We start from the raw sequence: 72,089 nt of genomic DNA on the forward strand, positions 1-72,089 counted from the left end.
GGATGAAGAACCACACCACCACTGCAAATTTAAGGGGTAGGAGTATACATGCTGTATGGTATGCATCCTGGAGTAGTTAGCCAAACGATTTTAAATCATAAATTGGAAATCGTTGCCTTTTTTTTTCCATTAAGATTTTTTTTCAGTTGACAGTGGCAGTTGGCAGTGCTTGATTGGATTTATTTTTCGAATGGAGGGGAGAAATACACGTGTTCTTAACCTAAATTTTGAATTTAAGTAAATTTGTTGCATGATGATGATGCATGATTCTATGGTACAGAATACAGAACGTGCACAGGTCAGTGTAACAGTAAAGGTTTCAGTTAGTGGATTTAAGGGTTAGAATTAAGGTAATAACCAAATAAAGCCAAGCCCTATACAGCACTCATAATGCTCCCACTAGCAATTTAAAAGTTAGAAACCAAGAATGGAGAAGAGCACCAGCTGCTAGAGTGAGAAATAAGATTTTTGTTTAAGCCCTGTTAGACAAAATAGGCACTAAACCCTTACATTGCAGCAAAGGCCTTTTGATGCAGGGGTATATTTTTCAGTAACCTACAGGTAAACTTTAAGGTTTTTTTTTCAAATGCTTGTTATAACAGGCATTTCCCCACTGACCTTCTTTACTTAATGTATTGTGCAGTTATTTATTCTGAAAAATCACAACACTAAAAGTTTAGTTTCAGTTGGTTTTTAAAATCAATCAATCGAGCGAACCCATGCTGCTACCTGTCATGAAGAAGTGGTAACCGCACCGCAACCTCATGGCCAGTCCAAACATACCAAAGAGCACATGGTACTTGTACAAGTAGTCCCAGGGTTACATACGAGATAGGCACTTAATATTTGTTCTTAAGTTGAATTTATGTACATTATTTAAATAAATGCAATTAGGACAGATGTTTGTCCCAACATATTAGGCAGCGTGGTGTCAGTTACTGTGGAAAATCCTCACTGTGGGCTAATCACAAACTTTAATATAATGCTATAATGCTTTAATATGCAAAAATAAATGGGTGCAGAATTTGTCTTGGTCAATAAAGAGTTAAAAGATGCTAAAGATCAGCTCAGCTCTTAAGATCATCCACAACCTCAACTGTGTTTAGCAAAAGATTTCTTCTGCAAGTCATGCAAACCACCCTCCTCCTCCCATCAAGCCTCAGTCCTGCACACAAGTGACCAGGGAAGCCCCGTTCGTATGTCGTATGTCCTTAACTCGGGCACTACCTGTATACAAGTTTCTGCTGCCACTGAAAATACAAGGAGAGGAATTAGGATTCAGTGCCTCGATTGTTAACTTTATTTTTCCACAACACCTGCAGCTACAAAGCTCAGTGTGGATTACTTCTACTTTTTCGAGAATAAATAGTTTAATGTGCAATGTGAACAGAGGTTCACTTGATTGTTACAGAGCCAACTAAAGTAATAATGTCCATTGTGTGTGGGGCTGCCAAAGGTTTGTAAGTGTGGGACCTTATGGGGCAGTTCTTTTGCCTGAGAAAAAAGGTCAACATATTAGTGTGCAAAATAAAGGAAACATACCCAATATGGCAGAAAAAAAGGACTTTATTGGGTAACTTTTGACGTATTGCTAAGAACAATTTGCATCTTTATAAATGTTATATTTACATCTTGGCCATTACAAAAGGCACTTAACATAATTCATCTCAATATAAATGCACAAAAAGCCAGCACATCAGAGTCAATTAATAGTTATACAACCACCTGACATTATGTAAGCAATTTTTTAAACATCAAATAATAGCACATTTACAGGCCTTCAGGTTATTTGATCTTTCTTGAAAAATTACCCTGTATTTGGTCATAAATTGTTTGGGATATATAGGACCCACAAGTATGTTGCTTAAGGGTTCCTTAAAGTAATCAGTCCACCTAAAATTTACATTTTCAGCACATCTTGGCATATCTATCTTGGTCCACTCATGGCAAAGTAACACTATTTGAAAGAAGTTCACCCCCAAATTAATGATACTAATTACTTCAAAGACACCCCCCAATCATTCTTTCCTCTACATCAGCCTGCATAAAAATGTTGGTGCTGGGTACATTGTCTTCAATGTGACAGTGTTCCAGGTCTAGTGTCCAACTACTTCACCACCAAGTGACAATTTCTCAAAAAGAATTATCTCTGCACAAGCTTATAGGTATGAGAACTTTGACAGGGACTTGTTGATCTAGCCAGACTTTTTAATGAATTTAAGTTGTATTTTTATTATTCGGCCAGTAGGGGCCTGACCAGGGTGTGGGAGAAGCCACCCATAGATGAATACTGAAACTCTAATCCACTCCACTTCCCAATAGTCAGACCATCAATTGGGGAAAAAAAGCGGGGGCAGACTGACCTTAATAAACTTTTCTGACAGTTAGTAATATGAGTAAGCACCATAGATCACAGGATATAAACATGCACACTTACCATGGAACAGTAGCCCGCAACCAGAGCTGAACATTAAGGAGCATGTACTATGAAGGTGTTACGATAGTTTGACTTCGCCATAGTAAGATTTTGGCATAGTAAATGCTTTTTTATTTTCTAAATGCTAAAAATGTGCATGACCAAACGTCTCTTTAAATATCCCTAGCTGCTTTTAGTTGTATAAAACATAAATATAAAATAAACAGTTTGGTATATGTACACAATGGTATTATGTTTTAACAGTACTTTGAATATTCTGTATTTGTTTTCAGTGTGCAATATTCCCTTTTTGCTGGGCAGGCATTCTTTTAAACATAATAGTATACCTTCTCCAAATCTTTGTGATAACCTTGTCAAAAAGAGAGAACTATGTCTTGTAAGCTCCATTAAAGCACGAGGTTAAAATAAAATATCACATCTAGGGATCTTCTATTTAAGATTATATAAATATTAAATGTCCCAGAGTGATAACTGCTTGGAAATACTAATGCTCATATATCTGATAACAAACGGCTCCAATGAGTCCTAATGGAGAGCAAACACTTTTAGAACCAACCAAGCATTATTGATGCAAGGCAAAGAACAATTCCAATATGCAAAGTGTAGTAACCCTGAGTAACTAGATTTTTCTTTTTTTTACCTTAGTTCTTTGATTTTTACCTTAGCGCAGGAAATGGAAATATAATGGTCAATCGTTTAAAATGGATTACTGCACTTTGTTCTTTGCATTATTACAATAAATCGGTTTGGAAGTTTAACCAGAGATAAATCTACCTAGTCAACAGTGATCTAGCTTGCTGTCCAGATCTTAAGGTGTACCGCGGGAAATTATCCAATTACCATTGTGGAGTGTCTATGCTGTACTGACTGGCAGAGTAATGTAATACTCTTTCATGTCAGTGGGTGGCAGTAGGTAGCTTAATTGCCTTGTTTATTCTTAGAGACAAGAGAATTAGCTACAGTGTGTCATTTTGTAACATTTTTGATTTGTGGTGTGCCACAAGATTTTTTCAATGTAAAAAATGTGACATGGCTCAAAAAAGGTAAAAAAAACTCTGGTCTAGAGCTCCCCTAGGAGTAAACATGTAAAAACATAAAGTCCTATGATTAAGTAACCCAGAACTTCTTTCCCCATCCTGTTAAAATTACAGAAAGGAGGGGTAAAAAAAAACTCACCAGGCAATAAGAATGAAGAAACACTTTTGAGTGCTATTACATGTAAAGGGCTTTAAAGAAAAGGAAGATGGATTTGTGCTTAGAAATTTTATAACCTAAAAGCAATCATGTGTGCACACTACATAATAAACATAGATTTGGTTTGGGGTGGAAGGAAAAGTAGCTGCTGTGTTCAGTTATAGTTACCTTTGTCCACCACAGAATCAAGATCTGTTACCGTTGATGTTCAAGTAGGAGAGAAAAAAGAAAATGGGTCTTTTATAACACCGAGTAACCGGTAAAGTCAAACTTTAAAGATGTATACCCAGCAATGCTTGCTTCCCTTGTTCATGCTCGGACTGAATGTCATCCTGGGCAATCAAGATGGCCCAAGATCAGAAAAAGAAGGGAGAAGATAGCAGGCCCTGTGACAAAATGGGGACAGGTGAGTATAGTTTAGTTTCAGTTTAGTTTCGCTTTACTGATAGTCAAAAATATCAATCATATCGAAAATCAAGGTAACTTTTTTAGAGAATAAAAAATAAAGATTTCTTGATTATAAATTAATTTGAGGATGTTGGCTATCATTAAGTATTACCATGCACCTTGCAAGTCTGGGTTTAATTTGTATTTATTTGTTATACTATGAGAATGAGGTGTATATAACCAACACAGCTAACTTTATTATTTATTAGACTTTCCAATGAAACTAAGAACTTATAGGCAGAATAAAAAGAAAGGTGTAGAGTGGAGAAGGAATGTCATGCCGATATATCTTGCCAGTTAATATTCCTAGACAGGTGTAAGATTTAAACATGCTCCATGCAAAACTAACACTCTGGTAGGAATTCTTTTTTTTTTTTTTTTAAATGTTTTTTTCAGTAAAGCTGTACAGTCAATGTTGTTTCTATGCATTTGGAGGCCACTAGATGTAAAGCTTTTTCCATAAACAGTAGCAAGTCTTGTTTGCGCTGTTAAAAAAAGGACTAATAGGACAGATCAAACCCATTTTGTGGTTAGTCAAATTGAGAATATATGGTAAAGGCGGTACAAGCCTTCTTATAAAAACAAAAATTCCAATACAGAAGTCATTATTATTATTTTTTTTAATATTCAGTGCTAAATACAAAGTCATATCTTGGCATCATGAAATAAAAAAATAAATATTGTTAGTGTCCCTTTTATTTTTTTAAGCCATAATAATTTTGCATATTACACTGGCACCTCCTATGTGTTGCAATACAGTTTGTTATTTTCGCTGTATTGACGATAAAAACAAAATAAAAAATACATCCCATTAGTTTAATTAGTATACTCCTACCCTAAGAATTTAGTGTTTCCTAGAGGAAAATTATAATGTATTTACAAAAATTAAACAGTGAATATGGCATTTACATCTAATATTTCAAAAATACTTAAAACACCCATTAGGTTTAATATTCTGCATAATAAGAAATTATGAAGTTTCAGTGCATATGCTAACAAATTTACTCTAAAATTATCCTATTTTTCACCAATAGTATGCTTATATATACACACATTTTTATACAAAATTTGGTTTTGTAATGCAGATAAAAAGGCTATAACCTAGGTTAAGGTTATTATTAAGGAAACAAAGAAATAAACAGTAAATACATGTTTACACTAAAAATGTATTTGAAGTGAAAGTTTACAATATAAAACATGTACTAGGGCCTGTGTTAATAGGTTTTTGTTTGCTTCAAGTGGGTTTATTTTTTCTTTGCAATTTTAAGGGTATGCAAAAGCTGCTAAAATCAGGTCAAATGCAGGTCAGAAGAGCAAAAGCAGGTCTGCCTACAAATTCCAAACGAGCACAGAAGCATCTCAAACGTATACCAAACTGATCCACTGAAACAAGCCCCAAAGCTGGTCAACAAAAGGTCCTAAAGCAAATCAGTAATACTGTGCCCTTGTACCACTACAGAGGAATCTGCTTCAGAAGACGTGTGTCCCTTTGATAAAGTCCATTAGGGATTATATTCACTACAACTGGGTCACTGGAAACTAAACTTGTTTTACTGCATAAAAATACCATGCACCAGCATGATAAAAAACACAGACCTTACTAAAAATCAAGCATGCAAAACTGGGCTGTTCTTTTGTTTACCAGTCACAAATGTTTTTACTATACGGCCCAGAAAAAAAAAATTACTTAAGTATAGAAAATATACATTATTTTTTATACAGATAGTCAACTAATCCTAAAGAACATGGTTTGATTGATGTGATGAAAGTCAAGCAGAGGTTCACTCGAAAAATTAGCATTAAAGTGCACCTGTGCCAAGATTGTGAACACTAACCTATTTACATTCTCATTTGCAATGATTGAGCTTTAAACAAGCCCTCACTCACTCTCTAGCTGATTTTAATGTGAAGTTAGAAAATCTCAAAAGTTACAACAAATAGGAGTTTCAGTCGGCTTCTAACAGCCTAAAAACATCTGTGGTTTGTTTTACTTTAAAAAATGCTGTTGGGCTGCCAAGATCTCCTCTGAAAGAAAAAAAAGCTAAGATTTCAATGCCTGTATTGTGAATTATTTTTACATATTGAATAAGGACCTGATTTAAACTATTTTTTTCTGCTGGTTTAAAATATGCATAAACTTTAGTGCACATGATCTAGGCACAAGTTCCCTTTACGATATCTACCTACAAATATTTGTTTCACAGATGATATGGAGTGGTGCATGCATACAATTATCTGTGCATGAACAGTGGACAATTTCTTCTTTATATATAAAAAGTGCACACAAAAATGTTCAAAGCAAAGTAGGATAGCTTTTTTTTTTTTTTACACCAGGGGTGCCACACCAAATCTTTGAATTACTTTTATTAAGCACCTACAATACTTCAAAAATTGAACTTTACGACAGTATTTAAGTTATGATAAAAAAGAGCTTGTTAGAGGTCAGTACATAGTAAGCTATTCTGCTTCTCGAGTACTAGCGCATATTTCCCATATATGTCACACAATTTTGCTGGTAAAAACATTAACACTGTTTTTGCCCACTACAGGCCTACCTCTAACAGGTCATTTCTTCAATATTATTCACTGGTCCAATAACAGACTAATATTAATGCAAAATGGAAGCTTGTCGTGGGCTACCTGAACACCATATTTAAGAAACCACTCTACTACTAGTAGTTATAGGCAAAAAGCCATCTCATAATTTTCATTGGTACTTTAGAAAGGGGTAGGCCACCGCTGGCTGCTGCCATGGTGGCCATACATGTCTTAACTGCAATTACAAATAGACATTTTTCTAAGGATACTATGCTCAACGTAGTGTAGATACCAAAACTCATGTCTGACTCAAAAGCAACCAAAGGTAATCAATAGGAAGACTTTAGCATAGTGGTCAACAAGCTTTTGGTTGTCACTGACCACTAATTTAATAGACTCCGGACCAGGCATGGGCGGGGAGTCGTGTGTCACTCAAAGGGGAAGACACTTCCCCCAGAGTGACATCATGATACCAGAACCCACCCACTCCCCCATCATGGGTCTGTGCCTGCGATGGGAGAGAGGGTGGGTTGTGTCCAGAGACACAAACAGTCCATTACTTCGAGCCGGCGATCCATACAGAGGACATGGTCTGCGGCTCTGGCCTGAGTGCCCCTCCCCCACCATTGGGGGCCTCTGTGACCCCTGCTTTAGAATCTGAGTTGTTGGAATAAAGTCTAACTCTGGTTACTATAGGTTTATATGCCTTGCTCTACACCTACATACCTAGATGAGAGTGTTTATGAGACAAGCCTAGCAATCAAAACAAAGCCTAATTTTAAGACAAATTAAAACAGCTTTCTTGGCTATTCTTAACTTACATTAAGACTTCCTCACATACAAATATATCCCTATATTCTACAACATACTGATAGGTATTAAACCCCCCCTAAAAATGTTTCCAACTATACCTATGGCAGTGATTATGGAATGTTTTATTTTGTTTAACTATGTTTGATCATTTGCTAAAATATGACTTTCAGGGACATCCAGATTTTTTTAAAACCTAAAATTTAGGCAAGGTAATTAAGTTTACTTGATAGTGTCCCACCTGCTGTTTATAAAGATTTTCAATCAATATTTTGTGACCTTACCATTATAGCTCTTGTATATTTTCACAATCCTCCTGCCTTTTATCTGTTTATATTTATTACTTTGCTTCTGCTCCCAGCAAGTATAAAAACCAAACCATATGTATATGGCCAAAATGTGAAAATCTGTATGTTAATGAAAGAGTAACTTTTAATTACCTTTTACCTTAATACATAATTATGGGCAGTGTCACTAAGCTGTGTCATAGTATGAATATCCAGCACACAGGTAACGCTACTAAAGAAAATTAGAAAAATCAATATATCTGTAAAGTTTTGCATTCAGTTACTGTTAAAATGCAACAACAACCATTACTAAAACAGGTCAAAATAGGACCAGATCCAAAATAATTGAATTAATATAGTTTCCGTACTGCATTAAAAAAAATTATCTTTTTAAGGCACTTGGGGTTATCCATGGTGTAGTTAATTAGTGCCATATCTTGTAGTGCAAAAAAAGGGAGACTCAACTTCTTTTTGAGAAAAGCATTTGCTGATCATTTATTCCAAAAGCAAAATTGCTTTTAGGTTTCTGTCTAAAAAAGTATATGCTTATTGGACTTATTGTAATTGCTAGTAAATATGACAAGGGAATAAGACAGGTTTATGTTAAATTTGTCAATACTGTGGGCAGGTTAGTTTACAAATTACCGGCAGCAAAAATACAGTATGGCACAGTTAGTACAGGTATATACAGATAAAAGTAGTCTTGATTGTTTAGTGTGTACCATTTGACCGATCTGTCCCAATAAACTGTCCCAATAACTAATTTATAAATATTATAATGCCACACGATTTACAAATCGGTCAGGAGGACGCAGTAATTGTTTTCTACTGCAGATCAGTAATATTTAAAGGTCTTCTTATCATATAACAGGACAGTAAAAGCAGCAGACAAATATTTCCATCTCACTGATCTCACCTAATAGCATGCTTTTTATTATGTACAACAAACTGGCTTTTAGTCGGGCTTCTCCTTCTCCATCTAGGGCATTGCAAGAGGAAAATACCTGGTTATTTTCAGGTACTTCCACCACATGCATTAAAAATCTTAAAATGGCATATACATTTTAAAAAAATAGGCAGTAAGTTCTTGTAATGTTTATGTTATGTCATAATTTTATGTCAAAATTAAACATGTATTAATTACTGATTCAATTTTTTTTAATACTGCAGATCATATTAATTTTCCAAATGAATATCCACTTTACAAAATGCAATAATGGTAGCTAGTATTACACATAAATAGTTAGACACTTGCACTATCCATGAAATACCATTTTTTATAATTGTATTAGTCAGAATGCACGTAATTACGTGAAGGTTGTTTTGATATAGTGTGTGGATGATTAGAATGGAGAGGATGAGCCGCTAAATTACTCAGAACAGTCCCTATAGCCTGACAAAATAATATTTATTATGTCAGTTGGTGTCATGCTGCTTTTTTATTTACCCTAAACGAAAGTACAGAGTGTGACATTTCTATGACTTTTCCCATATCCCTACCTACCATAACCTGATCTAAATGATCTTTAGACATTAAAAACAACAGATTCTTTTACATTTTAACAATTAGCTTCCATTATTATCATCTAGTCTTGTACACTTTGTGGATTACTGTTCTACAATGTAAATACTGTAGTTCCATAGAAATGGTATGTGTTGGTTACATGGCTTATTATTTTATAATAAGTAGTACTTGGAAGTTCTGTCGTGCTTAGTAGTCATTATAGTCTCATTTCACTTAAAGTAAGAGGTTTTTCCTAGTTATCTCAGTCTATGATATGATCTTGTGGACACTGATTAAACCTAATGTAATACTTTTTCAAAAGCACATTTTTGATACTGAACAGCCCTGATAAAGAAGGTATTCACCAAAAAATAAAGAAGGTTTTTTTTTTTACACAATGGAAAACATAAGTCACCCTCTAAAAGATAAAAGCTCAACTTTGCTAGTCTGCCTATTAAGATCATCAAGGAGCACTTAAGTTCACAACTGTGTACACATACTGGAAATAGAGGTTTAGGCTTTTTGGACTTGAATATCACATTAATGAATTGAAGTGTGAATTTGTCTTTAATTTACACAAATTAGGACTAAGACTATTTTATATTTTTTTCCGTCTGACAGTTTGGGGAAAAAGCTGCAGAACGAAACAATTACACAGAATATAGGAGAAAATATATGCTACATATGTAATAACATTTTCCTCTGCTATCTAAATAAATAAGATACATTTGATCACCTTGACTGTAAATCCCATTCAGGCATGGAATCAATATAATAAACAGTAATTAATGTTCACAGAATATTGCAGGATAACTAGCTACCAGATGGTAACATTACTTCAACTTCTTTCCCATTTGTAATAATGCCATTGTTGGAGCAATGGCTACTGGACACATCCACAGAAACTGCCAGGGAGGGGGTTTGGTTGGGTACTTTGGTTGGTGGAACAGGAGATGCTGGGGACTGGGCTAAGCCTGGCTTCTTTGGAGGAATAGGTGGAGGGTTTCCCCTCTCCACCCTGGAAATGGTAGGCGACTTTATGCCGGGAGATACTGGACTGAGAGGGCCAGACACTTTCAGAGGGTTTGGAGAGTGGCTGCCATCATTCTTCTGATTGGAGGCATTGGCAAGGGTTCTGTAATCTGTGCCAAATGGTGAGCTGTTGGGAGGCACAGGTTTGCTGGAGGTCTGCTGGCTGGTGAAACGAGACAACACCTGAGTGACTGTATTGCGGGCAAGTTGCTTGGCTGCAGAATTATCTGCCAACGTTGGGGACAAATCTCTTGAAGGGGGACTCTGCAGACCAGAAACATGCTGCTCTTGCTCTGCTTGAGACTGAAACTTGTGGCGGGCAGCATGAAATCGTTGGTTGATTCCAACTTGATATGACGACTGATAACCAGGACTATTAGAGCCCCCAATGAGACGCCTTGAGAGAACAGGTGAAGAGCAAGGAGAGGATGTTAAGGAAGAGGCTGCTGTGCTGCTGGGGGAGGAGGAGGCCCCACTAGAAGGAGCATGCCCTAACATATGTAAAGGAGATTCCACTCTGACAGGTGAACTTCCGTTTTCGGATAAATTATCATGACTCGCCACTTTCTCTTTTAGGCTATCCCCTACATTCAACTTTAAAATATGTTCACTGTTTTGGCCTGTTGTGTTCGAGTGTCCATTTAATTTTGAATACGGCTGAGGAATTTTACTAGGTGTTGACAGAGAAATATGACTTTTGGATGGACCATCCGTAACACTTTTTTCGTGCACTACACCCTCTGTCTGGCAAGATACGGAGGTAAACTGTAGCTTTTCTGTTGATACACCAATCGATGTTGACCCTGTAGCTTGGGCAAGAGATTCTGTGACCTCACCATTATCCTTCAGGTCCTTTATAGTTTTCTTTAAAGATTCAAGCTCTTCTTTTAGGGCCTTGGTGCGATTTTCTTCTCGGTTTAGCTTGGCTTTTAGCTGTTCTCTTTCAATGTCAAACTCTGACAGTTGTTTTTCCACCTGAGCTTCCATTTGTAAGCTACGCTTCTTTTCTTGGGCTAGTTCTTCTTCAAGCTGAGTAACCTTGCTCCTCACCTTTTCCAATTTCAAGTTAACATCTTCAACCCTCTGCCCTTCCTCCACTGCTCTATTGTTAGCCTTCGTACATTCTTTCATTAGAACTGAAGACAGTTTCTTGTGTCGAGCTTTCTCTTCCTCTAACTGAGCAGCAAGTTTCTTTTGTTCTTTTTCAAGCTTTTTAACTTGTGACTTTTCAAATTCCAACTGTAAACCAAAAAAAAAAAAAAAAAAAAAAAAAAAGAGGAACACAAAATAAGTTTAAAAGTCATTGTTCCTGAAAAAAAAATTGCTGGCACAAGACTATAGCCTATGGTATTAAAATTGTAGAAAGGAAAATAAATTAAACCCTTTCACTGAATAAAAATTGTATGATGAAACTCACAAATTACTCACAGACCATTACAAAATGAGTGGTCATTTTGAAACAGCAACAGAGATTTCTATAGCTTGCTACTATTACAGGCACATTTTATCTGAGCTGGGGAAAGCATTCAGTGACCCTAATATGAGTGAATTTATTTTGAAATTCCTTGTATTGTCATGGGACTGTGAGCTGTTCAGCATAAAACAGCTGTACTGCAGTAACAGTATAGTAGTGTGTTTGTGTTTTTTGTTTTTTTGATATATGAAATTGTTTTTGATACAACCCAATTAAAAAAAAAACGTCAAAAATAGGAGAAGACATTTCAGGACTCCTAATGTGATTTCCGGTCCTCTTACCTGCTGAGCCAGCCTCTCTCGCTCTTTCTCTAGCATATAGGTAACATCATCCCCATCAGCTGCATCCTGAGCATGTCGTCTCCTCTCTTCTTCCAAGTCCAGGATTACCTATATATTATAAACCACTATATTAAAAAACTTGACAAAACTAAACAGGTTGAACATAAATTTATGTTACGAATTAATGATGTTTCTCATCTTCCTACTCACAAGTGATATATTAAACTAAACTTTTCCCATATAGAAGCCTGTGCCTTCTGCAATAAATGATCTGCCTGTTGACAATTTCTTTTAGGTAGTGGTTTAATTCCTCCTTAAAGAGGAACTAAACTGAAAACAGCAAAAAAAAAAAAAAAATAAATAAATAAAAAATACACTTACCTTTAATCCCGCAGAGCGGTCTGATCCATCCAGGGGTATCATGCATCGGGTTCTGCGCCGTCCTGGGATCCATTCCGGAGGCAGAGCTCCAGGCACCGCCATCCTCGTTTCTTTTTCTGGGTTCTTCATCCTACCTTACCTGACCCAGGCGCAAAATCGGATGATGATCTCACGCATGCGCAGTAAGATCGACAAGTTTTTTTTCTATGCTACGTCACCGTTTCTTGTGCACAAAAGGAGCACTTAAAAGCCTCCCGGGACGTAGGTATCCCAGGAGGCTTTGCGCTCCTTTTCATTAGGGGGTGGTCCTACACTTAAAAAAAAAAAAAATTTACTCTACATAAAAAAGGGGTTATCTACCTTTTTATGTAAAGTGAAATTTACAAGTTTAAGTACCGGCTACTTTGTTGACTAGTTGGTGGATGAGATGGTGGATGAGCTAGGGAGATAGCTTTGCTGTAATTCAACAACAAATTTGTAACTGTGGAAAATATATAGCTGTATTACTGGGCATATTCATTGTTTGATTTTTAAATAAGAATACAAAATAAGCTTTGCTGTAATAACACAACAATTACCTTGCTCCTCCTTTGTCAATGTCTGTATCTGTCTGTCATTTGTCCTATTTATTATGAATAATAAATAATAATAAATTATTAATAATAAAAAATGTGTTGTCTTTGTATTAATATAAACCAGTCACTCTGAACTAGGGTTACTCCAGGAGTTCCTAGGCTTTCCTACAGCTGGGACTATTTTAGAAATTTCCAGCTACAATATGGTGCCACATCCCTCAAAGTAATTTTAAATCTTAGTTAGTTTTAAAGTTATTAGGATTTTAATGGCACATACTAAGAGGAAAGTCATATACATACACATTTTGTTTTATTGAATCATACATTATTAATAAAATGTGAATAAAACTTTGTTCCAATGTCACAACTCACAAACAATATAGTAAATTTGATGAATGTATAATTATAATGAATTTGGGATCATTACATATCATCTATCTTCATATAAAAATGCCTATACTCAATGGGTTTCAAAGTGACAACTTTTACAGGAGTTTTAAAAGGCAGTCATGATAGAACATCACAAAAAAGATTTTTGGTTTATATGTTTATATTACATACATATAGATATATATTTACTTAAATATCTACATAAAAGCCCATAAGTATCAAAAACAATAAACATAAAGTACATTTGAATTTAATTAGTTAATTTGTTAGGCAGTGGTATTGATTAATTGCCTAAATTCATCATGTTGAAATCAAATGAACTGCATCCCATGAGATGTGTATTTAATGGGAAGCAGTTCATCAAATTTGTTTTTCACATATATGTACATGTCTTTGTTATTAGTATGTGCTAATAATGTCCTATTACCATGTCCCTTCAATTCTAAGATTTCACATAGCTGTGGCTGATTAACCTCCCATTTAATGGTGTTAACATCTGTCCTTATGGATGGAACGAGGACCAAAAAAAAAAAAAAAAAAAAAAAAAAGACTAATATAAAACACCAGAGGGAGCTCTAGTAGTAAAGATTGCATTTGGAAACTAAGAAAAAGAACAGCAAGTCTCCATCTTTTGTCCACTTGATCTGAACTGTTGGTGGAGCAGCTGCTTTATTTTTTTTAGGACCCTAGTGGGACCAATTATGTAATTGCATTTGATATTTTATCAAAAATAAATTGTAATCTTGGCATCTAAACTATATTCATTGTAGTTTTTTAAAGTCCTGAAAAATTCAGCATAATTTAACATGTTTTCACAAAGTAGTAAAGAATTCATAAATTATTTTTATAACAACATTAAATGCTCATAACACAAAGCAACCAAATAGTATAAAGACGATTGCATTCTAATTGCATTTATCTGTACAAGACAATAGCAAACATTAAAGAGATTTGGTAAGGGTTTATAATTTAAAAAAAAATTACTGTTCTTGACATGACAGAGTGGCCTTTAATAAATATATAACAATTTAAATAATTCAATTTTTTAGCACTATAACGAAAAATCTTGAATGTATACGCTTAAAAATGCTATCAAGGGGGTTTCCAGTAACAAGTGAAAAATCTTCTTATTAAAAGTGTCAGGGGAAAAAGATCCACAAACAGGGTGCCTAGAACTTGCAGGCTTCTGCTTTTTTACTCTTATCGACATGAAAATGGTATCCAGTTATATTAGTAGACTTTTGAACCTGTCTATGTAATACAGTCAAGGAACTAAAGCCTTTTTTAACACAATCACTTCATTTCAGGGGCTCAAAAGTAATTTGACAAATAAAAAGCTGAAAATAAAATGTTCTTGCTGTTTGTGGGCCTTTCTGTCCGAAGTGAAATGAATGCTCAATTGGGTTCAGATCAGGTGACTGACATGGATATTCAAGAATATTCCACTTCTTTGCTTTAATAAACTCCTGGGTTGCTTTGGCTGTATGTTTTGGGTCATCTCCATCAGTATTATGAAACGCTTCCCAATCAATGTGACTGCGTTTAGCTGGATTTGAGCAGACAGTATGTCTCTGAACACCTCAGAATTCATTCGGCTGCTTCTGTCCTGTGTCACATCATGGATAAACACTAGTGTCCCAGTGCCACTGGCAGCCATGCACGCCCAAGCCATCACACTGCTTCCGCCATGTTTTACAGATGATGGGGTATGCTTTGGTTCATGAGCTGTTCCACGCCTTCTCCATACTTTTTTCTTGCCATCATTCTGGTAAAGGTTGATCTTGGTTTCATCTGTCCAAAGAATGTTTTTCCAGAACTGTGCTGGCTTTTTTAGATGTTTTGTAGCAAAGTTGTCCAATCCAGCCTTTCTATTCTTGAGGCTTATGAGTGGCTTGCACCTTGCAGTGCACCCTCTGTATTTACTTTCATGCAGTCTTCTCTTTATGTTAGACTTGGATATCGATACGCCTACTTCTGGAGAGTGTTGTTCACTTGGTTAGCTGTTGTGAAGGGGTTTCTCTTCACCAAGGAAATGATTCTGCAATCATCCACCACTGTTGTCTTCCGTGGACGTCCAGGTCTTTTGGTGTTGCTGAGTTCACCAGTGCTTTGTTTCTTTCTCATGATGTACCAAACTGTAGATTTTGTCACTTCTAATATCGTAGCAATTTTTCCAATAGGTTTTTTTCTGTTTTTGCAGCTTAAGGATGGCTTGTTTCACGTACATGGAGAGAGCTCCTTTGTCCGCATGTTGTCTGTCAAAATCTTCCACATACATGCACCCCCCCTCCCTCAAATCAACTCCAGGCCTTTTATCTGCCTCATTGATAATGACATAACAAAGGAATTGCCCACACCAGCCCATGAAATAGCTTTTGAGTCAATTGTCCAACTACTTTTGAGCCCCTGAAATGAAGTGATTGTGTGAAAAAAAAGGCTCTAGGCTTTCCTCACATTTTATGCAATCTTTTTGTTCAACCCACTGAATTAAAGCTGAAAGTCTGCAGTTCAACTGCATCTGAGTTGTTTCATTTAAAATTAATCATGGTAATGTACAAAACCAAAATTAGAAAAAAGTTGTCTCTATCTAAATATTTATGGACCTAACTGTACCAATGCCCACAATGTGAGACTGGGTCTCCCAGACAGAGTTAAAATCAGTGAATGGAAGGGATGTACCAAGGGCAGTAAGGGAGTTAAGGGCTGGATGATGCTGGATGTCCTTCAGTCAGCATAATGAAGTAGGATCTGTCTGACTTGCTGCAACTTCATATGCACACTGAAAGAACCTGGCTGTGTACAAGTAACTTTACTACAGCAGGGGAGACTGTGCAATTGTGCAAAATGGAAGGTAAGATTGAACTTAAGCAAAGACTAAGACCCAGATTCTGCTGTGTTCTTTGAAAATAGGAAACCCATGGGTCACTTTACAGATTGTCAGAAACCAGTAATCCATACAGTATGCGTTATCTTTAATCAATTATAAAAAATATTAAATTGTTTTAAAAAAAATGATCAGACAATTCAATTTTCAACCAGAAAATATGTATATTATTTGTTAGTTACCCATGGCATGGGGATTAAAACCAATTTTTGTGTTAAGAATATTATTTTTTTTAAATATTTTTGAAAACTGCATATTGCATGCTGAGCATCTAAACCAGTGCTCAAGGAGAAATTTCTATTTCACCCCAATGTATTAGGCATATATAATACTAAGGAGTGCCTCCAAGCAATGTAAAGGTTAAATAAAACGGTTACCTTTCTATGTCTGCTCTCAGCAGCAGCGAGCTGGGCCAGCATTCTTTCCTGCATGGTCTTGCATTGCTTCATGACCTCCTTCAAAATGAACAGGGGATTGGAACACACAGGGGGCCTCTGCACATGGTTATCCTCCTTGAGAGTCTCATAATCCCTCTGCAAGGCCAGCAAAGGATCACTGATATTATATTTGCCATAGCGCTCTTCAATGAATCTGTCTTTATGCTGTGCCTGGAAAAGGAATATATCACACTTAATATGGTGTTTTCATAAGAAATACAGACCATAACATATAGAAAATTCATTTCTCAATAAAATCTTAAAATGTATATAGCAGAAAGTAATACTTGATGATTATAAAAGCAGCTGGTATAGCTAAATCAATACTGAAGCACTGCAATAAATTGTTAATGGTTTAACCTGGCCCTTAAATATGAAGGAGAAGAAAGTGCCTGTTATTTATAACAGATGCTTATTACATACTGCTAACCTAAACCATGGCATTCCTTTGGCTAAACAATCTATAAGTACCTGTGCATAAAGGCTATTTGGAAGCTCTGTTTTATTTCTCCTTCTTACGTCATTGCTTCAATCACTATCCTTCATTTATAACTAATTGTTACTCTTTTCTCTTCAGTTGTCCCACTTTTTGGTCTGTTGTATGGGCCACCATATGAAAAAAAAACATTATAATACACTAATTCTTTATTCCAACCCCTGAAATGTTCACAGTGTAATTCTAAAACAAACACCATCATGATAAGAAGTAGAAAGAAAATTGAATTGTTTAAATAATACAATTGTGTGATAATTCCTCATGGTATGTGTTACAGAAGACATGGCAAAGCTGTCTCTTATGTCTACAAAGTTGGTAGGTATGCAATAGCAATTCCTTGATAGCAGATGTGAAAATTCCATATAAAAATCCAGTCTACTAGTTTCACTGCTATCTTTACCAGTTTCTTCCCTAAGTGCCAAAATATTACAGCGCTGTAAATTACACAGGGATAGCAAATGACAGACAGATACAATGACACAGGAGTAGAAGACCCTGCCGCAAAAAAGTCTTACAATCGAAGGATATTTGAAATACTCAAAACTTTGGAGTAAGAACTAATTTACCTCTTTCTAATCCACTCTTTAGAAGAAGGGGGGATTAGACCAAAGTGAAACATTGGCTTTGTTGGTCTATGTTATCCTAATAAATGGACATTTATAACTTGTGATTTAATGGTAAAAAAAAAAAAAACAACAAACTGTCGTAACACACCCAAATACAAATGCTCCTCAGGATGGATTTCTAAATAAATGAAAAGCATTCTTGTCTGTTTATACCAAGACAACTGAAGCCTATAAATTCTTGCAAGTAAAGCAATGAGAAAACTTCACTCAGAGATTTCCTTTTCTTCACAAAGGCCAGTCCCTGAAGAATGACATTTCACACACCCTTATCTGCTGCATTATGCAAGCAATGTTTTATTACTTAAGGTAGCCGCCCTACTCAAATGCTTTGCACAGACCTTTGGATCCTATATTTTCCTGTATTAGTGGGAGTTCACAATATTACTTTACACACACACACACACACACTGTTGTCCTATGAGCTATAAACAGGGTAGCTTCAAATTCTGTTCTTTTTTGAACCATAATATTTCTGTGTGTTTTCCCAATAGTGGGAACAATCATAGAGTTTTTTTTGTTTGAGAAACTAACATTTATACAATCACACAGTCCACACACAATTGCTTTTATACCATTAAAGAGTAAAATTTTTCTCACATACTAAAACATCTGAAAATTCCCTGTGTGAAATATATTTGCAGGTCAGAGATGCTAATGTTATTGTCTTGCTCAGGTTAGGTATCATTAAGCTTCCAACTTCCACAGCTTCTACCAATGCGTATGTGTAAATCTGTGATACAAGAACTCTACGCAGCTGTCCGCTGAAAATCAAAGGTGCAGATCAGACGGAGTACGTAAAATATCAAATGTGCAGATAAAGAGACGGACTTCACATGTCACGTCCCTGCTAGGGTTTGGTGATACAGAGTGCCAGGCATCCACATTTTCAGGAGGTAGCAATTGTGACCCACATTTCCCTTTCAAGAAAGAGACCCTTTATTGGACACGTTTAAATCAGCTATAAAATCCAACTTTTTCAGTTAAAATAATACTGTCTATTTTATGTTTAATTTAAATAATGTTGAGATATTTTGCACAACCCTATATATACCCCAAAAACGTAGTGCAGAAGCTTTACAGCTGAAAAAGCAATATGAATCCCTTTTAAAGAGTTCGCTGTTTCAGTTAAAGACTGAACAGGTAGGCAGATGGACAGAAAATAGATTGTCTGCAGAAGTAACACATATCCAAACTAAAAATCAAATGGATTTAGTACAATTACCACATACGTTGTAACAAAAACAGCCCTCTGTCCTAAAACAGCATGTCTGTCCTTTACTACCAGACTACACAAAACTTGCTACTTAACTTTGAAACTTCACTGTCCAGAAAGGGAGAGAAAGTGTATAAACTCCACTGCACTGTTAACTACTCAATCAGAAAACAATTCTCTAGAATTTGGGAATCCAAAAACAAGCTGTGATATTCATAAAACAAGAATATGACCGGCAGTCTACTTGGTGTCATATGTACATTGCTCATAGTATACATTTGCATTTAGATTACAGATACTATGTGATCTGATCCAGTAGCTTAAGTGTAATATGCTAACCCAAACCTACTTTTGACTTATTGAAGAAAAATAAATCCTTCCAGAACACCATCTGAAAATTCATTTCCTGACCGAGTAATTGGCTTAATGTCTGAATTGAAACAATTGAAATCGTAGTCAGGTCAGATCTGCTCAGGTTATAACAAAATAAAATTCCAATCAGTTTTAAAAAGGACAGAGAAACGAGCATCATTTTTTTTTTTCACAAAAAGTAGGAGAATGTAATATTTGAAATTCTGTGCTATTTATATTTCAAAAAAATTTCTTTGCTACTAAGGGGTTAATGAAAAACCAAAACTGCCTTATCTTTTGCATTGCTGCATTTTTTTTTTTTATTCCGATGATTATCAACAACACTGGCTGTGCTACATTCTACAGACGCTCCACCTTTGTGACCGTAGGGTTCATTACCAGGATGAAATGAATAGGGCTATTCGATCCTTTCTACCCTAGCCATAATAAACATTCTCTTGTGTCCTCAGATGTTTATGACTTCAGGTATACTGGGTAATAGGGAAACCACACAATAAGGAATAGAATCCAGAAGTGAAGTAACTTTTTGTTGTGTAGACACAATATAGCACATTATTCTATATTATAATAGAACTTTGAATACCTGCATTCTATATCAGATAACATTGGTAGATGTGCCACTAATTCTCTACTACCAAGAAGGTAACAGATTAAATAACAAAGCCCTTACTGAACTTAATATTTCTATACAAATCTTGTTTCTCTCCAATCCCAATCATATTGTAAACAGACTTCTGCACACACTTTTGGGTGCAGACTGCTGGTAAAGCTATAACAGTACAGGCAAAAGCATTTGTTTTCTTTTTGTTTCATTTTACCCAAAACACACTAATGCCCTGCAGTAACACACACATTTCTGATGTTGCAAAAAAAAAAACAGCAAAGCATAGGATGTGCATTGAGGTGCTTGGTTGCCATTTATTGTTATTGGCTAGTACACTAGTAATACAGAATACTATTTGTACTTCATAGCAATCATATAGAGCATAGGGTGTCAAACTCTGGCACCCCAACGTACATTTTTTTGGCCCCCAAAGGAATCCTTAATATGAACTGCAGCTGGCCCGCCGCTGCATTGAAATAGCGCCGCTACTACAATTCCCGACATCACTCGCGTCTAAAGACCAGCGGGCTCTGCCTACGCGTGGCCTCACATTGGACGGTTATAGACGCAAATAATCCCGGGAATTTCAGTAGTTGCGCTATTTCAATGGAGAGGGAGTTTCAGCGGCGGGCCACTCAAAAGATTTAGCTCTGCATTGGCTGTGTCTGGCATTTCCAGCACTCCCCCTCAGGTGTACTTTTCCTTGCTACTCCAAGGCATGGACTTGAATGGTTGGATTTTCATAGAAGAATATTGTTATTATTGTTGTTAGCCTGTGCAAAAAGGTTACCATTAAAATTTAACTCAGAAGGCTACAAATAGAGAAAGAGGCAAAAGATTTTTCCCTAAATAAAATTAAAAAAAAATGATGCCTCTTTCTCTATTATAAGATTGTTCCAGATTGAATGTGAAGCAACACCTCTTTGTTTTCATATGAAAAGGGTTTATATCTAATGAGAGGGAAACATTTCCTCAATGTTTTCAATAAATTTCAAGGTTGGTCCACAACTTTAAGTTTTTAATTTTGACCCACTGTGTATTTGAGTTTGACACACCTGATATAGAGGTTCCTATATTTTATATGCATTTATTTTATCCAAAATGTATATGCCTACTTCTATTGCTTCTTGTATGATATACTATGGAACCAGGCACTGCAGACAGCTGTGCTTCTTTGCACTGCCACAACCTCATGCTCAACATTTGTGATGGTTTTTGCACTGGGGTGCGGATCCAATGAAACTGCACAATAACTCTCCTGGGTGCCATTTGATATGGCAAAACACACACTTTACTATGCATTATTGTAGTGTATTCCTAACCAGATGAGTAAAGTTAGCATGGTGAAAAGTTTTATTCTTGGTAGCTTCTCTGAGCTGTCTTTGCAAATACATTTGGGGTCATATTTGTGTCACTTTCTAATTTTAAAAGTGAAATGTGCAATGCATTAAAAAAAAAAAATCTTTATATGTTTCCAGATACAAAACTAATCCCAGGGATATCCCAAATAGGCAATCATAAACTTCAGCAAGACTGTGTGTGTTTAAATGTTAAACATTAGATTGTAGCACAAAACCTTTTGTGTTTATTAAACATTTTGCAATAATACAATCTTGGTAATTTAGTGTCGGTTCATCTAATGAAGAAATCATACTATGTTGCAGATCATTCTCGTATTTGCCTTGTGGGTATAAGTGGAGTTTTCTTGCACTGATACCAATGTTTTTGTATCATGGGAACTGGCAAGCCTATTGAGGTCATGGGACTACAGATGAGTTCCAGATGGAGCTTGTTGTTTTAATATCTAATGTCTTTTCACTCCCACATACAGACCTATGTTTAATAAACTGTTTCAGTAGCTGCAAAGCATTCACTCCTTCAAAGCATTTTGCTATAACTGTCAAATGTAGCACTTTGGTTTGAGCTAATATTCAAAGTTGCAAAATATTAAAAGGGGGAGAAAATTCCCTGAGAATTGTCAAAAAGTTGGCTACCACCCAATTCTGGTCTTTGTTTTGATATGAAATGGTTGTGTAGTGTTACACGTCATCAGTTCATACAGTTCAAACTGTTCATACAAAGATGCAAACTGTGGTGGAGGGGCTTTTTGACAAATGCATCAGTAAAGCTGAACTGTCAGGAAAAAAAAAAAAAATTAACACATGGGAAATCCAAAATCACCGCCATAATAATGTACAATGAGGTAACTGTGGCCTACTTTCCTATTGCTATTTTAAAAAATGGCTTGAGCATCAGAGAGGACACAAGTTGTTAGGCCAAGCTTGACTTTAATTTGTCAAGATTTGCCTGTAAATCTTGCTGTTCAAATTGCAAAGGGGGTAAGTATAGAAAACAAATTGAAGCTTATTAATTATGTACCTAACCTGAATGTTAAAAACACACGCACAAATCTTTTGTAAGTCTGGAACATTCCTGATACACAAGGTGAAGGTGAAAAAGGTGGAAAAAAAAGCTAAAAATGCCTGCCCTGGTTGTGCAATAAATTGTTTGGACAATATCTGCTCATCAGAATTAGAAATTTGGCATTCCTTTACTGATATGTGCTATTAACTTTTGTTCCATAAATAAGAACAGGGAAGGAAATAAAAACAGGCCCTGGAAATGGGAGCTGCCTGTGCTTCGAATCACCTAAGAATGACAGGAAACCACTGCAAAGAAAAGAAGTTGCAGAGGACTTTAAAAGGTTCTGGGAAAATTTAAGCAACACTGTGCAGCTAAGTTCGGTGCATCTTTAGTATTTTGGTAATTATTTAAGTAGTGAAGCACACATAAAAAAAGGTAGCTTTCATCGCAGCTTTATATAAAGCAAAAGGTTTTAATCTGTGTTCACCATCGGTCAACTCTTGAAAATGACAATAGGATCTCAGAGCAGCCACGTTACAATGTTCTCATTTACAGGAGCCAAGTTATAATTGAAATTAGAAGTTAAAATTGAAGTTTAGTCCGACATGACTCTACCTTCTTTATCAAACTGCTAATAAAACCTTTCTGATGCTCTTGTATTTCACACAAGGCAAAGTATACTGCAGTTAATTGATAAAGAAATAGGAAATAGGGCTATGTTCAGACCAGTGGTTAAAAAACCACGGCGTTTACCACTCCTGGGGGCCAGGTTGTTGCCAACATGCACTTGAGAACAATACCAGGAGGTAACCTTTAGGCCCTTTCAGGTGTTTGAAAAAACAATCTTTGTAAGAGGTCATAGGAGTTAAATGCGGTTACCTCATTCTGTTCTACTTGACAAAACTACCAGAGTAATTAGTGTTTAAGGTATACATATGATGTACACTTCTTAAAAGAGGCAGACTGATAAAAGAACAGTATCATCCAAGATACAAGCTTTGATTCATGTTATATCCTATCTTCAATTATTCAGGCCTGTCTACACATTTCAAATATTACAGACTGCATACACTAAACCTGCAGATAAATAAACCTTGGTAAAAGAAAAGTGCTAAAATGACAACCAGCAACACCAACCATCCACACATTGACAACATAGGAAATTACTTTATTAAATACAATTTAGGGCAAATTAAATAAGGTCATGTGTTTCCACTGTCATACTGGCAAGTATTTTTACTTGCTTATGCCCTTAAGATTAAATGTCATCATACTATGTGTACTTATAACTATTTAATTGAACACTGAAAGGACACATTGTTTCCTTTAAAATTACAGCCTTTATACATATAGTTCAGTGCATAAAATAGAGGAGACAGTGCCTAATGGGTGATATTTATCTAAACCTTTTCCCATGAAACCCCTTAAATGAAAAAATCCTCTATTAAATCTAGTGACCTGTAACTGCTACCCAGGAAACAATGTAACTATGATACAGAAGGCTTTCAATTTAATATACACCTGTGATACAAGAAAGAAAGAGCTGCTGCTTTTGTCATCCTTGTAAAGTGCTAGTTGTTTGGCTGTCTGCAGCTTTATTGATTATGAGTCAAAGACCTGAGATTAAGTGAAAGTTGGACATAAGCCAGTCCAAGACTTAGAAAGTATTGAACCAACATATCAGCCATTTCAAAAGGTGTACAACAATGCAGGAATGCTGGGAAATGAAGGCTGAGGTGTATTGTTCTTTTTGCTTCACTCGTCACATCTGATTTACCCTCTCACAGACTGAATGTGAGAATAAATGGTAATACAGTTATTGCAGCGCACAAACACATTTGTCTAAGAAACAAATATTCTGTCCACCACATGGCTTTTATACACTGTTGGTGTTTACTTATTACATGATTAGAATATGCTGTATTCAATGTGGGTTATTTGATTATTTTAGGAAACTTTTTAACTTGACACAACCTCTTTGAAGGGGTTCCCCTATGGGTGACAGATTGAAGGACTTTGTAAATTACCTGGGCCCAATGAAGGGATTATTTTTTCTAGTGTTCAACCTGCTTTGAAGTATGTCCAGTGCCAGCCCAACATATGGTAGGCCATATAGGCCATGTATTGTAATGTCAGTCCAAGCAGGGAAGAGGGCATGTACAATTCATGAAGTTCATTTCAAAATATACTTTAAGTTTTTTTTTCTACCATAGTGGTTGAACGAGTATATGTCAACCATAAGTGATTATTTTTCACAGTTTTATGTTCTTTTCTATTTGCCAGACACAAAACCAATATATTTCTAGCCAGTATTTAGGCTATTTGTAAACACAATCAAAGGGGAGATAATTGGGATGCTACAAAAACACATGACATTCTATGGATAGGAAAAACAAACAACACAGGGAACTGCAGTGAACATGCTGGTATTACATTCCATCAGTTCATTTTGAAGTATCCCATCCACACACTTCATTAAACTAATCTACAGCCGATATATAGGCTATTGTCAGAAAATTTTACAAAGTCAGCTTCTGAAGTCAGTGGTCAGAATGTGAGTTTGCTTTTTTTATCTAACTTTTAAATCACTCAAGATTAATGTGCCGTTTTGAAAAGGTTAGAGATAACGGACTTATGAATGTGTGTGACCTTTAGGTTTATATCAGGATAAAATAATTAACAACATATTTATGCATGCAAGACTAGAAATTGGCAAGATGAACAAGGCTGCATGAAACAGATCCCATCAGGATAGGACTAATAGGGGTTTTGGTAGCCGCTGGGCAGAGAGAAAATGAACCTAATCAAACAGTATTTGGAGTGGGCAGTCATCCAGAGCTGTGTGAATAGCTTTCTATGCTTGCAAATGTCACTGCAGTCAGTATAAGAGAGGCCTTTATAATACTAGGGATAGTAAACAGGAAGGGAACCAGAGAGAAAGGGGCCTGAGAGAGTTCAATCAAAGACCTATATTGAAGGAGGTACATTATCAAATTCAGATAACACTGGTGAGCTAGGAATCACTTTACTACTGGTAGAATCTAAACATACAGAGAGAGAGAGAGAGAAAGAGAGAGAGAAAGAGAGAGAGAAAGAGAGAGAGAAAGAGAGAGAGAAAGAGAGAGAGAAAGAGAGAAGAGAGAAAGAGAGAGAGAAAGAGAGAGAGAAAGAGAGAGAGAAAGAGAGAGAGAAAGAGAGAGAGAAAGAGAGAGAAAGAGAGAGAGAGAAAGAGAGAGAAAGAGAGAGAGAGAAAGAGAGAGAAAGAGAGAAAGAGAGAAAGAGAGAAAGAGAGAAAGAAAGAAAGAGTGAGTTTGCATGTTTTCATGCACCACCAGACAGTTGGTTAAATAGTCCACTCCTGATCATACCAGGATGCACTCCTGATCTTGCTAATCTTTCAAAAAATAGCTTTCCATTTCAATCTACTATGGCTTTTGCCTGCAATAATGTGACCAGAAATGTATATACACTGATAAGCCGATTTCCCCAATTGTCCGCACTAATAAACAAGTAAAATAGACATTTCTCTGTTCTGGTACAATTATCTGACAGAAAACTCTGCAAAAAGTTTTGGTGAGAAACTGACACTGTGTCACAAAATGTGACAAAGGGATGCAAACAATTTAGCTTTTCAAATTAGAGTAAGGGAAGACAACCATATGGCTGTATGTATAACCAAAACATGTTTTAGCTGTAGAAAGACAAGAGAATGGTCAACCCCCCTATCAGCTTAATGTTTGCTGCTTTCCAGCATACCAATGGGAACATGGTTCCATTTACTTCCTGTCCCAGGGATTAAAAAAATAAAGAGGAATTCTCCCAAAGTGAGAGAATTTGCCTTTTTATCCTTTCCTCTTGTTCTGTGGCAACACTAAAATTTTGGATTTCCCCGTACTTAATTCCTTGGTGACAATGGTCACAGAGCAAATAGAATGAAAATGAACATATTTATATTATTAATACTATACTTCCATGATTAGCAATGGTAGTCCTGGTGGTCCTGTGCACCACTACACATTGCAAAGAATAATATAAATGTCAAGCAAAAAAACATTTTTAATTGTATTAGTGTATCATGGAATAAGTCTGGGTGCTGAAAAGGGTTTATAATAGCTAAGATTATGTTACACAGGATAATGACATGCTCATCTTTCCCAAGTTAAAATATACCTATGTGGCCAAACACAACTCAGACCTGAACACTGCATTCTGGAAGGAAGGAAAGACAGCTGCTGGACTTGAGAAGGCACCAATACGGTTATTGGGTAGGACAAATTGGCTTTTAAAACTAGAATACCAAAAAGTGAAAAATTGCAATTATAGCAGTTTACAAACACATTTTCATTCTTTCATTCCATACCTCCTTCTAATGACTAAGGGTCATACTTATGTCTAAGAACTGTGGATGACTAACAAACATTAGCGTTTATATGAAGAAAGACATATTACTAGCTATTCTCATTTTTTTCCACTAGTTGACATTATTATTATTAAATATTATTATTATTATTATTAATAATATTTATAAATAGGATTTTTTATAGCACCAACATATTACGCAGTGCTGTACATTAAATAAGGGTTGCAAATGACAGACAGATACAGACAGTGACAGGAGGAGAGGACCCTCCCCCAAAGAGCTTACAACCTAGAAAGTGGGGGAAGTAACACAAAATAGAAGGAGAGATATGTAGTGGTGGGAAATACTGAGGATTTCAAAAGAAGAAGAAGATGGGTAGGCAAGTTTGAAAAAATGGGTTTCAAGTCCTCTTTAAAATGAGCAGAAAGTAGGACAAAGCCGAATAGGGCAAGGAAGACCTTTCCAGAGAGTCGGGCAGCTTCAGAAAAGTCTTGGAGCCATGTGTGTGTGCTATGAGAGAGGAAGTCATTAGCAGGTCATTGGATGAGTGAAGAGAGGGCCTAGGGGAGTATTTTTCTACCAGGTTCGAAAGGTAAGTAGGAAGAAGTGTGGAGGGATTTGAAGGCAAAGCACAGAAGCTTGAATTTGATTCTCATGTGAAATTGGAGCCAATGAAAAGAACTACAAAGAGGAGGAGCAGTGGGAAGGATGGATGAGTCTGGCTGCAGCATTCATAATAGATTGTAGAGGAGAGAGTCAAGTTAGTGGAATACCAGAGAAGAGGATGTTACAGTAGTCTACATGAGATGATAAGAGCGTGTACAAGGAATTTGGTTGTCTCTGGGGACAGGTAGGGGCCAATTTTGTAGACATTGCGCAGGTGAAAGTGTTCTGAATAGGAGCAGTTTTATCCAGGTTGAGTTTCAGGAATGGGTCAAACATCCATGATGAGATGGCTGACAGTCAGCATGACACCTTATCCAGGACTGAGGAAGACAAGTCTGGGGTGGACATAGATTTAGGTGTCATCAGCATACAGAGTGCACTGTAAACGAAAGGAGGACATAAGACTACTGAGAGAGGTGTAAAGAGAAAAGAGAACCGGTCCAAGGACTGACCCTTGGGGAACACCAACAGGGAGGAGAGTGGGGAGGATTTATGAAAGAAGCGGTCAAGCAAACCAAGAGAGAGCAGTGTCACTGATACCACAATGGAGCGCATGATTTGTATTAGATGGGGGTGATCAACAGTGTCAAAAGCAGAGGAAAGATCAAGGAGAAGGAGGATAGAAAAGTTGCCTTGAGACATAGCTCTGATGAGGTCATTGGCCACTTTAGTAGGAGCTGTTTTGGTGGAATAGGCAGTTTAAAAGCCAGACTGGAGAGTGTCAAGGTTGGCGGTCAGGTAATCAGTCAGTATTTTTTGTTAGACGAGGTGCTCAAGAAGTTTGGAAACATATGGGAGAAGGGAGATAGGATGGTAGCTAGAAGGTAGGGAGGGGTCTAGGAAGGGTTTCTTCAGGATACTGTACTAGATTTTAAAAAATGTTTTATTTTCCACCTTGTCTTTTCCTTACATACAGAATACAGCTACTGAATGTACCATTTTTACTTGAAATTAGATGACCCACACACCCAATCTCTAAACAACCTTCAAGTACAGACCTTGTACCAGACTTTGTAAATCATCCCCTAGGTTTACATTTTACAGTACACAACCTAATCAAATACCTCCCCCTAATAAAAAGCCAAATATTTCTTGTTTTCCAGGCTGTATAAAAAATTCCATGGCATTAACATTTCATTCATTCATTTTTACTATAGTATATTGAGTGCACGTTGTATAATTCAATACACAATTCTACAAAGGGACTATGATATTAAATCAGACTTAATTATATTTTAGTTTATATATAGTTTGCAAACCTTCATACCAGATTTACAAGCAACCTGATGTTCCCTTCTAGATTATTAGGGTAATATATGGCCAGGTCCTCCCTAATCTTATATTTGCACTGAACTTCTGCACAGAAAAATGTAAACTACTAGCACAAAAAAGGCCACATTTGGCAGTTCTGCATGGAAAAGTCAGACAAAGGCACCTCAGTTTTGCTAAACTGGCCTTTGTGGCTTTTCCTGGTGTTATTTCACTTCTGCTGCCGGCCACAACTCCAGATGCTGATGAAATCACTGCCTAGCACACTAAACACTTCCTATTCTGTGGCTGCTTCAGACTAATCCACCAGCCTCCTTTCTGGCCTGTGTAAGGGGAGTTTTTAAAAAAAAAATTGCAAAGGCAAATTAACTGTTACATCACTGGGAAGAGGTGTGCATCTGAAGATAAAACACCAATTTAATATTTGCTATTTTTAACTGTTGTACATGCAGCTGTAAATATAAGTATATTAGACACACACAGACACACAAATATTTCAATTCCCTATTCAACACATAGCAGTGGGTGTAATCTGCTTGTTCTGTACAAAAAGAACATCATCCTCACCATTTTCACAATAAAGAAAAATGTATAATGTCATCAATGAATTTCAGTTTTTGGGCTGCTTTTGCAGTTCCTTTTACCTGTATGGGGAGATAAGCAGTTATGGCAAAATCTAATTTTCTGTACTGTAACGTCCCGGTTGTGGTCGGTTTTTAATCTCAAAAAAATAAACAAACATACACATATACAGTATCATCTTGTCTTCCTCACATACAGCATAAAGCTACTGAATGTACCCTTTTGAAGGTTACTTGAAATTAGATGACCCACACCAAAGGTGTAGAATGAGTAGACCTCTCCTGATTTCAGTACACAGGTCCAATCTCTCACAGGTATACATATGGATCAGGGAATCTCTGAAACCTGGGTCTGCAACTGCTACCGCACATTGTTGTTGATTCAGCTGGCCCTAGGTGCTCTACACCTGCACTGAATAAGATTGGAGTGTCTTTTTATGCAGATCCCGGCCATCCTGTTAAAGCTGTTCATGTCCATGCAGCGTTAGCAGATTGTTTGGTTCCACACATTCCAGTAGGGTGGCCACCACTAAGAAAGTAGCAACACAAAGATGAGTGGGTTGGCCATCTTTACCAACCTATAGAAGCCTCTCCTGTTCGTGTTCCCAATGCTGCTGGCTCTTCTCCATTCTCAAACCCGTTATCAGCTCAACTAATAAACAAAGCAGAACTTCCAAATGGAGACCCATTACACCAGCCTCATCAAAGCAGCAAATGGTTTGCTTGGTCAGACATCTGTGCTAAGCGTAGCACCATATATAAGCAAATTTTAGCAACCAAAGGATCTTTTTTCCAGTGAGCATCTAAGTCATTGGGGTGCTTAGTTAAAACTGTTTTTACAAAATAATGCAAACTGATGTTTAAAAAAAACAGCAAATGCATGAACACATTACCAAATCTCAGTTTGTTAAACTTGGAATCTATACTGCATAATGTAAACAGATTGTTGCTTTTTAAACAGAGTTTAAAAAACACCTTAAACCTGCTTACATGAATATCTCCTCCTTAATGACCTACATATTGATAATAAATAGATTTTATATGTAAAGGCCTCACTAATTTCCTTGATCCAAATTGGTCTATTTGGTGAGACAACCATATAGTGCCCAAGGCTCATAAACTGACCTATTTAGCAATACAATTAGTGTGATTCACTGTGCAATAAAGGGTGTAACCCCAATACAAAAACCTATGTATATGTTACCACTGTTTCACTTTCAATTTGTTCACTTCTATGCACTGCTTACCCAGTATTTACTTAGTTCAGTATATGTGTTAGGCCCAAGGAAATAACTGGAATTTAGTGCCCCCAAAGTGAAACTTTGTAGCTCTCCTGGCAAAACGTTATTCATGAGCCCAGAAGGTAAAAAATTACAGTGGATGAAGCCATTCAACATCTTTGGGTTACTTATACAGTATTTGAAGCATTTTGCATTGAGGGATTTTAAGAGAAGTTCTGACAAAGAAAATGTTATGTTTTGTTTTTTAAAGCAGAGCTGTATATTAAAAGGAAGCACATCTAGTGTATACAGTACCCCTAACCATCCACAAGCACTACGTCCCCCTTTTCCAGTCTGACTGCTAGAGGCTAAAATCTTGTAAATTTCAGGTAACAATACTAACTGCAATAACGACTTTTTAAAATATTTAAATACAAGCATTCATTTATTAAATATATGTCTTTTGTTTAGTGACTGAAAAGAAGTTACATACAGCAAAATCAATGACACAAGATAGGCAAGTAAATTGTTTTAACTAGCAGATAGTGTTTGTATCTGGTATAAGGAGATTTGCAGCTCCATGTACGTGTGGGGATGATGAAATTGGAAAAAGAGTGGTGGTCACTATGGGTATGATGAAAGAATTTAACAAATACAAACAATAACGCATACATTGCCCTAACACAAGAGGGCACTGATGAAGCTCATCTGTTTGATTGTGGAAGGATAAAAGTCAAGTTTTGTTTTAAAATTAAATGAATAATAAGTAACATTAATCTTGCATTATAAAATCTCATGTATTTTTATACAAGTCAAACCATTGTAATTAAATGTATTTGCATAAATCAACAATGCTAAACCCAAAAGGAACTTGAAATATTTCCAGAGGCCACATTTAAAACAGTCAGCCATTTAAAGCCTAGGGAGTAAATAAAAAGATCAGCATCCAACAAGCAGCAGCTGTAGAAATGGTCCTGGCAGAATTCGTCTTAAGGCTCACTGAGACCAATTGCAGCACAGGACAAAAACAAACTCCGTTTCTAACAAGTGGATTTAAATATTTACTGCACTGAGCCCTTATTAAGGCATTTAAATCAGCTCAGAGGTTTAATCTTGGCACACAAGCCTTTCTGCGTACTGCTAAAGAGCTCAGACCTTGGCTTCAATTCTGCAAATCGCCCATATTGGGAAGTCAATTCCTGGGACAACATGCAGAAAGCATGTGGATAGGTCATCCTCAATAGAAAGGGAATAAAAGGAAAAAATAAGTGATATCTTAAAGCTGCACATGCATCTTATTCAGAGGGAAACTGTAAAGTTATTACAGGATATCTAATCATCACAAGAGGAAATGCATTTCAAACTGGAAGGATAGGAAGCAATGTGACAGCATTTATCATTGGAAGAGAGGTCACACAGAACAGCACAGCAGCTTGCATGACAGGGTGAGTAAATAGATTTAAAAGTAAGAGAAATGACAGATCAAGGCCAGCTCAGTGTCCCGTCACAAATCAGGAAACAATAAATTGAGCAAGGAATGTACAGATCCACCCACTTTGCAAAGTTTTCAAATCCAGTACAGCGAGAACTGTGAGAATTTTTCTGTAGCAAAGGGTGTTTTTTTTTTTTTATTTTATTATGTTATATATTAAAAAAATAATATTGTACTGTAGAATAGCTCACACATGCCCAGAAAGATATGAGCTTTACTTCAGCATTACTTTTTCAGGTTTTTGGGGATCTCCAGTAAATAATAAACTAACAAAAAATACAAATCAAGAATTATTTGTTGTTGTACATAGATATGCCAACATTCCAGAAATCCTCTGTGAGTTGGTTATAATTGTTTCATCTTCTAATAGTAAAGTAGAAAATATAAATTACAACATTTCCAGCCATATATAGTATTTACAGTGATATAGCCGTACACCTATGTCTTCCTTGAAACAGATTCACTAACAGACTTAATGAGTCTGGATCATTCTGTAAACCCAGGCTGGTATAGACACAGTCCGGGGAGATTTGTCATCATATATATCGGTCTGAGGTCACTGTGTGATGTAGTAAAGAGTGCAATGTAGTCGGTCAGTGCAATGTAGTAAAGAGTGGCACTGACATATCAATGCCACCCACTGCAGAAAGAACAAGCAAAAAGAAGACTCAAAGACAACAGGGTTCCATCAAGACCCCAGGGAAAAACAGCTGGGCAATTATTTAAAAAGCTGGAGATGATCTACTCGAAACAGTGACATACAAAGTCCCTTGCTTAAATAAATAAAATAAATAAATAAAATGTATATGCTCCTGGTGGCTTTTGCTTGCACTGTATGGAATATGGGCCATGCAGCACAGAACCCAGATCTATTTATGGCACTGCCGCAGACAAACCAAAATGATGGAACAATGTAACTCCTGTGCCCTAATCATCAATGGCCGCTCAAAGGCGGAGAAGAAATGTGGTGGACCTAGAAGACTTGCCTGCAAAGATGGAGGCTTCAGGGGATGCCCACCACTGCAGGGCACTTGAAGAAAGGTAGGTGTGTACATATTTGCCAATTATGGTAAATGTTCACCCACTAAAAGTTTATTTCTGCTTTAAGACTAAAAAGGCAGAATCCTGTAATATCTAATTTGCTTTTTCCTGTTGACATAGTTCTGCTGTTCAGAATACAAAACAATCATCTAATATGGGTGACAAAAAGTCGAATTCCCCCTCCTTGGGTCCAGTTTGTAAAGGTATTGCCACTAAAACCATGACAAATCACTGGATTACAGAAAAATAACGAACATATTAAAAATAATCTAAACAAGTTCACTTGATTAGATTGGATTGCTGGATTCTGGAAAAGCAGAGGATGCCAAATCCTGCAAGAATTCCCCCGCACAACCCTTGAGACTCTTTTTGCTAGAAGTAAAATGCTGAGCTTTGACAAGATTTGAGGCCCAGTGATAGGGAAGAAGGTAGTTCCTGGAACCAAGTGGCAAAATGGGTTTTTATGCATTTCTTGATTTGTTATTCATGTAACAATGTTTTGGTAATCATCATATTGATAGCAGATGAATACAAAAAAGAAAAAAAAAACATTTCTCCTTACAAAACAATTACCCATTAGCTTAGGTAATAAAAAGGGAGTCTTCATTGGTACTCTTTGGTATGCAGCAATGGAAGGAGAAGTAAGGAATTTACCCAATAATGTATAAAGTTTACCTTTATTGCTTCAATGACAAGATCCCTTGCTTCTAGTTCCCCTTCTAAGATGCTTAGCAGCGTCAGCAATTCCGGCTTGCTGAGTTTTTCTAGATTCATTGTGTTCCCTTAAAGAAAGGAAATAAAGAGTTAGATAAACCATGCATTCTGCAAACTGAACTACAGGGAGTCCCTGGGTTACATACAAGATAGGGACTGTTTAATATTTGATTGGTTCTTAAGTTGAATTTGTATGTAAGTTGGAACAGGTACATTATTTTAATAAATGCAATTAGGACAGATGTTTGTCTCAACATATTATTGGGCAGCGTAGAGTCAGTTACTGTAAAAAAAACCTCACTGTGAGTTATTCACAAACAAAGCAAATAAAAAAAAATATGGAGCCTAGACATTAATTAACTTCTGGAGCAAGCTGTGCTTTGAAATGCAAAAAGAAACAACTGAAGAGTTTGTCTTGGTCATTAGGAGTTACAAGAGGTTGCAGAAAGAGCCAAGTCCTTAAGATCACCCACAACCTCAGCTGGGTTTAGCAAAAGATTGTCTGCAAGTCATGCAAAGTAACCCCCCCCCCCCCCCACACACACACACACACACACACCCCCATCAAGCCTTCGTCCTGCACAGGAGTGAGCAGGGAAGCCCTGTTCGTATCTAGGAGTCATCTATCTATATGTCGGATGTCCTTATCTCGGGGACTACTTGTATTAGCAATAAATATGAAAACTATAATTTGAGATATCACATATATGAAAGGAGGTCATCCTATACTACCACTAAGTATCCATTACCATACTCATGAACTGAAATTACGGGCTTTAACTGCATTGGCTAATGTTGATAAAAACTGGTAATGCCACATTGGCTATAAATACTGGGACAGGGATAAAAGAACAGGAACATTTGGTACATAAGATACACCGTACAGCAAAGCGAGGAGTAAAGGGGAGCTGAACAGGACCTTCAGACACTCACCCACCCTTTGCAATTACACAAGACTTCACAGCTTTAATAAAAAAATTTATTTTTTAATATTAATAAAAACTTGAGAAAATTTAAAGAGTATTTTAATAGAAATGATTGGATTTTGTCACTGATACAATAAACATTTTCCTAGTAAATTTCTGTCTAAAGCAAAAAAATGCCATTCAACATGTATATACAATCTAATAACCATTTTTTTTTTAATCTGTCAAATTACCATATGAAATTTGTAACAGCCGGAATTAATCCTTTACTGTCAAAATATCTATGTTTTAAAAAAATTGGAAGTACATTGTATTTCTCCTGTATAGTTTAAGTGTATAAGTTACATTGTCGTCTTGGATTTTCACAAATGATTAAAAACTCTGTTAAAATTTTGATCTCCAAAATCATTTTATCTTTGCTATTTTTAGCATGTAGGAAAAAATACAACAGAGCTGAGATATAGATTTACATTTCCTTCTATGCATATCAAATAGCTGAGTAAACAGGAGTGCCGACTTCTACCATTTAATCATGAAAAATCTTATCCTCACCAAGCAAATAAAAAAAAAATCACTATGCAAAGCTCTTTCCTTCAAATTTGGTTCATTTTCCTGAATTGTCATGGTTATTTTCAAATGAAAAGCAATGTTCAATGTCATGAATAAAGTACATCTAAACTCAAAAAACATAATACTGAAGTTTATTAACTATGGTTGCTAAATTAGAATTCTCTCTCGTTTTCTTTTTTATGCCTACCTGGTGATCCTGCTGATAAACCCATTCCTGTTCTTGGGTGAGAACACACAGTTACTGTACTGTATCTATGGAGGAGCAGCAGTGTTACTTCAAGTCATGAAATATGGTAGGATGACAGAACAGCTCTGTAAGTGGGCTTATAACAAGGAATAAATTGAAGCATACTGTGGTAACTACTCAATGTTAAACGCACTTGATTTGTGTCAGGGTGTATTAGTCAGGTATTTTTTTCTGCAAATATGTCCTGCCGTGTTCTACATCAAACTATACATCATAAGAGTGTTTTTCATAAGGTTATTTTGCCCTTTGGATCACCACTTTTAGGACTGCCACAGATAAGAGCTGATTTGGTTGCTTTTGGCAAGTGAAGTCTGAACATTGATTTTTACCTTATGAAATGTTATAATAGTAAGTTGTTGGGGATTTGGAGATTCCATTCCTGATCGCTGTCTTTTGTAGCCATGCATAAATTACATACCTTTCATGTAAGATGCATCTGTACATCCAGCTTTGTTTACATGTATAATAGTTGCATATTCACAGAGCTGATCATATAATGATAATAAAGGAATCTTTGGAATGTGTATGAGAACAGCTGGGGACTGGTAATGTTTGGGTGGAGAAAAATGATTGTGTATGCTTGTGTGGTGCATTTACAGGAAAAACAAACTCTACTAAGGAACCATTTCTGCTTTAATATTAACTGCTAATGACTATTAGCTATAACAAGATACCAATCGAGAGAGTCTGGGTTTACAGTTCATATGCAGTATAAAAAAGGTCAATGAGCAAATCTCACAGACCAGGAGTCTGATCACTATAAGAGAATTTGCTCTCCAGTCACACAACATCATGGGCACCTCTTCACTCCCTTGTCCCAACATTCTCTCTTGTCCATTTGGATTCCACCACTATATGCTGAGATAAGAGAACTCCCGTCCATGTGTAAACTCCTATGCATACACAGCCAAGAATGTCATATTCAAAAGAAGACCAAAAGAGTTAGTGGATGCCCCATGGCTGGGGGATAGGAGAGAACACTTCTTTTTAACACCATGATATCCCTGCATAACCCTACGTTTTACAAATCGTTGTGGCAGTTCCAACACTTTCAGTTCATAGAATTCTTCATAATTTGGAATTTTTTAGGAAACTGCTGGGCTGTAACAGGTAAATAATAGGACTTAACAGTAGTTGGGTATTTGTATCAGCCTATTCTATGGTGACTTGAAAACAAAACAGATACACAAAAAATATTTTTATTAAAACATAAATACCATTGAAAAATAACAGTGACAGGAATAAACCCTCCACCCACTTTAGCTAAAAGCTTTGCTTAGATGAATGTATGACCCACAGTTGGTGACAAAGCTGTAAGCACTTGCAGTTTGACAATCTATTCCCTTTACCGGGTCATGGTGGTTTGTCATGTCTGCAATTGCCGGAGCAAAGCAAGTCTAGAAAATGATAAAACTAGAAATCTAGTCTTGCAAAACTATACCCAGGACTTCCAGGTCAACTCAGAATACAGGCAGACAGTAGAGCTCTTCTGTACTTCCAGTGCTTGGACAATGAGGGTGATCCAATGATGCACCTACTCTCCTAGGTCAGTGACCAGTGATTGAACAAGGAGAGAACAGGGTGTTCAAATGTCAGCATTGAACATTTACTTGGCTACAACTGCCAAAAGACTTTACAGCCTTCTATGTAATAGAGAAGCAAACAATCTGTAGTTTCTTCCTCCATTACAGATATGATAGTAACAGAGAAAGGGTAAAACCCTTGAAGTTTTAATAAAAGTAGTTTTAAACTCCAACTGAACAATATTTAAGTCCTTCACGACATATAAAACCAGATAATTTAATGAAAGCTGCAGATTTTATTTCATTTTAGATAGGATAAGGAAAGGTTAGAACCCTTGTCAAAACATTTCAGGACTCCATTAGGGAGATTTCCTCTCACTTTCTGTTCTGAGGTAAAATTTTACTAAATGAAAAGTGAAGAAAAAAACTGCACCACATAAACAGATAAATTACTGAGGAGAGGTTCCAGCTTTCCTCGCTGTAACGCAAGTCAGCATTGCATTCAAAATGTGTAATCTCCTCTAACAGACTTGCAACACAATTATAACTTCTAGGGGGTCTGAAAGTTACTGAAATGGCTTTGCTTTCAATTTTCCCCTGGAGTCTGGGCTGACAGGAAATGAGCCACGTTCAACTCTTCAATGCAGTGAGGTTTTTATTTCTTTGAGGTACAGAGAGAATAAGATAATGTTCGGTTAGTTAACTAAAGAACGGATAAGACAGGATGAAAGCAGCACTGATGGTAAGCAACAGCATACTTTATTTCCCACGTGTATAGCTCTCCCTTAGGTTATGGCCTAATCATGCAATATGGCTGCCCACAGCATTACCTGTATAGGGGAGGATGGGTTACACAAATGACAATATGATGGGACAAAAGCTGGGTAGGATAGCAATATCGACATTAGGAGTTAGGAGGTTTTTATTTGTTAGGCCGGATTCTAATTTTGCTTTATTCACAGCATTTTACTTCACTTTTATTACTTTAGGAGATATTTCCCCTCATTTCCTGTCCTGGAAACAACCTTTTTACCAGACAGGATGTAAAGTAATCTCTTTTTTGAGATTTTAACAATAGAAACAGAAATTCTAATTCTACATGGGGAAACATTACAAGTTGGTGTTTTACATCAGATTTTAGTGGCTGGGTGTGTATTTACATTTTACACACACACACACCATCTGTGAAAACAGATTCAGCTATTTCTCAAAGGAAAAAAATACATATTATTTTTATTAATAATAATAAACAGGATTTATATAGCCCCCAACATATTATGCAGCGCTGTACATTACATAGTGGTTGCAAATGACAAGACGAATACAGACAGTGACACAGGAGGAGGAGAGGACCCTGCCCTTAGGAGCCAACAATGAAGATCTGAAATGTTTAGAATCACTCACAAAATGTACTGAAAATATACAGAAAAAAATCTGCCATACATGAAAATGATGATTAGCATTATCTAATGGCAAATTACTGTTATTGTGCTCAAAGCATAATAACTGCCATTGTAAGATCTAAAGGTCATTAGACAACAAATTACTGAATTAGGTTGACAGGAACTGTAGCACTCATTTATTAACCTTGCCAAATTATATTTGTGTAACCCACTGAACAAGGTTAGCAAATCATAAAAAGTATGTGGAATGTGATCGTAAGCATCCTGTGAGCACATACTATATAACACTGTATTATATAGTTTTGAGACCAATAACAATGAGTTGGGTACAGAGAGTACGGAAATATAACAATATGATTGGCACTTAAAGGATATGTCCCACTATTCCTTGACTTTATTTTACCAATAAAAAGGCTGCAAATTACTAGAACCACTGTCATATTTCCTATTAAGCGGCTGTGTGAATCACAAAATAGGGTTGGAAAAAAAACAAAAAAAAAAACAGAATAGGTCACATAAATGTATGTCAACTGTTTTTAACCATTTGCCAGGAGTTCCACTTTTACCATGGAGGAAAAGAAAGGCCTTACTTCATAAATACATTTATCCCATCCTTCGGATGCCCTACTACTGTACTTTTTTTTTTTTTTTTGCTCCCTTTAAATATCCATTGCAATGTTTTGTAACACAAAAGGTGTGTTGGGATCCCATTTAGAATTCATGGCTCCTCAGTACATCAATGAAGGTAATGTGCATTACATGGCAGCATAAATGGTCAGAAAAGGCACAAGGCTACAGATAAATGCTGCTAGAGCTAAAAGTATACATTTTTTTAGATCTTAAACAGGTTAAACTGGTGCATTTAATGACAAAAGAAATGGTAAGGGAGTTTACATGCCTAAATACTCAATAACAAGGAGCTATTAGAGAAACACAGATATCATATGTCCAAGAGAGTACAGCAATACCCCAGGGTGTAATACTGATAATGGGCCCTTATATGAAATTCAAAATTAGCTTTAGGCTAATGACTCTAAATAACTAATATAATCCACCACCTGAGACCGGTGGGTTTCACATTTAAATCATAAAGAGAAGGGTACTTAATGATCATTGAATTTGGGCACCTGACATTAGTGGGTAAAAGGATTTTAGGCTTTAGGTTCAAGCTGGTGAGTCATTAATAAATATGCAAAAATAATTCTGGCTTTTCATTAGGCAGTACTACATGAGTCATTGTCTGGAGGAAAAGCTAGAAAAGCATGCAGAACTGCCAAACTACCAATATATATTTTATGGCCATTTTGGGCAGAGCTATTGGACACCTGTGCTCTTATCTGAGAGTGTGGTCTATATGAGAATGGCAATTACATTTCACATACACCGACAATTACCAGGTAGAGTGGATTTGTGGACAAGATCCCGGAATTAATGAATGACAACCAGTTAAGGAGAAACTTCAGGCATTGGGCTAAACATTCAGTTGAACTGTTTTTACCAAACAATTTGCAGTTTCATTCAGTAGTCCTGTGGTTTACATACCCCTTTCACAAATAACTGTTAGCCAGATTACCCCTCTATTGCCTGGTTCAGCATCATACTCCCCATTGCCTCCAACCTGCTCATTGTATATGATTATCCATAATAATACATCTGGTTCTTTCTTTATAAGTCTGGGTAGGTACCACAGACATGAACCACAATAATGAACCAGGAAAGAAATATTGCCATTACCCTCCTCACAAAGTGTCACATCTGCATTATTCACAAAAGTAACCTCACAGAATTACACAGATTTTAGTCATTTATTTAGTCATTTGCCAGTATTGCACTTTAAAGCCGTGTTCCAGCTGGGAGTCCCTCTGAGCCAAGGGCACATGTTTATGGAGCTACACATCTGGCAGCCCTCCTAAACCCATCTTCTATAGAAGATCTTGTTCTCAAGATCTAGTACCGTTTACGTACATTTCATTTATTATGTTCATACATAAAACTGGCCCCATTATTTCTAACCTCAAGGGCATCCTTAAATGCTTTATAAATTTCATATCTTATTATTACTGCAGAGATCTCACCATCATTTAACTGGTACCTAAATGGCTTCAATCTCAACTCTGCTCAGGGTAATTAGGAAATCCTTACCTACTTCCATTAAACTATTTAAATTCAAAATATGCCCAGCAGAGTGCAATTATAGAAAAATGTGTAGCAGTAGGGGGAAAAGATAGTACACACAATATTTTGTTGCACCTTAGAGCTATAAATATTTTCTGGAAAAAAAAAAAAAAAAAAAATCAGGCCTTTTGTAATATATCCACAATGGATTAAACAATCTGACATAAACCTACATTCCAACTGGCCCATCATTTTGATTCACTGTCTCAATAATCAAAGCATAAAAGTGCATAAAAGTGGAATAGGGTTGGAAATATATTATACTAGTAGAGTTGGCATTTTGCCCATCAGAATGGTCATTAAGGTGTAACAGTAGGAGGCATGCGTAGGACCCTTTTGGTGCCCAAACCATAGCTTTGAATTTTTTTTTTTTTTTACAATGACAAAAGCTTTTTAAAAATTTACTGCAATTCATTTTTGTTTACCCAAGTACTATTTTGCAGATAGTATAGCTACAAAACAGAAAGCAAGGTGGTAAGAAGCATTTGTTCAGTTCTATAAAACTGTCACAATCTAAGCCAATACTAATCCAAGAAAAGTTCCATCACTAGAGCAGTTCTCAATATATAAGCCTGTGGACACCACAGTACAACATACATTGGCTCAAACTCACTTGCACTGTGTATGGTTGTATGTATTATTTAGCTATTAGAACCACAAGATGTAGTTTCCCTCTGGCCTTGTACTGAAACCGCTTCCTACTCAAAACATACTCAGGAAGTGCGAAGAGAAACAACCCATTGTAGCCTGTAAAATATGGGAACTGATGAAATGGAGCAAAGCCTTCATTTATACAACAGGCTGCTAGTGGAGCATTTGCAAACAAATAGATAAGTTACTACGTGAGGGAATGTGAGAACTGAGAATGAAAGTATATTTTCCAGCATGTTTAAAATTAGGCTTTACTGAATATGATTTTCCTAAGCAAAATGTATTTTTTTTCCGGGAATTCGAAGCGTTGTCCGCCTGCCTTATTACTACAGCCATGATTTCTAAACTGTCACCTGAAATAACCACAAACAATTGTTTTGGGCAACAGTTATTCCAAATGTATATAAAACCCTCAGATTCTTTTTGCCTCCAGAGCCTCCCTATATCCTTATTTGTTGCATTAGTAATGGGCAAATTTACTACCCAACAAGGAGTCTTTTGAGGTAGAGGCACAAAACCAAGCTAATATTTTGTAAAGTTTTTTTTTTTTGTTGTTTGTTTTTTATTTCAGTGGTCTGTATCTCTTTGTGTACTGTTTTTTGACATTTTTACTAAATATAACCTTTTTGTTTTTTTTTACTATATGTGCTCAGTCTCAATTAGATAGGGTTGTCACAGGTTTACTTTAGGTCCTCTTTAACAAAATTAACACCAAACAGAAAACTTTTTCTGCGTAAACATCACTAGGATGCGGAAAGGCTGGTACAAATCAATCACAGATTCACTGAAAGTATCTCCCCCAAACAAAACTTTTTTTAAATACGTAATTTTACTTAATTGAAGATCTTTGTTTTGTTTTACATATTAATTGTAAAAAAAAGAATTAGCCACAGTATAAAATATATGAACAGGTCACAAATACTAACCCTTATTCTTCATTTACCCACTTACAAAATATGTTTTTACCTATTTTCATTCTTAAAGTGGATCCCTGATGGTAATAACAGAAATCCATGCCGCAAAACGTGTTGAAGTCTCCAACAAAAGGCTATGTGACAGGAGCTAAATTGGGAGATAGTGAGAGAGCATTGGTAACACATAACAGGAACTGACTGAACAAAGACCTTTATAGCATATTCACTAGGGATTTAGAAAAAAAAAAAAAAAACTGCGGATCTGAAGGGGCGAAAAATATACCCAATAACTGCATTGCTGCATCCCTTTAGATGTGCACTTTATTGTTGGGTACCACCACTATAAACACAACTATCACTTGACCTTTACCCTCTTTATACCATTTTATTAAACACCAACAAAGGACAATGTTACTTAAAGTACATATCCCAACCTAAACTGGGTTGCGGCTATTTTTCCTTAAGTCGCCTACAGACTCTGGCTGACCCCATATGGCCAAAAGAAGCGGACAACTGCAGACCACCACATTATTCTGCATTTCCATAGCAAATGCTGCAGGCAGTGCCCTCTAAGTAGAGAAAAGATGCACTTACGCTTCGCACACAAGCAAGTTTTTATATCTCTACAAGTGTCCCTTGACATCGTTTAGTGGGCCCCTGTGGCGCATCACTAACAACCAACAGCTAATGAAAAATATTGATTGCTTATAAGAAGGACGCAGCAGGACAACTCCCGCTCGTCCTTTTCCCTCCCTTCTTTATAGAACAGAACAGTGATGTCTGTATACCACTTATTAGCTCTACTGTCACCAGAAACAATCACTAACAATTGCTTCCAGGGACAACTATTAGGTGTGTGTACATAGATTTACATAGCCTGCGGGTAGAAGAAAGATCAATACCCTCTAGAACAGTGAATTAGAAACCAGTAGATTGTGGAGTAGCACACTGTACATGTTCTCCATAAGCCTCTGTGATGTCAAAGTTTTGCATGTGCAAGGCAGGAGAACTACTCAGGTCCTAGTTGAAATAATGAAACCTGTAGCAGTGATAGAAGAGGGGTGCATATTGCAGCAGATGTAAAAGGGGTACGGTGAAGGCTGAGGTTAAAAAAGGGTACAGAAATGAAAAATGGACAAGAAGTGCAAAGATGTGTAGATGAAGTTGTGGCACTTGTCATGGATGACTTATAGTTTTTTGGCAAATGATTGTGCCAAAGTGTTAACATGTTAAGAGCATAATTTGCAATACAAGAATTGTGGCACACTTTTGTAGTGAATACATTCAGGATGTAGGTAATTATGCCTCTTTAAACCTCTCTTACTAAATATGGCTATACCCAACAATTGCTATAGATCGCTACACACACCACAGTGCTGTACAATACTACAGATATTTCACAATCCCATTGAAATGAGGCTCAAGAATCTATTCAGTTTTGAATATTAATTATATTGTTTTAATATTCGATTTGTTTTTTTGTTTTTTTTATAAAGCTATAAAGTTTTATTATATTGGTATATTATTAGTTTTTCCTGTATTTCCTGCTGATAGTTTGGTAACAATTCTTTACGTGGGTTCCAGTGTAAATAATTAATCATTGTTTTAAACATTATCAAGACTTGATTGATTGCTTTTGTGCAGTTTGCTCACCCTACCCACACTTATTTTTTAGTGTTGACATTAACAAAACATGTAATTCTCTTATGTGTTATAAGACCATAACTGAAAACATAGTCATTTTTATGCCAGGCATTATTCCCAAAAATGTTCTGAATCTGCCTTTATTTAATTTTAGTTATATTATAGTTTAGTGCCTTAGCTTAAAAAAAAAATACAAATGACCTAATACAAAAACTCAAAAGGCTGATCATCACCAAAACAAAACTTAAAAAAATGAAAATGAAATGAAAAGGTAGACCTGCCATTATTTCTTATACTTGTTTTGAAATATTAAGTGTTGCTATGGGGACAGGGAATACCAATTAGTTCAGCAGAGTCTATATATCACACCCTGTGTCTCACCACTGACAGTCAGTCTAATGTTGGCTCTAGTTCAAACACGGAGTTTCGATAGAGAAGCCGAAACAGAGGTTTTGCATCAGCACATTGGCCTTCATAGGAACACTAGTATTTCCAGCGATCCACACCTCCACCCACGCTGTTGTGAATCACGGAGGTGCAAACACCTTGCCTATGAACAGATCAGGAAGGTATGCATTCCTTTACTAAATGTATCCCTAGCCTCTAACCTTGCATTTACTTTGTTGTCTAAAGTTTATGTCCAACCAAATAGTTTTTTTTTTATTTTTTTTTAAAACAAGGAAGAGTTAAACCCCTTGTTTAAATAGAAGGAAGCCTCTCTAAACTGACCATAATTCTATTAAACTTTGTCCTTTTAACTGTTGGGAGTTTCCTTACCTATTGCTCTGATGATAACTCATGGGGTTTGATTTTCCCTTTTTGTTGATTAACAATTTTCATCAGGACAAATAAAGGAGTTGATTCTCCACAGTGAAGTGGGGCAGCAATAATAATTTTGTTTCCCCTTCCGATTTTATCCAAACAAACTTCCCTTTACAAACCATTTAACTAAAATTTCATATTGAGTTTATCTGGTTTAGGCATTGAAGCTTTTACAATGTAGTTACTTCTTTGCCTAATTAGTAATATATCTGCCAATTATGCCCTAATTGTCAGACTAACAAGGTTTTCTGTGTTGTCCATGTAATTTGCAGTGGTTAACAAAATGTCCATAACTCCCAACACAGACTATATATACACTTTAAAATTCCTCTTTTATAGACTGCTGTATTATATAAAAGCCGGTCTCTGGCTGTTGTTCTTTATTCCCACCAGACAGCAGATAACAAACTCCTCTGTGGCCAAACACACTTTTTCTAGTTTTCTTTTTGATATTACCACAATTTACAATTTAGTAACTACCCTACTGTGATACTTACGGGATATTTGGACACTCCTATTTTTCAGAGCACAAAATAAATATCTTGCCAGGGAGGGGGGGGGGGGGGGGTCTGAAGCTGGCCAAATGTGCCATTCACTTATTTTATTCAACTGGACAAAAATGTTAAATGGTTCAAAACAAGATTCATAACTATTGCACTTTTGATCAAGTCAAGCAAAAAAGTGACTGAGCAAGGTTAACCATTGTGTTAAATAAAAGCACTTTTGCATCACAATTGAAGTTCCTCTAGGATATAATGGTGGGAATGATTGGAAGCAATATTGAACAAATGGATGACAGATCAAAAACTTGTAATTGATTACGAGGGTCAATTTACATCGATCGGAATTATGAGTGTAATATCACTGAAAGAAATTATCATTGTGTTTACCAGGCATTAGAATAGGCAAAAGGTCTGTAGAATGAGGTGATGACTACACTTGGAAATTCTTATCCAATCAAATGTAGTTAAAGTGGACCCATCACGGAGAGATAATGTAAGCTGCTCTTTCGGACCAGGTACTATAAAATACAGCTTGCCTGGTATGTGTTCATATCATCTACCCTGAATACCTTCTGAATCACTAACCCACAATGAGTTCACAGCTCAGGTGTTCAGCTAACTGCCAAGCAATTATCTGCATGTTTGTTTCCTGTGTGTGAATGAAACTACTGACATAAATTCATTCGTTTTTCATACAGGCAATTAGCATTCTTTAAAATGAGCTCAGCAATGTCAGCTTACGTCATCTCTTAGTGGAAGGTCCGCCTTAAAGCCAATCTTCCATCTTTCTATTGATCACCTAACCAACCACACAAATTTTTTAGCAACTCCATGTTCAGCAAATTATGGTCCCCTAAACAAACCACTCAACTTTGCAGTTTTCTGTGTGGAACTGATCCATCACAGCTCATCTGCCTGTGCCAGGTGGTCCCCAATGATCTCCTCGCACTGACGTTGCTGCTATTATCTGTTGTGCGAGAGTCCAACCACTGGCCAGCTAATTAGGAACTGTGAATGTCACACGGGCAGCGATGTGGAAATCCAAAGATGTAACAAGGAAGAGAAAATTTAGAGGCCTTCAAAAGCATCACATGACTGACTTTATGCAAGTTTGAGATTTGCCTGGAGGCCTACTTTAAAAAGACATTCTAGACAATAAGTGAGATCCAACACCCAACCACTTATTTATTGCGACAAACAGCACAACTGTGCATCTGTCATTTTGTAACTGACAATCTACAGTGGGTGTGTTTGGGAATATATTTCCTGTATCCCACATGATCGGTTTATCTACAGCAATGCCAAGATGAAAAACCGAAGCCTCAAACTTTTAGGCTATGTATTCTGAACACTTTCCAATGCTTTTTTTTCAATTCTAGTTGCATCTTTAAAAAGGTACCATACACAATACCCACTGCCTAGTACCAATAAATAAAAAGTTTACTGTCTGATTCCAATTGGTGTCTGTAATTGCTCTTTAACAATAACCTACAATAATTTCATACACACACATAATAAAAAGTATAATATATATTACAAACACACACACACACACAGAGTTACGTAGCTTTACAATACATAACATGTCACAAACATTTTCAGAGAATGATCTCACTGAAAGGCATGTACTGCTGGGCTGAGAGGCAAAGCAGGTTATTCATCTGTAATGCAACTTGAATAATGGGATTTGCAAGCTCCACCTACCCAGGATTCTCTCAATGGGAGGCTTATGACCCTGTAGTACCCTTTAAATTACATAATGCCAGGCTGGAGCTACAAATTGCATTTTTGCAAACCGCTTATTTTAATCCCCCTGCAGAGCTTTACAGGGAAAAAGTCGAGGCATCAAATGGCAGACAGTTATTAGATGTAATATGACAAACTGTAATTAGCTTGCATACAGTTGAAAGAGTGTGTAGTTTCACCACAATATTAGCAAAAAAAAATATATTCTACATATTCAAAGTGTACCTAAAATGCAATATTATCATTTGGTCATTACTGCATTTAGGAAAAAAAAATGGAATTGTCTATTTGGGTTGCGCCAGTACATATAGTTACTGCACTCCCCCTGCATCCCCAAGTCTTCTAGCAATGTAAAGAAACAGTTGCCTGCTAATTGGTGGGGGTGCGGGGGTCTACTTTACCAGGTTGCAGCCAAAAGAAGAAGAGTAGGGGATGCATAAACCCATGCCAGCTTTTTTTACAATAGTAAATCCCAGATAGGGAGTGCCATTGCCATTTTTTTTAAATTGGACTAGTGTTTCATGGAATGCTAGTGTTACTCCAGGGTTTGCTATGGGTTCCTTGAGCAATAAACAATTTGTGCCTCCCACTGACCAGCAATGTATTAATATTATTAATAAACAGGATTTATATAGCACCAAGATATTGCGCAGCGCTGTACATTAAATAGGGGTTGCAAATGACAGACAGATACAGACAGTGATACAGGAGGAGGGGACCCTGCCCTGAAGAGCTTACAATCTAGTAGGTGGGGGAATTTACACACAATAGGATGGGAGATATATAGTGGTGGGAAGTAGTGATGGTTTCAAAAGACAGAAGAAGACGGGTAGGCATGTTTAAAAAAATAGGTTTTGAGTTTTCTTTTAAATGAGCAGAAAGTAGGAGCAAGCCGAATAGGACGAGGAAGACCATTCCAGAGAGTTGGGGCAGCTCTAGAGAATGTAAGAGGCATTCCTCCTACTGACCACAATGCTAATGTACAGCGAGCTATGGATATAGTAAAGGTCCATGAAGACCTGGAAGTTATTCCAAGGGGTTCCCCCATGGTAAAGTTGTTAAGAAAGGCTAAACTAGAGGTTGGAGGCAAAAGATAACTAGAATGCCAAGTTGTTATTGGAAGGGGGGGGGGGGGTAAAAGACTACCTGTACTCTACTTTTTTAGTATAGTTATCATGTTAAAGTTAATTTAATAAAACTTTTTAGGGAAGACCTAAAAATCTCTGCCATATGTTTTTTTTTTTTCCCGTTCCCCAGTTGTCCCTAGAAAAAAGTGTCCCTATTAGAAGATATCTCCTCCTCACTTGACACAGGTGCAACTAAAACATTGTTTTTGTTTTGGTCAAAATGGTCACAAGTACAAGTAGAGGGGGAAACCTCCCCTATAGGACACAGACCGTAATAAAAACTTCACAGGAGGTCAAACTCTTTCCTAAAACACCTCACAGGAGGTCAAACTCTTTCCTAAAACACCTCCTTAACTCTAAAACAATTTTGCAGCAGGGCACATCATGGAGACCAAATGGCTTTGAGAGCTCTTCTGGATTACCTACACAAAACATGATAAATACAGCAGGAAAATATGTGAAAAAAAAGCCACAGACTGATTTTATAATCCAACCTCAGCCATACCCTGCAGCTAAATATTAACCCAGCAGTGACATAAGAAATTCTTTTGAAGATTTGTATTGCTCTACGTGTCATAAGTAGCCTCTTCAAGACAAAGGTTCTCCCCTGGGACTACAGTTCTTTGAGACATTTATGTTCTATAGAAAAGGTTAGAAATAAGTTGGTGCACGCTACTGCTTGATAGATCAGACTGACTTGTAAGGGATTGCAGTGAAGCCCAGACAGGTTTTATTTTTAATTATGCTGATATACCTCTCCTCAGTGCCATGGCATGCACATTATTCATGACCTAACCAAGAAGGATTTCCAGTAATGTGAAATCTAACCCTGATGATGATACCTAAGAATTTATAAGACATAGCGGAGAGCAGTATTGAAGTGCAATCAACTTGAAAAAAAGTGTCAAGCATCCTGTGGAGACTACTTAACGCCTTCGCAACTTGACACTCTGCTATGGGCTTGTCACCCACCTGCACGATTAGAACTATTAAACTAAAACTATAATTAATCATGTGCCACAAACAAAAGTATGTTGTGCACATTTCTGCAATTAGGGACAACTCAGTACAGGCTTTAAAACAACCAGGGTTTCAGTTACCATTAACTATTAGAAAATAAAATAAAAGAACCACACATACACCTCATGTTTGTATTCAACTTATACGGACTGATCTGACCAGTACTTTTTTAATAATGGATCTCTAATATTTCAGCTCTAAAGTGAAAATAAGGTTTGGAATCTAAACTAAAATTTGGCAGCAGGCAGGCCTTTAATGCCGAAAGGGACAGACAAAGTCCCTTCTGCAATAAACACGCTCATTTGCCTGATTGCTATCAAAATTAATTGGTAGCAGAATACCTGGCACACCCACGCTTCTCGTTGGATGCTGGGACTGAATGTCATCCTGGCCCGACACCTTCCAGTCCACTGAGCTACGCATGCGCAATTCCCTTGAGCACATGAGCAGGTGTTTCATAGAAGAGAAGTGAGTTTCGTTAAAAATTTAAAACAGGCAGGTAACCTTACGTTATTGCAGAAGAGACATTGCCTGTCCCTTCCACAATAAAGCTCCCACCTGCTCACATTTTTTTACTTTTAGGTTTAGTTCCACTTTAAAATAAAACATTTAGTTTCAATGAAGGATTTAAGAATACCCTTTAGAGTTTTTGATTTAACTAAAGCTAGAATTCTAGAAACTCAACACAAGCCCGAATAGTCCAGCTGTGCTGAGAAGCTTTATTCATTCTGTGTGCATAATGGAAATTTCAGCCCCGTGGCTCCGGGTCAATGAGGAATTTAAGGAAAAGAAACAGGCAGAGCTCCATTCATAACTAAATATAGAAACATACCACACGGTTTCAATCAGATGTCTTTAATTGCATGTAAAATTACTGTAGTTAAAGTCATTTTAAACGCTGATAAACATTTTTATCTTAGAAGGACATGAGCAATTTTGTTTGCAAAATACAGATAAGAAAAAAAAAAAAACTTTAAATGGAAGTAATCTATCTGCTTACTTTTCTTATAGACAAAAAAAAAAGAAATAAAAAAGGTAATTTTTCATTTAGAAATAATGTAATTTTGCCCCTTTTCCCATCTGCAATGTTGGTTGCAGAATCCAGGCTGAAGGGTGCAGAGATTTTTTATTGTATTGTAAAAGCACGCTATGCCCATCCTGGACAACCATCAGCCAAAGGAAACAGTGCTCAAAAGTTGTTAGGGTACACAGTAGGTGTACCAGGGTCAGAGCTGGGAGTTATTTTACAAAATAAGTATATCTGTTTTTAAGATGGTGAAATTATTTGGTAACATTATGATTGACTATTGTACTAAATACCATAGGCTTGTACAATCAAATGCTCTGGATGGTTCCCTACAAATATGTGAGTTCAGGGAATTATTTGCTCAGTGCCATCAAAAAAAGAAAAACACAGATCGTGAATTGTCAAATGTCAATATCAATACATGTTAATGATGCATTCTTCATTCAGTTTTATTGTCTAATTAAGCACTCACCACTGTTAGAACATCTCAGGCATAGGATGAAGCATTAAGGTTTTTACATACAGTCTAGGTGTTAGTAGCTGCTACTCATTACAAGCCATTAGTGCCCAGATTTAAGGCCATTTTAAATCCAATCTGCTAGACCAGTCTACGTAAGAATTAAAGCCTTATATCATGGTCGCTTAGAAAATTACATGGCAAAATGGGAAATGTGGCTATGCAAAAATGATGTCTACACATGTATGCTTTGACCTGGCTACTGACCCACACTCTCTAAGTTTACGTCATATTTTTTCAACCTGTTCCAAAACTCTTGGAATTGAAATTTTTCTTCTTCTACTCGCCTCCTGGTGGGCATTACCCAAGATCCTTGGATCTAAAATCTTCTCTCTTTACACTTTTTACCTATGGAAAATCCTATTCTCAATAGGCCAATAACACCATATGTATGCAAATGTCACCTACATTTACCTCCTATGTCTGACTTGTCCTGGTTAAAGTTTCATGCTACCTATCAACCATCTCATCAGGGAAACTTAACATGTAGCTTAAACCCAAACTGGATAAAACAAAACTAAATACCAATAACTGTAATTACCACAGTTATTGCCTCCACATCACTGGTACTCTGCCCTGGTGTCACCCCTAACTCAGGGAACGTCATACCACACAGCCAGAATCCCTCTAGGTCATGACACCTGTGCAACAACTTCAAGGTATACACCTTCCTATCACTACAGCCTATTCATTCTTCTTATTACTTCTTATTTGCTGCTCCTCTCTGCAATTCTCTACATTAGCTTTCTTTTCACCTTAGAATAAAATTCAGGGTACTGTGTTTCATCTGCAACTCACACCATTGCTTCTGTGCAACCTATTTTTTGAACAGAATACATAAATACACCCCTAACAACCCTATTCATTGTTTAAATGACTTGCTGACTTCCCCACTTATAACCCAATCCCATGCATTGCTTTAATACTTTTTAATCCCATGAGGCTTCATCCTACCTTGGCCAAACAAACCCTTCTCTTCTTGCCGACCCATATTCCTTTCTCTCTCTCTCTCATCGCTAATTAGCCACCATTCCATTTCCCTACCTCCGGTTTACTATGCTTCCCCACCACTTAGATTGTAAATTAGGTTAGACATTTGCAGACCCTATTTATTGTAGAATTCAGCATAATTTGCTGGGCCTTTATAAATAAAATATAATAATGTGCACACACCAGGACAAGTATTCAATTTAACCTTATCTTGCCTTAGGCTAACACCTGTGATTGCCGTTATGTTCTTTCACAAGCTCTTCCCTTATGGTTTGCTACATGTCCAATTTAGACACCCATAGCCAGAAACAATATATTACTTTAGGGTATTACACTACAGTATCTTCATATCAAACTAGATAATACACTTTGTTTACCCAAAAGATCCCTCAGCTTTATCTACTCATATATAATAGGAGGCAAACCCAGACCTGATATTCTTACCACTGGAGACCAGCCATTGTTTAGTGTATGTTGCAGTTCTATTCTGCATCAGTCTTTTAGCTACTACTTCCATTGATCGGATGTTGTATACGTGGGAAACTTCTTTATCGGGTACCTGTCTGACATTGTATAAAGAGTATCTATCAGGAAATAAAATATGTTCCCTGACTAAGTAGCAATTTGCTATGCTGCTGTTTTGACAGACTCTTGCTAGGAGCCACCATTACTTAGGTTCTTTTAATGTTTATGGACACAAATTTTACATAAAGCCAAAACTTCTGTACTTCTCTTAATAACCACTGTTTTTAGTACCAACACTGACGGAACTAAAATTGTACTGTAGTCAGAGGAACAGTGGGCAAGTAGAAATCTTCCAGTCATCTAATTTTCTTTCACTTCCTATTAAAAGTGGTGATCGTGTATGCAGGGTTTGTCTGTAGGTGCTTAGCTATACTTTTAAAAGTTGCAAAGAGCTGGAAAATTATGTATAGAAAATATAAAACTCGGCAAACAAGTACTCAGATAAAAATACTGTTTTTAAATAAGTACTTACTGCACGAATACTTGCTTTTTTCCTATAACTATTGAATAAACTTTCTTTGAATACATCATCACTGATCCAAAACCAAGTTATTTACCTTTAATTTTTGTTTACATAGAGATAACAAAGCAAGGCTGCATTATATGAGCTATATGGGTGTATTTTATGTACAATCTGTCCTCTGCTCATTTCCTTTGCTGGCAGAATGCCAGATGGGACATCATGAGGGTGTTGGAAAGATGCATCCAGCAAGAAGAGCAGCTTGCTGTTTTCTATGTGTCATTAAAATGTGTAACAGTGTTTTAGTATTTAGCCTACTAAAAATAGCTAAAAGTGATTTGGAATATGGTGTTCTTGTTAATAAAAGGCACATTTCAACTCCCTATAAACAAAGTAGAAATAATAAAGTAGCAATACAATGGAGCTACGGTATAGTAGTTTTTAAATATTAAGCAAAATATTAACCAAAAACATGCAGTTAGATTAATTGGCTTCCCCTTAAATTGCCCTTAGACAGTGGTAAAGACATATGACTTTGAGGGGACATTAGATTGTGAGCCCCTTTCAGGGACAGCAAGCGACATGACGTTGGGCTTTGTACAGCACTGCGTAATACGTTGACACTATATAAATACTGTGTAATAATAATAATAATAATAATAATAATAATATCAGTTCCCATGTAGAGCAGCAATAAAAAAGCAGTACAATTTTCTATGAAGATGGACAAAAACATAATCAAAATACATTGATACATTTTTTAACCATTCCATCACTTGATCTGTATATCGGCACTCAGGGGGGGAGTGGGGATGTATTAAGGGACTTGAAGGGCCACATCAGGAAGGTAATGTTGTAGCAGTTAATACCAGCAATTAACTACGATTTGTAGCTAGCGATTTAATAGCTAGGGTGGCTGGTGATCTGACATGAAGAAGCCATTTAAAGTTAATAAGACAGTATTGGGTTGGTGTGATCTGCTACAATCATCAACTTCTGTGACCAAAGCACTAATATAATTTTGGGGCTTCCATCATACAGAACTTCCCAGCTTTATAGGCTGCCATGCATCCTGTTCATGGAAACCAAAAATGTTCCAGACATAAGAGAACTGGCTGGATAACATAAAAATGGTTCACTACATTTGCATGGGAAGGCTTTACCTTTCTGTTGGTTATAGGTGAAGAAATGAAGTCATGTCTAGGATAGGAGTCAGTCACATAAGCACTGAGAGTGTCGTGTCCAAGGTGCTTGAGTTCTTAACATTAAACTCTAAAATCTATTTATACACAGGTCAACTAGATTAGTTTTTATATAGTCTTAATTTGTCTAGCAAACCCCGCAACTCACTTAAATTTGTTTCAGATTTCCCTAAAAGCCCCATGGCTAGTCTAATATTCAAAATACCCATATCTCCTGGAAAGCCAAACAATTTGTCCCAAACTTCTTAACATTTATGTCTTACTGCTGGTCATGGACATTACTTATCACATGGGTGGGGAACAGTTGGGACCAAGGTCTAACATCCCTGCACAAGAACACCCCAGGTTGTCAGCTCCAACAACCAAGCAAAGCCAAGGTGTTGACACTTGATGAGGCCTCGTAAAGCATAGAGATGGCAGTTCTTCTACACTTTTCAGAATTAAAAGGCCATTTCCATAATCTTAAATACCGAGCATAGGACAGTTTTGACAAAACACCAAACCAAATCCTTCTTAGAATGGATCTTACATATATCCCTGCTCATATGTACTGCAAATTCTGAACAACAGGGGTATCAATACCCCTATAAACTGAAGCAATTGACTTCATTTAAAAGCTAAAATATTCAAATAACAAAAAAGCTTCATAGCATTGAATAGCTGACATTTTGAGTAAGAAGATCATTTTACCAAAAAAAAAAAAAAAAAGTAAAAAGGTATACAAAACCACCTGTAGGTATCATGAATTTAGAAGCAAGAAAACCTGTAGACTTGCCATGGCATTAAGTATGCTTAAAAGGCACTAGACAAAACTATTTATAGCAACTCATTTTAATTTTACCAGCCTGTCTGGAAAATATTAGGTACATTTCACTACCATTTATGTCTAGGCATAGCAACTCCTCTCTGCTGGACACAAGTAGCTACAATTTAATTACAAAAACAGTAAGCACAAAGCTAACACCTAGCCATCTAACACACACAATGTGTCATATTTACTATGCAAAAATCTGCCAGAAAGAATTTGAGCGTTATAAAACTAAATGAAGTATTGTTATGCATGTAGGCAAACAATGATATACATTATATTGTTAGTTATTTGCCTAAAATTTTCTGATTCCTACGAATATGCAAATTTATTAAGACAGGCCAAAGAGCAATGATATGCACAGAAATAATATGTTATATCAGTTAATAGCAGCCAGAATTGGCAAGGTCAAAATGCACTGACCTTGAATTTACATGGCAGGTACTTCAGTGGCAATTCTGTAATAAAACAACAACAGCGATAGATGGCTAGTTTCTAACCATCCCTAGAGTTTTGCAGTGTTCTAAAATATTATGTGTGATGATTCTGTAGCCGCGTGTTTCGTAATGGCTGCAGCGTCATCTTAAGTTGTCATTTGTGAATCGGCGCATGACAGGCACAAGGACTAGCATTGGTATTACTGTTACCGAAATACACAAATAAATTAAGAATAAAGTTGTGTTGTGTTTTTATTATTAATAAGGTCCAGAAAAGAAATAAGACCTAGCTTAGTGAAGGAGGACACCCTTACTCTGGCAGTCAGGAAAGAATGCCCCTTAGATAGGTGGTCAGTGGAAAAAATGTCTTACACTGCTGATCAGTGGAGAGAATACATCATACATTAGTGGTCAGTCAGAAGAATTTCCCAAACATGGGTGATCAGTAGGATGAATGCCTTTTATATTGGTGATTAATGGGAAGAATCCCTTCTTTACTGATGGCTGAAAAGTTCAAAGGCGTCAGTGTTCACGTATCGAAAAAGCAGAAAATGCAGACTGTCAGACTCAAGTCCCTACCTGCATCTAGGCTACTGATTCAAACAAACATATCAAAACATATCAAACTTATTTGCATTATTTTATAAAAGTATACACATATAATAAGTACTTTGAAGTTTCAAATAGAAGAAAATACAGCAAAGTAAGACGGTCCATCATAGTGCCTGGACAGAATCCAAATATGCCTCCTAATACTTTTGCTCCCTGCCTCTATCTAGGCTATAGATTCAAAGCACTGAACCCTGACACTAAAACACAGAAGTCCCTTTCTGTACATGCGTTTGGATGCAGTGCATTTCTTGGGTTGCTTTATGCAATTTTGCTTCTTCTTGAACCACTTCCATAGACTTCCAAAGTCTTTATCAATTTTTAGTAAACACCTGTCAAAAAAATGGACTTAATGCTCCCCAACAACTAGTGCCTGAAAATTTGAACCTGGGAATGGTCAACCAAACGGTTCATAAATCTCCATCTGAACCTAAGATTTACCAAATACTGTATGGTATGAGGGCCTACCTAAAAAAAAGATTTCTAAATATATTCAAACAGTTCAATAAATCATATATTCAGATTTTAGCTTATGGCGTGCAAGCTGGACATCTCAACGGATCAGAGAGCCAACTCCAAAAAGTTGTTTGTTTTTTAATATTTAGTTCATAGTACCTGTAACATGCAGTGATTTTATAGTTCAGATTTGGTTTATTTTACTGACAATTTGTTTTCAATTTTTTAAATTTTTAATTTAGTACTGTCTAGAATGTGGACTGGTTAGAGCACGTTTCAGTTTTTTATTGCTATATGTGTCCCTTCATGGAAGAGTCACCTTGTTCACTTGTCCAGGTAACCACTGCAGGCAAAGAGTGATGGCAAGAGACAGTATGTTTCAATTTTCACTGGAACATATATCTAAAAGAAGATCCCTCACCACCCTCGGGAGGATTCCTCTCACTTTGTGTTCCCTTCCCAGGATGAAAAGAGAAATGTCCTAATCTGGAAACAGACTGTAATCCACTCACAGAGTTTTAACAATTCCCTATTCAAAATGAGTAAAAAAGAAATGGCTTGAGATATAATTTAATACTTTACGGTCAGGACTAATTTTGTTTATTTGTTCTTCTTAATGACAGAAACGATTATAAATCCTTCAAGAAACAAGCAACCCTTTAATTCAGAACCCCTATACAAAGACGCTTACATTCTAAATCTGACTAAGCCTATCACAGTCTAATTGTACAATCACTGGTATGTACTAAGAGTAATGAACAGGCTATGTCTTTCTACAAAACTGTTGGGAAATCTTATAGCGATTTTACAAATTGGACTTAAGCCTCACCTTTAATCTTGCCCAATCATACAGGCTTCTATTCAGTACTGAAACTGCTTAGTCTGATTTTACTGCCTACAGTCACTTCACAATATGCATTAGAAAATGCTGCAGGTCGGATACAGACCACCTAATTTCCTGGATGATGGACAAACAGCACACTCTAACCCAGCCATTCTCAAACAAGGTTCCTCCAGAGGTTCTTCAAACTGACTTCCCATCTGATGATGCCTGCATAGTTCTGGACTATTCTCATTTGTTAGTGCCAGCTGTATGACACTAATGATGTTTTTAGATGTCTATAAATGGGGCATTCTTCCCACTGACCACCAATTTAGGAGGCTTTTTTCCCATAGCCCCCTCCTAAAAAATGATTTTAGTAGGGAGTTCTTCAAGACCTACAAATGATTTCAATGGTACTTTGGGTGAAAAAGGTTAAGAAATGCCAATCTAGTTCTTTCTTCCTGAGCCTTATTGTCCCTGGCCCTCACCTTTCAATCATAGGATTTCAATTCTTCAGTCATGCAAGCTCCACATCACAGGACCAACCACGGAAGGCAAAATATTAGCTATAAAGTAGTTCTAAAGCCATTAAAATGTCCACGGTAAACTTTTACTAGGCTAAGGAAGAGTTATATCTCTAATATTCCCTGTTTGGCCTGGTCCTTAATGCCAAAAGACAAGTAAGGGGATATTGAAATTCATAGTTGGGTCCCCAATACTAAAGTAAAAATTCTAAATTTCCTTTCACTCTGTTGTGACACGGCACATGAAAGGGAACCCCCCCAACAGTTCAAAACACAACTTTCCTATTCAATTTTAACAAATAAAATATATGATATGACAATAAACAAGAGATACAAGAGACCAGATTGTAAAAGAGACCATCAGCTACCAAGGTTAAAACAAGTAGCAATCATTACTACAAATATATGTTCGAGATATAGTTCTTCTGTAAACTGTGGCATCTAACCTTAATATATACACAAACAACATATATATATATATATATATATATATATATATATATATATATATAGCGCAAATCCTGCTCTTGTAAATAAATGTACTTGTTTGACAAATGTTGCATTTGGCATAGCAAACAATAAAAATATTATTATAAATATAAAAAAAAAAGAAAAAAAAAAAAGCAAAAGTAAAACAAACACATATATAATAAAAATAAATAACTTGAAAGTATACAAATAGAAAATAAAACAACTAGATCCCCGGGCATACAGTGCAGCACACATGACATATATGTAGAACTCTGCCTGATGCCCCATGCCAGCCTCATTACTATGTAGCAGCAGCGATGAGTGGAAGCAGAGGGAAGGTAGCAGCATCCAGCAGCCTGGCGGCCAAGGCCCCTCCATTGAGGGTGAAGGTGATGGGAGCCCCCTGGGTTTAGTCTCCCGCCCCAGTACCCGAGCAGTGTCCCGGTATAAATTGCATTTCTTACTTCCACTTCTCCTCCTTTGTTGCAGAACAGGACAGCCAGTCTCCCAGGCAGCTTTCCTCCCAGCCGTCTTCAATCAGGACGGCCCTCTGCTGTACACAGCGCAATGTAAACAGCTCAGCCATTGGCTGTGCCCGGCCAGCCCGGTGATTGGCCGCTGACTCAGGGCCGGGAATCCAGCTCTGCACAGCTCTGTCATCCTGTGGGCTGGAGGCAGCTGACAGGGGAGAGGAAACAATGGCAGTAGTTTGCTTTTAACTTCTCCTCTCCCTCCCCCCTACCTCACTGACTTCAGCACAGAAAGGCAAGGCACCCATCCAGCAGATGGCTGACAGCACCATTGTTCACAATTTTTAGGGATTTCCCATTTTACTGGAAATCTACAATGCAAACAAACATATATCAAACATTGAAAGTATTGCATTATAGGTGTACACACATATGAAGTACAGTACTTGGCCTTTTCAATTAAAATAAAAAAGCAAGGAATCCAAATATGATTTCTAATACTTGTCATTAATAAATATAATAGGATTAAAAAGTATTTTTCTATTATGAAATAACTTATTGAAAAATCAAAGATCTTACGCATATCTGAGTATACAAGATAAAAAATATTAAAGTGTAAGTAAAGCTTGTGGCACTTACCTATCCGCACTCCCTTGCAGGACGCCGCCATCTTTCTTACCCAGAGGTGATCTGTAGCCATCCTGATTGGCTGTGCGGCTGTGCGGGTGACGTAACCCGCATAATGTCTGTATTATTCAGGAGGATGTCAGGGTTCTTATGTAAAGATATTAAAACAAATTAATAAATCTATAGGATAGTGTTGTAAGTTAACTGATGTCAAACCAACTTAGGCCTCCAAAATGGGTGTAGTTGGGTGCTTGTGAAAATCTTTTTCATTAATTGTTCATGAAAGTTTTTGTATTAATTAGTAAATTAAAAGTGGGTGAGTTTGCCGGCAATACTTTACAGTTTTAGCCACTATTACTAGGAAAGCAAAACAAAAAATGATCTGAGGATTCAGGGTGACTCAATCTCAGCTCATATACAATCCATAGGGTTTCCAACATCATAATGATTCATGAGGACACTTTGCTGCTTAAGTACTTCATTGGTATAAAAATTGATTAAGTATTGTTTTGCTTAGGGCTCTATTTGAACCTGTGCAATATGGCAGAACAACAACGCAGGATGTTGACTACGGTACGTCGTGGTGATCTTCATTCCAAGTGGTACACCAATGCACGTTCCCAGTGGACCACAACACAGAAGATTATTAGTACAACACAACCAATAAACCATTTGTGCTTCGTGTTGTGCTGTATTAAAAATAATTAATCATTCCCTATAAAGCAGAACTGATATTACTTCTATGGACCTCACTGATGCAACATCCATGTACTTCCCTACCACAACCAACATCTCCGGCATGCTCAGCTTGATGAACATTATTCAGAAACTACAGAGGAAGATGGATTCATCTAAGATAGGACAGAGCTTGCAAGTTTGCTTCACAAGTTCCTCTTTCAACTTCTGTTGTGGTGAGCCGGCATCTCATTCATCATGAATGACCTCAATGCAATTAAATACACCCCAACACAGTGTAGTGAAGTCGAAAGGGACCATCAAGGTCCACAATGGCGAATATATATATATATATATATATATATATACATGGGTGCTTACCATGTATTTAAATCATTTTGAACAGTCTTTCCCAACTAGGGTCTGTGGAATCCTGGCGTTCCCCCATAATTTGCTAGCAGTTCTCTGTGCAATTTGGACTTCTCCGGTAAACTACCATTGACACCAATTATCTTTTTGGCTATCTGTAAAGGTGGCATTCTTTTCACTGGCCAGTAATGGCAGAGACATTTTTCCCACTGATCACCATGCTAATATATTGTGATCTGTGGATATAGTAATTATAGTAGGGGGTCTCTAAAACCTAAAAGAAAATATTTCAAGGGTCCCCCTATGTTAAAAAGGTCAAGTAAGGCTGTTCTAGAGGTCGCTAGGGTTTTTTGAGCAATGAACAGTATGAACCTCTCAGGTTAGTTTAAGTGAAACCAATGGTCATTTGTCTATCTGTAAGAATGACATTCTTCCACCTGGCTGGCGATGTAAGAGGCATTCTTCCTACTGTAATTAAAGAAAGGGGTTTCTTAAGACCTGCAAGTTATTTCAAGGGCTACCCAATGTTTAAAAGTTCAAAGAAAGGCTGCTGTAGAAGAAATAAAAGTTGGTGTAACTGTTAGCTGTATCTGAGCTTAGGTTTTGGTGTTTCCCTAAAACTACATCTAATCTAAGACCAATCTGTCTGCAAGGTTGTATAATTGTTGTAAGATTTCACTGCAGAGTTGTCACCTTATTAAAGAGATTGAAATTAATTGGATCTGCTGTCAGGATCAACATGCAATAAAAGTATGTTACTGATAGTGATAGAAGCCATAATAAAATGTATGTCACACTTTGACATACCAATATTAGTATATTATAACAATATAATGTATGAGCATTTCAAACAGCTACTCAGTGTCAATTAATATGGACATTTTCTTTGATTTGAACTTTGGAATCACAAGACTTTAAAGATCCTTGTTTGCCTACACAAGATCTAAAACCAGTCACAATAATTCTATTTTAGCTGTTAATATAATTTCATTTTTTCTTAAATTCACTAAATAAATTTAGTTTAAGAACACCTGGTGACCTTGATGTGAAGATGCTAAAAGTTTAAGCACTTATTTCCCAATTGTACTACTGTGTTGTCACCCCATCACATGCCCCCTGGTGGTGACTGCAAGCAGTTGTGGAGACACACATTGTACAGGCTTGGCTCTGTTAAAGCACAGCAGCACTGAGATGCTGCTGAAAAAAGGAAATAGCTTACATAGTGCTTCCTTGCTGTCTCCAGCTTTAATAAGTCAGAATAGAATAAGGAAACATTCCTAATCTTGCATGTCCTGGGCCATTGATCAGTGTAGACCCTAATGGATAAGCCTATCATAAGCAGTGTCAGCCTACACAGTTTTTTCACTTTTTTCATGCGGTTAGGGAAGTATTTTAGTGTTCTACTTTTTATGTTTGTGACAGGTTCTCTTTATCGATCATTCCTACAAATACAGTATACATGTATACATGTATATACATGTAAAATAAAACAATACCAGTACACTGATAAAAAAAAAAAAATAGTTTTCCTGCTGAACTTCCCTGTGGCTGTAATCTAGTCCCTGCAAAGGGAAGGCCCTGCATGCAGTTTTTTTTTTTTTGCAATCTTTGCTGGAGAAGACCCTGCCTTGTGTCAGTAACTGCTAAGCACTAGAATGGAGAACATTCCAGCAATTGACAATGTAATATTAGGCACCTTAGGGCAGAGAGATCTCCTTACCACCGGTGCTTGTATAGAGTCAGCTTGGACATAACTAGGAGTACTGCTGCAGGACATGGGGACAATATAGCTGACCATTAAACACCAATGATGGGGCAACATTATTCACTGACTTATAAGTACCATTGTTCCCACTATCTGAGGAGCACAATTCTACCTGGGGCACAGGGGAACCATTTTTCACAATGACACGAGTCAGTTCTTACCACTGACTAGGGGGTTCCATTCCCCCCAGTGACCACTAAGGAAGGAGCATTTGTTACACCCACTGAGACAGAATTTTTTTTTCTTCTAATTACTGACACAGTGGCATTCTTACTGATCACTGATGCCGAGAAGTATTTTTAATTTCCATTGACCATATGCAGCAGCATTTAATACTTCTGCTACATGAGAACTGGAGGTCAGGTTCCACTAATCACTGATACTGGGAAATTTTATTACTCCCACTGACCATTTATGTCAGGGCATGTTTTACTCCTACTAATTTCTGATGTCGGGGCATGTATTACTCTTACTGACCATTAATGCCAAAGCATGTTTTTCTCCTACTAACCAGTGACGTGGGCATTTTTGTTTCAACTGACCACTGATGCCAGGGCATTTATTAATCTCACTGGCCACTAATGCCAGGGCATTTATTAATCTCACTGGCCACTGATGCCAGGGCATTCATTAATCTCACTAACCACTGACACCAGGGGATGATTTACTCCCACTGACACAGAGACATTTTTTATTCCTATTTACCACTCATGCAGGAGCATTTATTACTTTTTCTACATGCCATGATAAAGGTATTTTTTCATGTAGTTGTATTTTTTAAGCTCACACCAATCACTGACGCTGGGGCATTTATTTCTCCTACTGACCACTGACATCATGGTTTGTTTTTCTCCTTTTAACCACTGACATGGGGTTATTTTTCTTTCACACTGACCACAGATGCAGATGTATTTTTTTAACCTCCTCTTGTCACCAATATAAGGATAATATTTTTCTCCCACCGATCACTGATGCCAGGTCATTTATTACTTCCAAAGATACTGGCATTTTTAAAACTTCCACTGCCCTCTGCCTCTGACACTGGAGCATTTTCTACTATACAGTCAGGCTGCTAAAGAGTTTGGTGGATAGCGAAAAATTGTTAAAATGTTTAGACACCCCTACAGTGCTTTTTTTAAGTTGTCATGTCATTTTAAGAGTTGCAGTCTATTGCAATGTGGTGTAGTGCATCAGAAAAGACTTTGCTAAATTGCAACAATTCCTTTATTTTTTTCTCTATGCACAACAAGGCAGCATATCGTTGTAAACTGAAACCATAGCCCCTAAGAAAAGATGCCATGTTCTTACACTGGAATTGCAGCCCAGTGCTGATTGTTTCAATGAGCCTAAAATAGACACTGTTTTTTGAGTGCAGTGTTTTCTATTACATTACGCCCTACCCCCCTCAGTATTGTCAATAGTCTGCTCTCTTAGGTAACCTGCTCAGTGGGAGTCCACCCTGGGTAAGCTCTGGTGTCTTATGACGTCAGGGCTCACCCAGGGGAATGATGTCACTCCGCACTCCTTACACTAAAATGCGTTAGAGTAAAATGTATATGCTTATGTGTAAAGTCCGAGAGAAATCACTTTCCAGTGACCCATGAACAAATGAGGCCTGTACACACAGCACCGTTCTATTCCATGGAGAGGAGAAGTGGGGGAAAGAGTGAGTGACATCCTGCTGTGCTTTCCTGTAGGAGGGAACAGCGGTCATTCCCAATCAGTCATTCATTACCCACCACAGTGGAGTGATAAACGATGTCAGGGGACCACTGTACACATGTCAGATTTTCTTCCAAGAGGAGCACGACCATTTGTCTCTGATTACAATCGTCTGACGTGTGTACAAAGAGTTTTCAAACAAAGAGGAATAAGAGTTTTCACCCATCATACCTATATCAACTTCATATGTATAATGAATGTGTAATCTAATAAAGACTAAAAACAAGTTACTATTCGCAAACATTCTGCAGTACAGTGGAAGATATACTTCTGATATACCATTGGCATTTGAAAGACTTTCTTGCGTCTTAATGAATTCAATGTAAGTATACCAGTCAAGCAAATGACATTTTTAGTGCACCCCTTGCTCCCCCTCTCTTCATCATTGATATCCAGATTTTCACTGTGTGGCCCCACTGGGTGTAGCTCAGCCCTATATTCAAGAATATCCTTTGTGGGCCCCCTTTAGCCTGTGCATGTGCACTGCACCTCCATTCATTACTATGGAGAGCCATACTTATGTCATGGCACAGTGTAAGTATAACTATAGGCAAAATATAATGATATATATGATGTAGTTTATTACTATGATTCAGAAAGCTAGTTCCTCCCCCTTACATAACATATTACCTGTTGATCCCACCAATGGATCTTTTATGTTTCCACTTTTATAATTGGGAGAGAGTGTGTATTTGTAGTGAAATTGTACAGCATAACTTTAAGCCTGTGGACAGTTGTTTTAGATTGACATGTGGTTTCAAATTGCCTTTAAACGACAAATTAATCTTAACACTTTTAGGACAATTTTATAAACAATTTTTTTTTTACATTTTGCGATCAAAGGGTTAAATCATTTGGATTTATTGGTTCTGATTGGTTGTGTTTTTATTGTTAAGTATCATCACAAAATATACAAGTTATATCATATGTATGAATGGCCAAAGTATTTTAATTTCTTTCTAAAATTATTAGAGGGATAGACTCTCATGCACGTGTATGCCATGGCCTGATATATTAAAGCTCTTCAAGGCCAGATAGGATACACTTTCATCAGTGAAGCTGAGTGATCCAGCAAACCTGGAATAGATCTGGTCCAGGATTGAAAACATTTGCTAACAAATAGCAAATGACTTCCATGAAATCCATTCCAGGTTTGCTGGATCACTCAGCTTTACTGATGAAATTATATCCTCTCCAGCCTTGGAGTGCTTTAATAAATTAGGCCCAGTGTTTGGGGACTTCCAACCTAGTAATTACCAATTAAATTATTGATTGGATCTGTTCTGGCAATCCAGTCCAGAGCAAAAAAATGCAGCAAACTCCTTGTGTGTCCCAGTCCCTTAGTAACTGATTGATCCTGTTGAATATTTTGTTTGTCACCTTGAATTGCCTGACCTGGCAGTTGTCCCCACAAGTCTATCCTATAGTTTGTGCCCTACAGGTAAAAACATTTTAGTTCAGGCTAATTTCATCATTGGTAGCCAGGAACAGTCTCTGGTTAATTTTTTTCTTCTGTACAAATCCAGCATGTAGGTGAGGGATCCCACAGACACAGAAAAGGGATAAGGGATATTACCAGAGAGCCTCAAGGCACTTTCTGTTATAGAAATACAGCACAGGAGCCATTGCATGTAACACAGGGATGTGATACACTGTATGTAACAAATACAGAAGTATGGGGATCTGCATACAACAGGCATCAGGCACGGTCTCGAGTATTTAAAAGAACAGCATGGGACACTAAATGTAATAGAGAGGAATTTGGCACCCTGTGAGTAACAGAAAAGAGCTAGAACACATCATGTAATGGGAATGGATCAATGTACAGTATGTAATAGAGGAGAATGAAGCATTGAATGTAATTGAGACGTATCAGGCACTTTGTGAACTGGAGAGATGTATAAATAAACCAAGGGCTGGGATTATTGTACGCAATATGTTGGTGAATAATAATTGACAGCAAACCACCCACATGTGCCACCTGGCTAATTACAGTCATTTAGTACATAATAATGTAGAGCGAAATGAGTGCGGGAGTCAGATTTCCTGCAGTGAACATGTAGAGACAGGAAGAAACACAACTCCACACTTTCTTTAGGATGTATATTTGTCAAGGGGAGGAGCAAATTACATCAGAATGACATTTCTTACTCTTTAAAAAAGTAAACTAAGAACAGGATTTGCCGGAGGTGCAAGCATCACCCATCCTTGTGAAACAAGGCACCAACCAAGTTCTTGTACAGAACTAAGCCATGATATAATAGGCTGAGGAGCTATATCAAATTGGAACATCTTTGCAATACCGATGCTATTTTAAGTGCAAATTTTAATACTACCATAATGCACTTCCAACAAGGTTTACAACAACATTAGTAAATATTTTAGTAAAGTGTTTGGGTGTTCCTGTGTGCTTCTGACTGTGTGTACTTTCTATGGACAAGCGCTGTGTATGCTTTGCTTGTTCATTGTCTGTCTGTTTGTATATTATCTGTGTATACTTTGTCTACATGTGCTATAACTAAGAGTATTTTTGCCATTGTGTGCTCTGTTTGTGTGTTTTCTGTGTATTTAATAGTAAGCCATCACCTTCTCCTCCTGAATGACAATTGAAGAGTGAGACAGCTATACTGGAAAGGAATGTAAGATTGCCAAGGTGTTTGAAAGGGGGTATGGTGATAACCCCAAAGGATATAAAGGTGATTGTCTGCAGGAACTATCTAAGAGGAAAGGTGTTCTTTTTCAAAATGGAGCCGGTAGGAGGGAAAGCACAACTAAGAAGGAGAGGGTGTATTAATTGTGTACGAGAGACAAAATACACCATTTGTAAATGCAACCTATATGTGCAAGCTTTAAACTTTCGTCCTCTGTGTTATAGACATTTATAGATATCCACTTTTCAAAAAATGTTTTATGTTGGTTGTAATTCTAATCAAATTTAGAATTAAACATTAAGATATATATGTACATATAGAGTACAGCCTACTAACTTCAATCTGTGTTCAGACATAGCAGGATCTGGTTGGCAACCAACTGGCTCTTTCACAGTAGGAACACTTGCATTGCACCACCATGGCAATTAGAAAAATTGGTAAAAGCCAGGTGTGGCTTGAAAGGATAACAATACATTCTACAAAATAAATATATATATGATAAAGGATTGGTTTTAACGTTTTAAGTACTAAATTAGCTAAACACGATGTCTACTGTTTGAAAAACACACCTAAATAAAAAAAACATGCTTTTATCATATCATAGGAGTCTTTTATTAGTATATCTTGTTTTCACTAAAGAGAGGCACGTAGCCGTAAGAATTAGGCGCAGTGCCTACATGACCGGGTGCTGGGGCCTAGCCCAGAGCTTTTAAGGGGTTAAGAAAAAGGGTAGTGTGGCCAGAGGGGGCTGGGCTAGTGTACAACGTGGGAGAGGAGGATATTAGGAATGGGAGATGTTAAAAGGGGCTGGACGATAGTGAGAGGCCCTCTTTTGGACAGAAAAAGTTTCTCGCCCACCCTCCCTCTTATGTTTAGGTAGAGTTGAGAGGTGGGTTCGTTTTAGAGGTTGGGGTCTTGGAAGGCAGGGATTCAGTGTATTGAAAAGGGGTGGATTTTGGCAGGGGGGATCCCCTTTGGTGGGGTCTCCCCTTTATGGTGAACGGATGATTATGGCTCCTGAAGGCAGTGCTGGGCAGCTAGGGGCCAAGGTGGAGATGTTGGAAGGGTTCAATTCTTGTTGGGTGGGATTTTGCCTTCTGAGACCTGCAGCTTGGTTGTTTGGGTGTATAATTGGGAGTTTGATAACATTATGGATACTGTTGTAATGGTTATGTATTATTAAAAGGGGAATTAAGTTGTTGTGGGTTCATTAAGCTATATTCAATGTAATATGTTAACATTATATAATCCCGTTTAATAATAATTATATTAATAATGGAGTGTTATGTTAATCTATGTTAATGTATGCTTATCAAAGTGTAAAATGTAATTTATTTTGGTATTTATTTATTTGGATATTTGTTTGTTAATTATTTGGAAAGTTAAACTTTATTTATTGGTGTTTTAAATAAACGGCTGCTTGCCAGCCAATTTAAATCCAAGATTTTGTGTTGGGGTATTTAATTGGTGGGAGTGGCTGGTATGCAGGGGGAGTTTGGTAGTAGAAGGTAGTTATGACAATGGTGTAGAAGGTCCGAGCTACCCGCGTCATGTTTTCACAAGAGTACGTCAAAATCGAAAAGGGAATATGTCATTAAAATCAAGTGTATACAATCTTTTAATGAACTTTTTCATGATTGTTGTAGTAAAAATGAGTAAATACACGGTATAAGTAATCAATAGCTAAATGACACAGAGCATGCTTTTTGCATATCATAAACTACACCAACATATTTAGTATATCTAGTATAACAAGACTGATTCCTCTGTTCCTTGTCATTCTCCCTTTGTTCTGATGTAAAGACCTGTACTACAATGTACTGTTAAATTACAGAAAGTGTTCTACTTACTAAACCTTTCATCCAGCCTCTAAATGATCATATTTGCTATTCTGATAATTTTTGTGTTTTAATTCTTCGCAGTCCACATAGCTGGAGGTTTGGTAAGTCTGTTCTTATAAAGTCATTGCCAAAAAAAAAAAAGTATCCCTCCTTCTCATCTAGTCCTAGGCATGCAGTCATTGAGCTGTTGCCTGCTCTACCCTGATTTTTCTATGACCCCTATTTGACCAGAGTAAAAAAAAGCTGTTCCTTTGCCAAATCATCTTACCCGTAATATTGTACTGTTACTTACCTAGCCACAGTTTACCATCCCATTCCTGTTGTCTGGACAGACTTCTGCTTGACTCACCCACTGGGAACTTTCCATACTCTTTGGAATATCCCTTGGCTTACTGACCTCTGTGAATGAACCCTGGTCTTATGTCCTGGACTTGTTTCTGTCTCACCCCTCAGAAACCTCCAACTGGCTTTTAGATCTCGTTGGATCTCTGGATTTAACTCCTGACCTTTACTTGGTATCTATTTGGCCTTTTCATTACACGTGAGTTTCCTAGTCACCTATGTTCCTCTTCCTATGTGTACTCATTTTTGGCACAGGTTCTCTTTCCCTCAACTATGAGGAAGGACGAGGTGCCTAGTGTGGCCAGTAGGAGGGTGACCTACAGGTAGGTTCCATGTCTGGGAATAGCTCTGGCTGTAATATTTGGAAAGATGATTAATATTAATATTATCATTATTAATAAACAGGATTTATATAGCGCCAACATATTACGCAGCGCTGTACAATAAATAGGGGTTGTAAATGACAGACAGAGACAGACAGTGACACAGGAAGAGGAGAGGACTCTGCCCCGAAGAGCTTACAATCTAGGATTCCACAACATCTTATTAAAAAAAAAATCTATATTATATATATATATATATATATATATATTGATATATATATATATATATATATATATATATAGAACCTTACATTTAAGAAGAAAGAAATTACTATACCCAGTTGTTGTGTGGCTTCTTTGCTTGCATGAGCATTTGCCAATAGGCAGTGCAGTTTTATCAAGGTACTTTTGCGCACTAATTTTGCCTAAAAAGTTGAAAATAACAGCTAACATTCGTCTGGAATTCTACTTGCAAAGATTTGATTATATGGTTTGGCAAACATAATATATATCTATAGTACATAAAAGGAGTCTAGGTAAAAATTGATAGGTGATTTGACCCCTTGAATATCTTTTAAATGATAGCAAAATTCTATAAACATATATATATATGTATAATAACAGATAGAAAATACTTAAAAAACAAAAGGGCTGCTTTACTTCCTAACCACACAAAGCTTAAAATAATAAGACTAATAATAAACAAAATTACCTATTTAAAAAATAGTTTGTGATTTATTCATTTAGGATTTTCTATCCTACCATGTAAAGGTTTATCTTTTTTTTTTGTTTGTAAAACTGTGACATCTAGTGGTCAAATATGTTTATGCACATATTTTAGATCTTTGTATTATCATATTATTATTAATATTATTATTATTATTATTATTATTATTAGTAATAATAACAATAAACAAGGTTTATATAGCGCCAACATATTACACAACACTGTACATTAAATTCAGATTCATTATTTTTAATATTATCTTGTAATTACATAGCACCAAAATATTACAAAATGCTTTACAAAGTTCATTGTATTATTGCATTATTATTGCATTGTCATTGCATTATTTTATTAATTTTTAGATGACATTAGGAAAACAGCATGCTGATTTTTGGTAAGGGTCAAATATCTTGTTTTTTGTATTTGAGGGCCTGAGCAGTTTCCAATGCTGATTAAGCTTAGTAGCTGGAAAGCTAATCTCTCCAAAGACTAGTCCCCTGCTGATTCCATAGGATCAATCACTACACTGTTTGCTGGTGACTAATTGAGATATTGACATAATTTCCCAGGTAAGTAATGCCATATAAAACCTACTTCATAATTTACAGAGATGTGGTCTTTCATTTTTCTGGTTTGAAACCAAGCTTTGTGCTGTCCATGGAGTTTCCTGCATCACATTTATATAAATATATCACCATTGTCATTGAATGTGATTTACACAGGTTGCATTCTTGCACAATATGCAATAAACATAGCAGTCTCACATGGCATTCTTGTGGGAGCAAGACAGTTTTTTACATAACACTCTTCTTCATAATGCATCCTATAGGGTCCTCTCCTCCTGTATCACTGTCTGTATTAGTCTGTCATTTGCAATCCCTATTTATTGTACAGCGCTGCGTAATATGTTGGCGCTATATAAATCCTGTTTATTATTATTAATAATAATAATAATAATAATAATAATAATAATAATAAATACCAGTCTCTGCACTCATGGCATTCCTTCAATGCAATATAGCAGCCTTACATGAAACTTTCTATGTGAACATGGTAGACTCCCATTACAGTTTATGGCAACAAGAAAGTCTTTCTAGGAAGCTGTACCGGTGTCAAATAATAGTCTCTTTAGCACTGTGCTAATGGTGAACTTGGTACCCCATTAGGAAAATGGCAGTCCAACACTGCATTCTGGGAATATGGAGATATTATGTGGTTATGTCAATGTGCAAATGGCAGTCTTGAGTACTTGAGTACTTGAACAACTTGAGTACTGGCATTAATATTTTCTCAATAGGATGTATCAATCTCTGGTAACTTAGTAGATCTCTCTGGTAACCCAGCCATACACTTTATTCAAAAAACGGCACCTGAGATAATCTTTAACATATGTTGACCTGCATTTTTAAAACATAATTAAACATATTTTTGAGACTTTTGAGAGCATGGTCTAACCAGAGAGAAGTCATTATCTAACATTTCTGTTTATCTAGCTTGTCCTTGTTTTACTAAGCAAGCTATGTTTTTTTCTTGCCATCCCCTTTGAAATAGGAAAAGAAAAATGATACTTTTCATCTTTTAATAACTTCAATGGAGTTGGTAAAGAACTTTGCAAATAAGTTACTTATCAGTTAACTGAACTTTATGGAGTTCATCCATCACTTTGGAAAATGTAATAGGCATCCAATGATTCATTTGATACAAACTAAAGTTGATCTTGTGCATTGGTTAATTTTCTAGTATGCGTTAAAAAGTTGTTAATTTGAAATATTGCTGAAAACTTTATCATTTGGTGGTGGTTCGCAGTAGGTAATACAATTTCCAACATCTGGAGGACAGAAAAAATGTTGAAAATTAAAAATAAGATGTCAATAGGTAAGAAAAAAGAAATGCCAATAAATTAATTATTTAGGCAAATAGTTATATATGGAGTTCCATGGACAGGAGAAATTTGGGCTTGCTAATCAATAAAAAATGAGGTGGGCTCAAGACTTCTGCTGCAACTTCTAATATTTTTTGTGTTGATGGTCAAGTGTTCAAGAAATGATACTACTCACTGTCTTTACAAGGACCAAAGTAAATCAGAACTAATTTAGTACTTCTTCAAAAAAATGTGATCAGGCAGGTCAATATTATTGCAGAAGGGAATAGCAATGTCCTACCTGCAATAAAATAATCTTACCTGCCTGATCACAGATTTTAAATGCACTCACTTGTCTCCATTTTGTTGCAGGTACTGCCATTTTTTTTGCTCCTCCTCCAAAAGCCAGAAGTTAGGCAAGCTTGGGCTGGGATGACATAACTCCAGTGGATGCCTGTGGGAAATGTTTTCAGTTCTGGCAGCCATGGGGGATGCTAGGATACCTGGCATTCTACACTAAGATCAGGCAGGTAAATGTGCAGAAGTGACAGGCAATGGGACAGTGTCCATTCTGCAATAAACAATGGATGGATAATGAACACACAAGGTTTGACATTCAACCGACAATGTACAGGCCATTGACATGAGAATTTAAAAATGCCCTTGCAGGTAAATATCTCCATCCTATACTCCTCCCGCCAAAACCACTCAATAAACACAATAATTGTTATGGTTCAAAAATGGCCAAATGGCCGCTTTATTATAAAAAAACATCTTTACTCAGCTTTTAATTCTACTACATAAATAAATTAACATAATACTATATTAGCTAATAACAATAAATAAAGAAACAATAATAACAATAGTTAACAACCACATATTTTAACCGAACTGACCCGTTTTCCTC

General features: G+C 36.8%; 1 protein-coding gene across 3 annotated transcripts; it reads right to left on the reverse strand.

The window, feature by feature from the left end:
- Positions 1 to 1,548: 1,548 nt before the first annotated feature.
- On the reverse strand, positions 1,549 to 58,403 carry CTTNBP2NL (CTTNBP2 N-terminal like). 3 transcript variants are annotated; one of them, XM_072425720.1, is made up of 6 exons: positions 58,274 to 58,340; positions 42,151 to 42,246; positions 33,651 to 33,757; positions 16,612 to 16,842; positions 12,005 to 12,112; positions 1,549 to 11,488 (listed from the first exon to the last, which is right to left on the reverse strand). In XM_072425720.1, the coding sequence occupies exons 2-6, from the start codon at positions 42,197 to 42,199 to the stop codon at positions 10,031 to 10,033; spliced, it is 1,953 nt and encodes a 650-aa protein (XP_072281821.1). In that variant the 5' UTR covers positions 42,200 to 42,246; positions 58,274 to 58,340; the 3' UTR covers positions 1,549 to 10,030. The 3 variants fall into 3 exon arrangements, with proteins under 3 accessions (XP_072281821.1, XP_072281831.1, XP_072281840.1); XM_072425730.1 differs by lacking the exon at positions 42,151 to 42,246 and having other exon boundaries at positions 58,274 to 58,403; XM_072425739.1 differs by lacking the exons at positions 42,151 to 42,246; positions 58,274 to 58,340 and adding an exon at positions 56,413 to 56,629.
- Between the last annotated feature and the right edge of the window lie 13,686 nt (positions 58,404 to 72,089).

This window comes from Pyxicephalus adspersus, chromosome 1 (genome assembly GCF_032062135.1).
Source record: "Pyxicephalus adspersus chromosome 1, UCB_Pads_2.0, whole genome shotgun sequence".
Classification (NCBI taxonomy): Eukaryota; Metazoa; Chordata; class Amphibia; order Anura; family Pyxicephalidae; genus Pyxicephalus; species Pyxicephalus adspersus.

Excerpts from the sequence above, each read along its gene's own strand:
- CTTNBP2NL (XM_072425720.1), bottom strand. The coding sequence starts at position 42,199 with ATGGATTTCTGTTATTACCATCAGGGATCCACTTTAAGAATGAAAATA. Across the intron at positions 33,758-42,150 it reads CACTTTAAGAATGAAAATAG|GGAACACAATGAATCTAGAA; the intron begins GTAAAAACATAT and ends CCTTTCTTTAAG. Across the intron at positions 11,489-12,004 it reads GAGAGAGGCTGGCTCAGCAG|TTGGAATTTGAAAAGTCACA; the intron begins GTAAGAGGACCG and ends TTTGGTTTACAG.